The sequence below is a fragment of the Parambassis ranga genome, chromosome 22 (genome assembly GCF_900634625.1).
Source record: "Parambassis ranga chromosome 22, fParRan2.1, whole genome shotgun sequence".
Lineage (NCBI taxonomy): Eukaryota > Metazoa > Chordata > Actinopteri > Ambassidae > Parambassis > Parambassis ranga.
In genome coordinates, this window is record NC_041042.1 from 4431384 (window position 1) to 4503472 (window position 72089).

Consider the following 72089-nt stretch of genomic DNA (forward strand, 5'->3'; position numbering starts at 1 on the left):
TTTCAAAGGCAGAACAATGTCTGTTATAGCCCGTGTCTCCTCTGTGGTATTTGTCCCTGCAGGAATGTCCTCCACTTACCTGTAGGTGGACAGTTGTAAATAGCTATAGATGAATCTCCCAGCACTCCCTTTGTTGAGAACACTCAGTCAGGCAGTAGATAAGAATTCCTCACAGACGTGTTTTTTTGCATTTTTTGTATCTTTTTTTTCCCAAGCCTTTTGTTTACATTAGTTCAAAGACTGACATGTTCTGTGCACAGTCCCACACTGTGTGTACCTGGATTGTGTTCCTATTATGTCAGGAAGTACAGTGTGAAATTATGCTTGCCATTTGGAATTTGTTTAGTAGCCCTAAGTCGGTTTAAATTCTTTTTGCAAAAGCTCAAAAATAAAGTCAAATAAGTCATGCTGCCATATCAAAGCACTGTGTACAATTTGAAACAATACCAAAATCCATGTAAGTACATAGTGTCCCTCATGAATAAACAGTAACAGAAGTATTCAAAATAGGACGGTTTGTCCTTAAAGTAACATATTATGTAATGAAATGTCATATTCTTCATTATCCTGAAATAAACCTTCTTTTTTTGGAGCATATGCTAGCATTGCTAATATTAACAAGGACTCATATTCACAGTCCTAGCAGTGTGTCAACGTGAACAATACCCGATCCCTGAAATCATAGACGCTAAATCAGAATCAGAAATACTTTATTAATCCCAGGGGGACATTCAACTTTTTCTTTATTTAAACCATGCTGAGTGTTACCTTGATTAAAGTCCCATTTATTGATACAAATCTGCTTAAGTTCCCTGAATCAAGACACTGAAGAGATGATTTTCTTTAAAGGATATCCTATAATATCAAACTATGCTTTCTTTAACACCATCTATCCTTTTCACCAGCACACAATTGTTATTTTTTTCCCCATGTTAAATAAGCTTTGCAGAGTGCATGAGTAGCTGTGTGATTGTTGGTCTTTAAGGAAGCTTCCTAAGAATATTTGTTTGTACGCTTTAATCATGTGTACATTTGGTGTGGCGTGAAACCAACTAGAAGCTTGACAATGAGCATGAAGGTGTTGGCAATGATACAGAGAAGCACATCATCATCGCTCCAGTAATTTACATTTAACATGAACATCCTCCAGCTCTGTTGCAAACCGTAAGACAATTATTCACATGATGCACTTTGTTCTTTAATGTTCAAGCCAGCTAGATTTTAAAATTTAAAGGTCTGGGTGTCATGAACTGCTTCACCATCTCGTCTGTAACTTGTTTGCGTCTCTCTTGATGCTCGGCGATGATTGGCTGCAGAGTCTCAATCAAAATCTTCTTCAGTTCCCCTGTTAGGAGAGCTCCACTAGTGTAGTCCTGCGCAGAGAAGAGATTAAAGATTAGAAATTAAATGAGATATGGAAGGTGGGAGGGGTGTGCAGAACTTAAAAGAATGATACACACACAGCATGTACTGAGTGTAAGAAAAAGTATGAAAATTGATCTCCCTCACTTGTCTGATCTTTTCCAGCTGTTCATCATCCTCCAGGAAGAAGGTCAGGTACATGAAGGAGACGTCCACGTCCGGGTTACCACCGTACTTCCTGTGTTCCTCCACTGTGTCTTTTCCTCCAGAAAAAGCGTGTTTGTTGACCTGCATGAAGCGATTACAGGTCAGATACCAAAATAATATGTATTACATTTGAGCAGGCTTGTATTAAAATAGAACTAACCTTATTTTTGATCTGTTTTGGTGTATCGGTGAGGAAGATGGAGCTGTTCGGGTCACTTGCGCTCATCTTGGTCTGTGCCCCTTGCAGGGCGGGGAAGAAGGTGGAGTGCAGCAGAGCAGGTTTTGGGTAGCCAATCCTTGGAGCGACGTCACGGGTCATTCTGAAGTAAGGGTCCTGTGTGAGTAAGACAAGACAACATTGCATTTTACATACGGTATATGAAGACCAGTCTGCTGTAGTGTCACTTTGCTGTATTATTGTCCTAACCTGGTCTATGGCACAGGGGATGAGACACTGTATGTCTTTTCTGCCTCCAAAGATCTGTGGGAAAGAGTTACTGAAGGATGGGGCTGCCTGAATGGCTGGGAAGCTGATCTTTCCTGGATGGATAAATCACAATAAACACCATACAGAAAGACGTTATTCACACGACCAAAATCTAAACTGGGACATGTGCAGTAAATACAGGGGAAAAACGATAAGAATCCTAGTCGAATATGGAAAGAATGGTACTACAGTTCAATTGCCTTACCAATGCAGTCGCTGTCTGAAAAGCCAAAGATGCCTTTAACCTGGTTGAATGTCACATGTTTCTGGATCTTTACCACATTTCGGTAGAATTCAGGAGATGAACTGCCAGGAAATAAAAAAAAAAATTCACATTTTTTTTTAAAAAAAGGAAAATTTACTCTAGTTAAGGCTGTATAAACTTTAGTTAATAGAATGACAATTCTGCTGAAAGCTTACAAGACACATGCTGCTTAACCGTTTTTTAATTGGTCTGTCATTTGGACACAATAAAGATGCTTCTTATGCATCCTAAGAAGTCTCGGCAGTATGGTTTACTTAGTAAGAATATAACTTTTAACTAATTTTTTTATCATATTTTACCCCATGTAGTCAAGGTCAGAAAAGATAAAAGTCTTGTTGACGTCAAAGCCACAGGCGATGATGTCCCTGGCATTTTCCACAGCAAAGCGGTGGCATTCTTCTAGTGTTAGATCCTTCCATAGGTACTTCTCATCATCAGTCATCTGGATCACTAGAGGAATGTCAAACACATCCTGAAGCCATCTAGAACAACAACAAAAAACAATTCTCAGTTATACAAACGGTCAGAAAGTCAAAGTAATGTAAGCTGTACAAAAAGAGACTGGGATTATCAGCACACTCTAAACACTGCAAGACTTACTTAGACGAGAGAGAGAGCACTCACTTGGTAAAGATAAAAGGGATGAGGTGACCAACATGCATTGCCTCTGAGGAGGGACCTCTGCCGGTGTACAGGTAGAAAGACTTCTGCTTCTCGTATGCCTCCAGTACCTGATGCATATCTCTGTGATTGGAAGGAGGTTTTATTAATGGGTCATTCCTGTTTGAACTTTTCACCCTGCCACCATTATGTTTCACTTAACATAATATTCAGAGTGGGAGAAGAAGAAGAATTATGTGCTGCATTAGATGCCTTCAGTAGAAGTCTGTAAATAAGAAACAATATAAACCTGTGTGAGAAGAAGATTCCTCTTCGTAGAAAGCGATGAGGTTTCTGTCCCAACACTTTTTCTATTCTGTCCACCACTTCCTTGTCAATTTTACTGCTGCCAAACCTCACTGAGGGGAGACATCACAATGTTTATTTTACTTCCATTTTTACATTCAGTTTCCTCTCATCTTTATAATGAAGACAACATTTGAATCTCACCTATGAGTTTGTCGTAATCCACTCCTTTGGCGTTTGTGGTGGCAACGGTCCATGGGTCAACTGTGTCTTCTCCATCTTCTACTGGCCCGTTGTCTGGGACAACCACGTCTTCTGAGGGTGGACATCCAGCTTTATAATCCTGACCCGTCAACTCTTTGTAGTCCACTTTCAACTGTAGCAGCAGCTTGACAGCAGCATCGACTTCACCCTGGAGAACCAAATCACACTGTTAAAGGAAAACGTTGATAAACCCAAATACCTGACAGTAGACATATTAATTTAGTTTACTGAGTTTAAGAAATTTCAATTCATATCTCTTTACTGAAAATCTCAGCTCAGGCAGTGACATCACTTACTTTATCTGCTTTAGCCGTTTTCAGGGATCTGACTTTGTCTCCTTGTGCGTTCAGTTGCTCGTACAGGTCCATTGGACTCTTGGCTCCTTCCCCATCTCCTTGACAGTCTGTCATCTTTCTCACACTGGCTAAATAATAAAGAGTAACAATATTATTATTTAGTTTGATTTCTGCAGAGCAATCAAACTTTAGTTCTTCTACTTCTTTATTTTTTTTTTATTATATTTTCTTCCGTACACTTTTTGGCTCAGCGTATCTTGGACATACTTTGTGCTATTTAAACCGTTCAAATGTCAAAATGTTCAGCTTATTGAGGTCATGATGGGTCAACTTTTAGTTTTTTTTCAGCTATTTATAGTTTTTAAAATATTAAGCGTTTTATAAAATTAATTTACCATTAAAGTCTATGAGAGATTTTTCAACTTTTAAAAGGTTTCAGCGTTGGCATACTTTCAGCTACAGAAACCATTCAAAGATCAAATGTTCAGCTTTTTCAGGTCTTTTCAGCTATTACTTTTCAGAGTTCAGCTATTTATAGTTTTTAAAATATTAAGCGTTTTATAAAATTAATTTAACATTAAAGTCTATGAGAGAGTTCTTCAGTCTTCAACTTTTAAAAGTTTTCAGCGCCTGCATACTTTCAGCTACAGAAACCGTTTATATATCAAAATGTTCAGCTTCTTCTGCTCCTTTCAGCTATTACTTTTCAGAGTGTAATGTAAATGTAATGTAAAACCAAAAACAGAGAAGCAGAGCTGCCATATTTTCTAACTCGCCGCCATCTCCACATCTTTGACATCCCAGATATAAAAATTATACCAGTTGTAGATAGGGTTGGGCGATATTGGCAAAAAAATTAATCACGATTAATTGTGGCATTTAGCCGATAACGATTAATTGGACGATTAATTGATGACAATTGCACTTACATGTTTTTGACTCTAAATCACCAAATTGTTCTAAAATGATACTGACAAATCATCAGTCAAGTTAACTACTTCATTCTAACAGGTTAAGGACAATAAGGGACAATTCCACATTTAAATGTATGTGTGTGCAAATCAACCTGCTTTACGTTCTTCCAGTGCTTAGTTTGGTCGTAAGGAGCACAATGACTAAACGTATCGCCGGTTCTCAGCTGAGTGGAATTCTTTCCGATATCTGCTGGAGGAGACTTTGAGACTTTGATTCCTTTGATCCGAGCAAACATCCAGTTGCTATGGCAACAACCAACGCTCCACGCTTCACACCTAATGCATGTCGCGTATGCGTGCGCGGCACTATACACTACAGCTGTAGCCAGCGTTGTGGCCTCCTCGTGCTTTCTTCGGCTTTCTTCGTACTCCGGCTTATGGTGACAGACATTGAACCTATTGTTATTGTGTGCACTTGAGGGTGATGGTGACCATGATCTCACACAAAAATGCGTCATCATGACGACACGCGACTAATCGCCGTAATCGATAAGTGGCAAATATTAATCGGTGACAGTTTTTCTGTCGATTAATTGCACACGATACGATTTTGTCTGAAGGCTTCGGTTTGGACAAAAAGAGAAGTTGTTCGGATTACCAGGACAGTGATTCTTATAGACTATCCTATAAACGAGTCCGACAGGGATTTCAAGTTTTCAAGTGTCCACAGAACGCGTACTTGAAGCTCAGACCTCACACAGCAACAAGAAATTATATTTTTGATTGGCTGATAGGTCGCTAATTGCAGACAGCTGTATGAGCGCACAGTACCCTGTCTGACTCGTTTATAGGATGGTCTATAAGAGTTTTTGTGCGGTAAAGCTAATCATTTCTCCGCGTGAGAAATGCCATGTGTTGAACTTGTTGAAATGCGTGAGTCTCACTCTCAATGCGTGAGACTTGAGAGCCCTGCATATGTGACAGCTAACTTGGTAAAGCTAGCTAATCGTCTGATTATTCTACCTAGATTTCCCACACGCTGCCCTAATACATAAATGGTCCTATTAGTAAGATCATATTAGGTATTATAATAACTAACATAATTAGAGTAAATAAAGCCAGCATACCGTCCAAGCTTCTTCACAAATACCTGACAGCTCACTCATTCAACTTGCATCAGACTGCTGTGTGAACTAGTGTTTGGGTAAAAGTTTCCCCAGGAATACAGGTTCTACCCAAAGGTTCCGCGATGTATTAAACGACGAAAAATGTCTAGATTAGAGACTTGATTATATGAATGTAATATATAAGAAGTTTTATATATTTTTTTAGTATAGTGTAATGTAGACTACAGTAAATAAATGCAACAACTCAATGTAAATACATTCATGTGATTAAAATATCGAAAGTGAAGGACAGTTCTTTCCGTTCCTTCCTGCTCTTTTCAAAATAAAAGCTTTAACACATAAAGATATTTTGACGTGAGCGGGCAAGACGACACATGACTTTTATTCTGAAATGATGCATGTGCTCAAATGTTTTTGCGGGATGTTGGGGGTGATGCGTGGCTGCATTAACGCACAGAAGACCATTAAATGGACACGTTAACAAACTGCAGGTACAACCATTAACGACATATTAGCTGTGCAGCTTTTTTTTTCTGCGCACAGTCTGGACCAGGTTTAAATACAGAAAAGCAAACGGCCAGTCTTAGCTAACTGTGCTATATCAGTGAGCGTACGACTACCGTTGTACACGAGCCTTCAGATACTCCTTGTGACAGTAACAGGCTGTTAGCATTAAAACACCTAATGGCGTCCCTAATTACTGTAAAAGCACCTGGTACAGTGACTTGGTTCTGTCTGAAGTTGACTAAGCTAGCTGTTGCTAACTGTTTTCATGCAAGGACTGCACTACTCACCCACGTTAACTGAACTGTTAGCTTTAACACGGCTAACACTGAATACAGGAAAGTTCCTTCTTGTTCTTCCTCTTTGTGTTTTTTTACTTACACGATTTCTCCACACTTTTACCATTGTGCACTGTTAATATGGGGCGGTGGTTGTTACATATTTGCCACGAAATTCTAATAAAACACGATTATTTATATATTACACTGCCAGGTGGTAACTAATTTAGAGCAAAGTCTGCTAAAGCTGGAAACATCTCTACTGTAAGGATGTAAAAACCTGTGCTACGTTTAACTGTAGATATCAAAGTAGCCAGTAGATGTCACAGTCGGGCCTTTAATGAGATGTCATGTTTTTTTTTCTAGTGTCATGTGAAGATGTCTTCATTAGTGTCCTATGAGGATTCAGAGGAGTCAGAGGATGAATCACTGGACAAAAAAGATGATGGATCATCAACATCAGTCCAACCTGTGTCACAAGAACACAATAAAGAATTTGTGGTATGTAACGACTCCGAGGTAACACCAGGCCCCACAAGTTTTCCTGTGCAGCAATATCATGGAAGTATCCCAGAAAGCAGATCTTCATTACAACATCAACCTCAGCCACAGAGCAGCACTTACTGGGAGACACAACATTGCAGTGGAGGTAACTCAAGAGAGAAAGATTTTAGAGACAATGCAGCTGATTTACCTGTAACTCAGAAGAAAATCCCTCCCCTGCCGGCTCATTCTTGCCTGCTGCAAAGCTCTGGTCCAAACCCAGCAAAACGACAGCCAACTGTCTCTGGTGTCAGACCGTACATCCCTAAGAGACAGAGGCTTGCTACCTCGGTAGAGACAGTGGACCCAAAGTACCCTGAGGAGCGACTTGGGGAGAATCTGACCAGAGAATGCCAAATTCTCTCAGATGTGTCGGCAAGAGTAAAGCCATATCTTGCTCAAAAACCCAGTGCAGCAGGGATACCCAGGAGGCTTACACTGAGCCTGGGAGGCCACCAAGGTCCAGTCAACATGGTGCAGTGGTGTCCTTTGCCTCATCTGAGTCATCTGCTGCTGTCTGCCTCTATGGACAAGACTTTCAAGGTAATGACAGTGACAATATGTCAAAAAATACTTTTACTTTTATTTATTTATTATTATTATTATTATTATTATTATTATTATTATTATTATTATTATTATTATTATTTATTGTTATTTTATTTTATTATTAATTATTTTTTTTACTTTTTTATGCGCATTACAGATCATTTTGTTTAACTGGCTTATCCAACAAAATTATTATTATTCCACATAATTTTCCACAAGATACTCTCAGGATACCCAGCCATAGTTGACTGCCCCATATATTTTAAGGTCTTGAGGAGTATTTCATAAAGAAAAAACAAATCCATTTATCAGAGCATTTTCAGGCCTGTGCCAAGTGCATTGGAGGAGTCTAAATTGAAAATCACTTACCTGACACCCAGTGTAATTGGCACAGTGTTACAGGCAGAGATATAATATTTGCCCTGCTGCCTCAATTTATAAATGTAACCCAAACCACTTTCCTTAGAATCCTATCTGTCACTGTCAGTTGAATGTAAGTCAGGACCCGTGGGACTTTCTCTCTCTGTCTCTCCTTCATATGATCCCCGCTTCTTTTCTTTATTTCACACCTGGAAAACAATCGCTCATTTCTGTATTGTAAAGGTCAAGGAATGCAGCCCGCCACTGACTAAACATTTCTATCCCAGTATGAAATCACACAGTCCACCAATATCCTATGAGAATGCTGAATAATTAATGATTTAAATATGAATTAGATCATTTGCATAATCATACAAGTGCAGTGGTATGGTGGCCACCTCTTCTGGCACCTGGAAAAGGCAGATGGTGGAGGCTAGCAGGAGAGGGGAGGAGAAGACTTGGTTGTTTGTATGCATGAATTATCTCTTCCTCTCAGTAGCCAGGTGTTCTCTGTGAAACCAGTTCACAGATGGAATTCTCATAGTTTGTTGAGTCTGTCTATAATTTTGTTCTGAGATAGAAATTTCATATACATCCTCAGTGGTAGCTCCTATTTATTAGTTTAAGACATTTAGAGCTCAGTTATCATATTGTTTGCTGATTGTTTTTGAAGGAAAGGAAATCACATCCAATTTGGATAACAAGTTTGTATGTTTTAGAAATGTTAAAGACATTTGATTGAAAGAAATGACCCAAGATTTCATTAAAAATAGTATTAGTTATTCATTTATAGCTATGTATTGACATAGTGCCTTAAATGCTTTTACAACTTGGCTTGTAGGTTACAATTGTAACCATAGCAACATTAACTGTTTCAAGAAAACAATAGATTCATCCAGTTCAGCAGATTTTTTTTCATTATTGATTAATAACTATTTAGCAAAACGTCTGCTAATTCTAGCCATTTACTTTGTCAAGCACAATTCAAAATCTTTGCTGTTGAATAGTTGTACTAGTCCATTAACTTTTATAGACTTTAAAAGTTTAATGATAAATGGATCAATTAAGAAAATACTTATTATCTGTTATACACATATATAAATATTTTACTTGTTGACTAGTTGTTCAATCTACAAAAGCTTGCTGTGTAGAAGAAGTCCACGGTGACAAATGACATTGTGAATTTGATACTAAAATATGTTGCATTTTTAAAGTTCAACAGAAAACTTAACAGAGAAAGTGTAAGAAAACTGACCCTGGTAAATGGAGAAGTGTAAAACACTCCCTGTAGCATTCTGACATAGATGCCATTCTGCTTATTTGCGTTGCTCAATTTATTGACATGCATTACATCTATTGATTTTCTGCTCTTTGACACCAGCTATTGATTTCTGTTCTGCTGAGCAGAAGACAGAGATGGGACATAATCAATGGAGTCCTAACACTCTCCTCTTTGTGCTTGTGTTACTTCATCTACTTCATCTACTTTAGGGCTTCTGACTTCTCTTCCTCCATCCTGTCTGTCAGACTATTATTATTATTCCAGCCTGTTTGCAGCTGTCGTTGCCATGGCTACAGCAGGTGTAAAGCTGCAGTTTTAAGTTGATAACACAAATACCAATTTAGTTTTAATTACCAAGAGTCATTTAGGAAGCAGATTACTCCAATGAGTCATTTGCTCTGCATGTCTGTTAAGTGGCCGGTGAAATTAAAGGGGGGCTGCAAATAAACAAGCTCTTATTCTAAACTGAAGCAAAAGTGATGCTTTGCTTTGGATTAGCTCAACTCTGTGTGCAGCGAATGGGTTTGTTATTGGTGCATATCATTAAGATATGCACTCAAGCAATATGGCACTTTGTCAGACTTATTGTGTGGAAGCCTGTTTAGTCCTTTGCAGAAGGGGTTGGGCGATATTGGCAAAAAAATTAATCACGATTAATTGTGGCATTTAGCCGATAACGATTAATTGATGACAATTGCACTTACATGTTTTTTACTTTAAATCACGAAATTGATCTAAAATGATACTGACAAATCATCAGTCAAGTTAACTACTGCATTCTAACAGGTTAAGCTGGTAAGTAGTGATTAGGCACAAACCAGCCATGTTTGAAATATGTATTGATAACAGATGAACAAACTGTTTCAAAATAATAATGATGCAAACATTTAAAGTAACTTTGTCCTTCAAATGTTCTTATCTTAAGTCACAAAGCAGTGCATATCAACATTAAAATTAAACAGGACAAATAAGTTCAGAAAAGTCACATCAGTGATTATTAAAGTTAAAAAAAAAATCTCTCTGTGCAAATGAACCTGTGACTGGAATATGTCCCACACTAGTGCATGTTTTCACTCATACTGTAGAGCAGCAGCAGAAAAAACATTACAAACAAACCGGACAATTCCACATTTAAATGTATGTGTGTGCAAATCAACCTGCCTTACGTTCTTCCAGTGCTTAGTTTGGTCGTAAGGAGCACAATGACTAAACATATCGCGGATTCTCGGCTGAGTGGAATTCTTTCCGATATCTGCTGAAGGAGACTTCGCTGTTGTAATGATCCTATCTTGCTGTGGAGTCCTTAAATAAAGATCGGGAGGCAGTCGGAGTTCATTCCTTTGATCTGAGCAAACATCCAGTTGCTATGGCAACAACCAACGCTCCACGCTTCACACCTAATGCATGTTGCGTATGCATGCGCAGCAGTATACACTACAGCTGTAGCCGGCGTTGTGGCCTCGTCGCGCTTTCTTCGGCTTTCTTCGTACTCCGGCTTATGGTGACAGACATTGAACCTCTGTTAGGAACGTGCTGCTTCCGCCATTATTGTTATTGTGGGCTCACGTGTGCGCTTGAGGGTGATGGTGAGAGTACGTCTCACACAAAAATGCGTCATCATGACGACACGCGACTAATCGCCATAATCGATAAGTGGCAAATATTAATCGGTGACAGTTTTTCTGACAATTAATTGCACACGATACGATTTTGCACAAGCCTACTTTGCAGTGATAGATGCTGCTTTTTCACAGATGTTACCTTGAGATGGCACTGTTTCCCTGAGACAAACATTAAACGGAGAAGTGGCCTATCCTTTTGCACATTGCAAGAAATACTACTAAAATATGTGTCACTCCAATGTTTAGATGATTGCAATTAAAAGTGCTGCTTTTTCCTACCCTGGAGGCATCTCTGCCATTCTGTTTGTTAAACTACCGCCTGCAGTACTGACATGTCACTCTTCCCTGTCCATCTCTCCTGTGGCACACCACTTCTCAGTGAGTTCCGTATGCTGTGTAGAGGAGTCATATTTAATAATGAAACACAGAGAGAAAGAGCCAGAGAGAGATCTGCAGTGCCCCACAGATCTTCAAAGTTCCTATGCGGGCACGGCCGTGCTGGGGAAGCATAAAATGCTTCATTATCAGTGTAATACTGCACCTTTGTGGGCACCATACCAGGCCACTTACAGGATTTCAAGCTTGGCTTCAGGAGAAGCCTTTGTCTTCTCCTGCACGTCAGAAAATCTTTCGCTTATCAACAGGAAGTCTGAAAAACAAGCCGCTATACACACTATACACAATACTCATCTGCATGTTTGTCAAGTGACACTGTGACTGGAGACAAAAACAAAGATATTGCAGCTGATTAACACCTCCTTCATTCATCAATGTCTTTATTCAGGCGTCCTTTTGTACCAAGATATCATATTTCAGACCAGCAAGGTTGTGCAGTCATGGCTGTCATAACAAACAGACAGTGACTGGGTGCTTTTTTTTTCTCTGCTCTGTCTGCTATCACAGAAACCTCTAACAACACAGAACCATTAACGCCATTACACCCCACTGCGAATTGATTTCTAGGCACACTCAAAGGTAATTAGTTGGATTAATTAATTAGGAAGGTTGTTTTTGGCTTTGGCTTCTCTCAGCAGCACTTTGCATGAATAATTTGATCTTGTTTTATTGCAACAGAATTTAGGTGAGGGTATCTTTGAGAAGGTTTGAGAAGTTGGGAGGTATATCCATGTGGACACATTGCATCCAAGTATTTTACCTTTTTAAAATTCTTTTCAGTGGGGAGAGCAGGAAACTTCTTTAAGTATGCAGGTCCTTTCTTGTTGTTGGTGTGAAGCAGTGCACAGCAGGTCTGGGCCGTCTGATGTCTTTTCTGCTTCTAATTTTTTACCGGATGTTGTGGCATCAGGTCATGTAAAGGATATATGGGTCAGTGTCACCCAGAATGCCTACACCATTTTACTTTGTATGTCATTGAGTCAAAGCAAACGGAGCATACAGTTACTGATGTAATGAGCCACTTCAAGTTGTTCTGCTTTCACAAACTGTGTAATGGATTCAGCTATAAAAAGCCGTCTTGCCCTTAGTAAAATTGACTTTGTTGATGCAGCCTAGGTGTGTGTGTGACTTGTGGTTTGATGTGATGTGCCCATGTCTGGCAGGTGTGGGATGGTGCAGAGAGCGGGCGATGCCTCAGGGTTTACACCTGCCATTCGGGAGCCGTGCGAGATGCCTGCTGGACCCCCTGCGGGCGACGCCTTCTTACCGGATCCTTTGACAACACGGCTGTGATCACCGACGTGGAGACGGGTGAGTAGCAGCAATTCTCCCTGTAGCTCTGAAGGAGAACTGTCACAACAAACCACTGGGTTTTTGAAGTGTGCCCTTGTGAATATGCCCCCAACTGAACCCAACTTCAGTGTCCACAGCCTGCTTCCTCTCACCTGCTGTTAGGTACATTAAACCAGAATGCCTGTGTGTATATTGTTTTTTCATTAAACATCTTTTTTTTCTGCCAGTGAACATTTCCTGGCAATTTTAGTATTTCTCAAACTAAAATTTAAAGTCGGTGTGGTAATTTATGTGTGCAGTGAATTTAAATTGCTTTGGGCCTAAAACCTTGTTATAAACCCATTGTATGAATTGCAAAGCTGTTTCTCTTTCAGCCTCAGTCGGTAGTCATGACTTATTTCGGGGGCAGCCTTTGAAATCTGCAGTCCTGGAAGCAACTACATACGTAGTAACTGCCCATTTCAAAGAAGTGCAGACGATGAAGGACTCACAATCTTAATGAATCAATAGGTGGTATAGCAAAATTGGATTCAGATCTTAATCCACATATATTTTTTTTATTGCCTACTTTCCTGTGTGCTACAGAACCTAAAGAATCTGTTTTGGTACAGTAGTGAAGATGAGGATTGTCTCACTTCAGTGGTGACCATCCTAAAAATGGCACTCCTGTCTCTTGTATGTCACATATAGACTGATGTAAATAAAAAAAAAACAAAATCAGGCTCACAAAACAAACAATATGTGGTAAGCCTGAGCCAAAATTGCTGTCTCATTGTGCGATGATACAAAGCTTTTTTTTCAAGGTGACATTTACGAGAGATCAATGATTTGGTTTGCTGTGAAATGCATCGTGTTCTAGTAGAAAAGATGATAACGTATAGAGAACTTCTACAACTTCTTGTAACCAATTTATTAAATTCTACACAGTACAAGGAGTTGCCAGAAATCAAATTCCATTCTGTCAACATTTAATAGTGAGCGAGTGTTTATACTTGCAGGAACAGAGGAACTCAACAGAACGAACCAACATACAAGCCCCTGTGGTATCTATGTATATTTCTAGGGTCAACACATGGCTGTGATGACTTGCTGCCGTTTGCACTTCCCCTCTCAGCATGTCTGTCAATACTGCCAATAAAGCCTACGGATAATAGCTTGGCCAGCCCATTAAACACACCGGCAGCTCCAGGAAGGGGATCAATAATGGATACATCACCACAGGAGCACCACCATGACCTTATACTGGAACGTCACTATTCACAACCGTAAACAAACAAATGCTTATTTGCTCGTATAGTTTGGTAGCTGCCAGCGTAAAGTGGCTCAGACTAACAGCTTTGAACCCATGTCAGACATCCACAGGGCTCTCATGCGTGAATCCCTTTTTCTGAAGATTTTACTATTGCTATAACTCTTCCTGTTTTTATTATATATTTTCAGAATTGAATGGACCATGTGTGCAGGCAGGGGGGGGGGGGGGGGGGGGGGGGGGGCAATAAGAAAACATTCCTACAGCAGATGATTCAATTTACTAGCATATTAATACGGGAGTTGGGAGTCCAGCTGTCATGCAGCCACGGCTAAAGCACTGACACTTTAAAACCGATCACATTCAAGTAGTAAAAATAACACAGGGAATACCTTACATGCATAATTCCCCAATTATTTAAACAGAGCCTCAGCCCTCTCATCATTTAGGAAGGATTTAGTGAAAGATGATTTATGTTTCTGACACGTGATGCTTAAAACACGGTGATGCCAGGACGTCAGCATAGTTACGACATTGTTATATGGGAAAAAAAAATATATATTGTCGCTCCCTCCATGTGTAAACACTAGATTGTGTGATGGGATACTGAGTGTCTGGCATCTCAGACTGTAATCAGGATGAATGTCATCTTTATGCTCTTGACAGTAATGCAGGGCCTCTTAACTATAACAAGGGAGGCAGCTGGATGCTTTCTCTTCAACTGAGCTCTCTGTGTGTGGAGTCTTGTCCGACCCCTTATATGTCACCACAGCATATCTACCCCAATTCTGCTCTGTTATGTTTACAGAGAAATGGAATTATAAAGCAGCCTGAATGGTGTGCCAGCCCATCTTAGCAGTTGTTCCTGTGTCCAATTTAATTTGTAAAATCTTATATCCACTCCCAGTGGGCCACTGTGGGCAGGCTGTCACAGCTGAATAGCAATAGTGGAGAGAGAGAGAGAAGGATGTTGGGAAGTAGAGCAGGTTAAGAGGAACAGAGCAAAAGAGAAAAGCTGAGAGGAGAAGGAATGTTAGAGTAAGCAATAAAAAAGGCAGAGATGCCAGGGAGCGGAATAAAGTAATTTCATCTGAAAGATGGTTTGAAGCGGCAGCTGTTGTCCAGTGCTTTCATGGATGTCCTTGGAAAAGCTGATCGGTCTGGGAAAATATCAACATTCTGCCACAGGCTGCTGTGTTTGTTCACACATGCATTTGCAGAACTTCTGTCCGGAGGAGATAAAAAGGAAATTAAAATCAAATCAAATCATCATCCTTGCTGTCCCTAAAACCAATAATGAACAAGAGTACTGTCAACATTTAGGTGAACTTGTTTATTGCCTTGCCACCTCGTATTGGTTAAGACTGAATCTTTTCACGTTTCATGTATAGTATGTGCAAAGAGGTCTTTTTTCTAAATATAAATACATGTACAAATAATGAGTTGCATGGAATTTGAGCCTCAGCCTCAAAATGTTGGTTTTAAAAAGACAACTTTGACACTGCATTCCTCAGGCAACTATTCAGTTCATGTAACCCGGTCCATCAGAAGGAGCAGAGCTATTTTTTTCCACAACTATAAAAGCACATACTTTTGTAGGCAGTAGACATCCTGGCCCAAAATTTGAAAGTCTTTTGGCATTGGCAAAACTTTTTGCATATTTTCTGCCTGACCATTGACATGCTATTGTGCAAAGGCAAAGGCTACACTGCCTGGAAGTGCAAACATCCCTTTTTATTTATTGGTTACCATGGTGATGTATCAGCTGAATTTTTTTTTCTTGCAAAATGTTGGGTGTAATTGCTAACTGGGGTCATGAATTTATTAAATACTGTAGTATGTAGAGAAAATGATTTAATTATACATCTGTTAATAGGCTTCCAGTGAAGTTTCGTATTAGGTTTTTCATTTTTTTTTTCATTGTTTGTCTTTAACACACTGCACGATTGTGGAAGAGAAACTGCCTTACAATGTGGCTGCATAATCAAGAGTGCCTTAAGCATTCATTCCATGGTTGATGACAATGAAGGCAGCACACACAGGAGCATTCACTCCAAATGCCACTGGCAAGAATATCTGCATTTTGACCTACTTTGAAAGCTCATTTTACACTGGTAACCTGCAAGGTCGGCACAGGGTTTTTCCTTTTCTATGACAGGAAAATAAATCGGACCCTTGCTTGAGCACAAAAGAAATGAACAGCTTTACATTAATGCATGCGTGCTACCTGACAACAGCAGGAGTGTCTGTTCTTCACAAAGCATTTCACAATTTGACATGAAGGATTTTTTTTTTAGTTTTTAACGTCATGCCTCCCTCTGCTTTAATGCCCCAGTGAACATCTATAATATTTAATTCAGTTTGGAATATATGGATCAACAGCCTCATGTTGGTATGGTCTTGCAGTCAACGTAAGCATTCTTTCTTTTTGCCGCCGTCTTCCTCCTCAGTTGCTGTGGATTGTTATGTAGATGGTTTGTTTGCATTCGGCTTGTTTGTCTGCTTCCATCAGTCAGGGCTGCAGACGTTTGTGCACTTGCTCCTAAAAATGCATGATATTGGATTTTGCTGGTACGGGCCAACTCATTTTAGCCAATTAAAGATATATCCACACGGTGAAGGTCAAGCCTCTCAAACACATTTTAAAGGGTTATAAAATGTTTAGTGTTATTTAGCTCCTCTTTTCCATGGCCTTACCTATGCACTGATACCTCCACACTGCAGATATGCCTGTATGCCATATTAAAGCCATTTTTTGCTGATACCAATCATTGGCTTGCTTTTATTATCATACATTAGAATCATGATCGGGAATTTAATAATGTCACTGACTTGGTTGGTTTACTGTCCAGTGTTGAGGGAGGTACATAACAAAATAGCCACGTCTCACCTTCTCATTTGTATGACATGCTTTAGTTAAACTGTATTTTGAAAGACCAAATTATTGCTTATCAAGTTTATATTCCAAACATTATGTTGACATGGCTTGTCAAAGCTAAGTAATGCATTTCTAACTTTTGCTTATATATAGTGACGGCGCCCTGCTTTGGTGGATCCTGTAATGAGGCGGAATAGCCATTTCATCCCTGCTGCTCTCCGCTCCCCTGCTATCCATCCCTAATGTCCTACGCTGTGTAGTCATCCAGAGCGTGTCATCTCCACAGCATGATCACAGTTCTTTCAGGACTGCAGAGTAAACTATCATGAGGGGAGGAGCAGATCACTGCAGTCCTGCCTTATCTCCCCTCTCAAGCAGGCTAATTAATCTCTCTTAATTAAAAGATGACAAGGGCCTATTTATTATGAGGAGAATGTTGATTTCTCATTGTCTTGCCAAACATGAGTTTTCTGGGGTTTTCTACGGGGAAGATCTGGATGACAGATCTTCCCCGTATCGCTGCGGGTAAGCCAATTAAGAGAGAAGTGTGAGCCTGACGAAATTGCCTGTTAAAACTTTGGATCAAATCAATGCAGTCAAATCTGGGAGCGGGCTAGTCCCCCTTTAATTGAAAGAAGGTCCATTTTTGGTGCAGTTTAATAGCTGTGGCTCACTACCCTCTTCTAAAGAGACTTTAGAACAAGTGTGTAATGAAGTGCATTTTTTGTTGCGAGTTAACTGCCTAGTACTGTTTTGGATGGCGTCTTTGTTTGCTTGATAAATTAATGAGCAGCCATTGGACCCTGAGGCGTTCCACTTTGTGAGTTGCTGGCTTATAGTCTGCCTTCATAGTTTTCCCAGGAAACTAATTTTTGGTCGCACCCTGTCAGGCTTAATTATACTTGAACCCCTCAGTGTTTTTCTTTTATGTCTAAGTATGATATCTTTAAATGGGTTTAGATAAAGCAGCCTCTAGCCAAAACATTACTTTGTACTCTCTTTTCTCTTCACTACATCGCTATATCTTTGTCAGTTTTTGTCTTGAGTTGTGTATAAATCTGCAGTCTGGAAATGAAGAGAAACCAAAAAAGTTGTGTAGTCTTACAGACCTCAGGTCAGTGCCATCACCCACCATCGTTAGTTAGTCTGCTGGGGGGGCCTCAAAAGAAAAAAAAATGCAGCATGGTTTCCATCAAGTGAATTTTTATGGACAGAAAGATGTATTCAAAAATGAATGGAGACCGCTCGTATATCATTATTGCCGACATCTGACATGAAATAATCACAGTAACTGTTTCATCCTTTCACTTGAACATCTTTCATAAATTTGAGAAGGTGTGCAGAGTTGTGACTGGCAGCAATTCATCCCTAGATTTTTTTGTGAACTTCCCTTTGAGTCATGAACTTTACCTGAAAGAGTGACAGCACAGTTTAACTACACACAGTGTTCACTGCATTGAAATTGAAATGTATTTCATTAGTTAGTCAACTAAATGTTGCAGCAACAATGTACTTTATGATTCCAGGATATGTATTGTCTGCACAGTGACGGAGAGATGTCAAAGATGTGAGCACTTCCAGTTTCAAAGGATGTCTTGTTGTTTGCAGGGAAGCGGGCGGTGAAATTGGACAACCAGTTCAGGGTGATGTGTGTGGCCGTACATCCCAGCCACCCAGAGGTGTTCTTGTGCGGAGGTTACAGTTCAATGGTGAAAGCCTGGGACTCTCGCAGCTGCAAGGTCAAACTTATTAACCTCCTTACAGAACATCTATCATTTTTATTGACTCTGGTTCATTGACTGCAGTTTGGCCCTATAAATCTGGGGCAGGTAGGCTTTAAATGCTCGCTTCTTGCCCACGACTCCTACACACTCTTTAATCGCACACAAATACAAACACGGTAGTGTACATTTCTCCTTGCACAATGACCCATGCTATATTTCACCAGATAATGCTGCTGCACTGCAGGGTATACCTCTAATTGTTCAAAGCAAATTTTAATTTCATCCAAGCTGCTTAAGTTGTTCCTGTGAAGCTGCAACCTAATATTGCTATTAAGCTTAATGGACTGTTTTATATGATAATCCTGTTCGCTTCTTCAGAATCTGAATGCTCACATGTAATTTTTCTCCTCAGCGCACCAAATTGCTTCCCTGCAGGGTTTTTAGATTTAATACTGTGGAGATGTAGCTTCCTGTAGGTGTCAATGGGTGTTAATACAGTGTACCAGTTTCCTCAGAAAATAGGTTGTTAATACCACACCTGTCAGGGATGATATAACCCCAATTGATTAAAAGGACCAAGACCAGCTCAGTCAGCAAATTTTGAAAGTAAACACACGCCCCTTTCTCTCGGAGCTCACCCCGAAGCCACGCCTCCCAATCACATGGACGTGCATCACCTGAAGACGAGCTGCGGTCTGTGACTTTGGCCATCATGCATGTACCTCTCTGGTGCACGCAGAGCAGGAAAAAGTGACAACCAGCCAATACTCTGCGCAGGGTCGTCCTGGAGGATTGGCTGATTTTTTTTTTTATCATTTTAAAAGCTTCCACAGATGATTAATATTCTTTGTTTTAATGCCAAACTGCCGAACTAATCGGTTGCTATCAGATTGTAAAGAGAAGTTACACTAATTTAACACTCAGTTTAGACTGAACTGCTTTCCTGGATGTCTGAATCACTAGCTAACGAGTTATCAGATATGTTGTTTTACCTGAAATATGTCACAACGTGCTGACAGATTTTTCATCTTTTGTGTTTACATACTGACAAACGGCATATTATAATACATATAACATAACTTTTGTTAATGTTTTTTTTATTTATTTTATTTTTATTTTAGATACTTTAGTAATCCCAGAGGGAAATTGTTTAAGGACAACCCTGCTATCCCACTGAGCCACTGTTGCCCCAATGTGTAGCCTTTATGCTATAGGTTTAATCCCTCAAACTAGGTACACCAGTGATTTCGGTCATTATGTATAAAACATTCACAGTATGTCATGAAGATGAAAGATTGCAATTACAACTATATATTATTGTAAGGAGTTGAACACCATGTCTCCATGTGACAATAGGTCTATCAGCAAGGACACAGAGCAGTTGTCATTGTCAACCTACCTCCAGGTCCATATATTTCTGTCCTTGTTAATTCATCCTCAGTGTTTTATAAGCTTCATGGATGGCTGCAAAGTAAATTATACTTGCTATTACTATGTGAGTTTTTTTTTTACACAGTGACTCTGCATTATAATGTGTATCTGGAGGACTTATTCTTGTTGTTTACTGGGTATTTTTAAGGCTTAATGCTAATTTGTGCCTGTATGTTTGTGTGTGTTTGGCTCCAGGTGGTAAAAGAGTACAAAGCGGGCATCCAGCAGACCTTGGACATCCTGTTTCTGAAAGGTGGTGTGGACTTCATAACCAGCTCTGACTGTGTGAGCCGAGACTCTGCCGACCGCACCCTTATCGCCTGGGACTACCAGACCACGGCCAAGGTCTCCAACCAGATCTACCATGTAAGAAGTCATTGTGTGACCCCTAGATACATGTAGTTGAAGCGATGTTTAACCCATCAGCTAAATGGCTTAAAATACTTTCTGACACAGAACAAATCACACATTCAAGGTACATTTCTGTGAAAGTGTGAACCTCGCAATGTGGTAATGAGGCATGTGAAACTGGCACATTTTGACAGTTACATAGTGCTTGAGGAAGCCTGTGCTCTACTGGGTGCCAACTATTTTAAAAAATGTGTTTTTAATAACCTTTGTGCTTTTTTTGGATTGAATAAATTCTCGTTTCTGGACAGTGTTTGAGCAGCTGAAATATGAGTCCTGCACTGAAGAGAGTGGACAAAATAGTAGACACATTACCACATGATACACACAGTGGATAGACTGCATTTCTGTTACTTTGTCCACCTCATAAACATACCAGATGAATTAACATGCAGCTAACTTCATTGCCACTAACGGCAAGAAAGGTCAGATATTGAATTAATTTCCCCTCCACCAGGAGCGTTACACGTGTCCGAGCCTCGCTCTCCATCCACTGGAGGAGTCATTTGTTGCCCAGACCAATGGGGACTACATGGCCGTGTTCTCCTCCCAGCAGCCTTATAGAATGAACAAGAGGCGCCGATTCGAAGGACACAAGGTCAGTAACGACTGTCGCCTCAGGGGTTGGCGGTGTGTGTGTGGAAGGGGGGCTTACTCAGGCCTGATCAATACACAAAAACGCTGTAGTTGGATTTACACACACAAACTTCAGCAATAAAACTGTGCAAAGTATAATAAACCTACATATGCAGATTTACCATAACCTGCATGTTAAACAGTTCATGTATAGACATAGCATAATACAGTAACTTCAGTAAAGGGGCAACCAGAGCAGTGTGTGGCAACAGATGACACAATAGATACCACTCAATACCAACTGTATATCTAACAATCCAAGCCAAGACATTTTATTTTGTGTCGTCTTTAATACACTGACATTTCAAACACTGAATAACTAACTTATCACACAATTGCAATTATTAACACAGCTACTCTTTAATCCCAACTAACCATTAATACCCATATGTAATATTGTGAAGAACAGGCTCATTTTTCAATTTCATTTTTTAACTGTCTCTTAAAAAGCTCTTAAATGCACTGTTTAAAGCCAAACTTAAGACCCACCTGTTCAGAACGGCTTTTGATACATCACTGTGACACTTTTATTTTTTATCTTTTTATCTTTTTGTTTTATTATTTTGTTATTATTGTTTTAAATTCTGCACTTTGCTTCTAATTTTATTTTAGAGTTAGGGTTATGCAAAGCGCTTTGGGCAATCGCCGGTTGTAGTAAGGCGCTTTATGAATATAGGTTGATTGATTGATTGAAATGCATAAGAAGCTTTAACCCTCAGAACAAGTTCATGCTTTTACTCTCTTCATCTTAACTTTAACAAATCTAATTTTAAATTTGTGATATTTATTCACCGCCAGTTGAGTCTACATGTCTAAAAATGAACCGCTTGCTCTAACAAAATTCAGTGGAAAAAAAAACAACAGTGAATGCAAATAGTAGTGTCATGTTTCCATTTTTTTTAAACACATGCAGGAAGTAATTTTTAAGTCCATATTTCCAAACGGATTTGTTGATGGTTAACCCTAAAACAACCATTATATTTCTATTTGAGGTCGAGGGATACGCAATACAATGTGACTTTTCTCTGGATGGAAGTATCCTGGCCTCGGGGAGCTCCACCGGCTCTGCTCACTTCTACGACTACCACAATGGTCGCATGCTGCACACCCTTCAGGCACACAGCCAGCCGTGCCTGTGCGTGGCTCAGCATCCCGTCCTACCTGCGACTGTAGCCACCTGTGACTGGGCTGGTGAAATCAAGGTCTGGCACTGACAGTAAAATACAGACTGTATTGGTAGCCCAGAGAAGAGATGGAATACTAAATGGAAAAGCCATGCATGAATTCATCCCTAAGACTTTATCTCATCTAATCTCTTGGCATAAGATGATAGGAGTAAGCAAACGTACTGATTCCTTTGAAAACGGTCAATAACTCTGTGTATTTTGCAAAAGCCTTTAAAATATATTAAAAGCACACCCACGTCTTCAGCCACCATTGTGCTTAGCTTGCTATTCAGCTTTGATTCTGTTATTTTGTCAAGCAGAATAAAGTCAGATGAAGTTACACAACACAGTGCCATCAGTGGCAGTTTCTTTACAGTTCAAAGAGTCAGCTCTTGTTCTGAGTTTTATCGAAAGTGGTAGGCAGTGGGAAAGCGGCCTAGCTTCCTTCATCATTCTATTTCAATAACAGTGAGGGACCTTGTCATCATCGCATTCTTCAAGTGTTTGCCAAAACAGAAAGAAAAAAAATCCTCTCTGACTCTCTGTGCATTTTCTAATAAAAAGTGTTTTTCACTCATTGCACACACATCACTTTTCTATCTGCTTTTTCTGTTTTCCCTGCTTCTGATATGACATTTCCATTCACACTGACAGCTTAAAGCATCACAGAGAAACAATGAAAGAACCAAAAAAAAAAAACAACAAAACATGCCATCATCTGTCATGGCATCACCAGATTCTGCCAGTTAACAACAGGGCCCTGAAGTACAGATGCTTGTGATCTATTCAGTATTCAAGATATGTCTTTAAAATAAACTTTGTTGTTTGGCATTGAGGTCAAGTCTTACACCATTATGAATAATTCTACTTTTTTTGCAGCCCCTCGGTGGGTGTACATCATTTATTGTTGTGGAAGTGTCTTTAAACTCTAATGATTTGCATATATACGAATTAGACAGTAAAAAAAACATCATCCTTAAAGGTAGGGTAGGAGATTTTGAAAACTCAGTGAGAGTCAGCCAGATTTTGAAAGTAAACACACGCCCCTTTCTCTCGGAGCTCACCCCGAAGCCACGCCTCCCAACCAGTCTGTGACTTCGGCCATCATGCACGTACCTCTCTGGTGCACGCAGAGCAGGAAGATAGCAGCCAACCAGCCAATACTCTGCGCAGGGGCACCTCGTAGGATTGGCTGATGTTTTTAGCATTTCATAGCTTCCACAGATGATTAATATTCTTCGTTTTAAAGCGAAACTGCCGAACTAATCGGTTGCTATCGGATTGTAAAGAGAAGTTACACTAATTTAACAAAAAGTGCATCAGAATGAAACCTCCTACCCTACCATTAACTTTTTCCCCGCAGGCATAAGTTACTAACAGAGGCATGTCTACCTGGGTGATATTTATGCCGGTAAGAGATGGAACACATGTATTCAGTGTCATTTGTTAAAAAAAAAAAATACTGATTGTACCACTTAGAAGAGGAGAGGTGGTTTCCATCACTATAGTTAAAGATGCTTTTGAAATCAGTACAAATCGACAGTAACTTGCCCTAAAAGGCAAAAGTGACAGGACAGCACAACAGCCCCGAGAAATGAATGGTGAGATAAATTAGGCAAAGGATCATCAATTACCACAATGCTTTTCTTAGTGTATAAAGTAAAATAATATATGATGTCAAATAATTATGCGGAAGACAACAATATATTTCACCATCTTTATTAAGTAAATAAACATACAGCAAAAAATATAGAACCATGCATCAGACAGACATTCGTGTTGACACAGAGACAGCTGGCCTGTAGTTCCTGGAACAGAGCTGGAGGTAGGACAGGGCAGAACCGCTTCCTCATTCAGGGTCAAAATATTTCAATAAATAGTATAACATCAACTCAAACTAGATTAAAAATAGGCATATTGTAATAACAGTAGTGTATGCAGGATTTCTTTTTTATATACATTATGTCCACAACTGAATACCGATATAACCTCTTTCAGGCAGAGTCACTCTCAGTGTTTAAAACTTTATAAACCTCTCTCTCACCCTGTCATTACCTGTATATCACACCAATCATTGGAGACTTTGTGTTGCTTTGTGTGGCCAGTGTGGTGAAGCTTCACCTTTCTACGAGTGTTAAAACATTTTCAAATCATACATTGAAAGGCTTTCCAAAATAAAAGTCTAACCATGATGATTATTTACCTTCACACTCATGCCCCTCAGATCTATAGAACTACACAGGCAGGCGGATAGATACAGAGGGTAGGGTAGGACAGCATCTCTGCAACTCTCCATTTAGCATAAGATAAGGTCTAACCAGCATGTCTTTGCCACTTTCTTTTTATGTATAAATATATATATACACCTTTTTTTGTGTCACAGTGTTTTTAACATAGCTTAATTGAGCATGCTGGTTTAAAACAACACACTGTACATTTGTGTCTTCCATTAGTCACATCGGCCCACCTTTCCCATCCACCCTTTTTGTGCATACACTGCCAGCTTGCCTGCAAAATTTTTCAATTAATCTAAGCTAATGAAGCCAGCATCGGCAATAGTGTAAAAAAACAAAGTTTGCATCAAGGTAGAAATATGTCCATAATGTATCAAATTACCAAAAACTATTGTCGTTTTTAACTAAAAAAAAAATGGAGACCTAATCCTTCTCCAAGAAACTGGCCTCGTCTGTGTGTGTGCTGACAGCAGTGTTGGGAAGGATAGTTTTAAAAAGTACAGAATGCAGATTACATGTCCTAAAATGTAATTTGTAATGTATTACATAATACTTGAATAACTTGATTTGCATTTTAAGTGATTGAATGCAGGAATCATCCTCTGCTCACTACAAAGGACGGTATAAAACATTCAATAAAAAAATGTCAAGATTGTTACAGCTGACTGCATTCACATCAATGTTCTATTTAGAGAAACAGAAACAGAATGTAATGATGTCAAAATAATATATAATTTTACACACACCAAACAACGTGTGAATATGAACATAAAACAGAGGTTCTTCATTTTATCATTTTTTTTTTAAAACCACCTGACTGCAAGCCCCAGCCCCAGTTAGCTAGCAGCTAATAGCTAACTAGTTGATTCATTCAAGTGGCTCTAACTGTGTACCGGGATCATGATTGAGGAGCATTATGAGCATGTAACGCAACACCTTAACTCTTCATCCTCATTCTCAGAACCCCATCAGTCCGGCTGCACTCCTCCTGCAGTCCTCTCTGTCACCCGCAGCATGCAGTTTTCTGTCCAGTTTGCTCACAGAACCTTTGCTTTGATCAAAGATTTTGTATTGACGGTAAGAGCTCTCACTCCAATGACTATTCATGGACATCCATATATGTACATGACCACACAGTGAGACAAGCGATCAGGAGAAAGTCAGACCTCTGCTGTAAACAAGATCTTTGTTCCAATGAAGACAATGATTTTTATGTGACTTGTTTTATCCAGCAGCATGTAATACAGTTACTCATATTTTGTGTATTTATGTAATGTCGGAACACGTAATCCATTACTCCCCAACACTGGCTGACAGGAAGAACATAATGTTGTAACAGGTTATACATACAGCAACAACACAGCAGATATACAGTATGTACACAGATGCTGTAAAGGAGGAACTTTCTGTTCAATGAACAGAGTTAAGGCAATTGCACAAGTGTCCTGGTTTAACGGCTACTCTGATTTCCTCATCTTATTTTGATACAAAAATATGCTCCAGCTAAATGAAAATTAAACATCTTAAGAGCTTATAGTTACTCTTCTGTATAGTGTATCTATTCTGTTAATCAGATTCAGGAATTTTAGTTCTAGCTTGCTTTCAAATATATATTTTTATTATCTACAGTTGAGCCAGTTTAAGGTGCTCATCAATGAGGAACTGGAAGTGTGTTATCCAATCTATTTCCTATTTATCTGTTATACAACGTGCATTTTTTTCTTTAAGAGAAAAGAGAATAGACAAATCTTTTTAACATCTTATATATAAGGGATAGCCTCTCCCAGACGTCACCACACCTCAGTCCATTATCAATACTATAGTGTATATTGAAGCAGAAATAAATGGCCGTTTGCTAGTTTTACTAACTGTACTTAACATCACAAAAAGACCACGGTATCTCTATGTAGCCGGCTCCGTGTTGTAGATGGAATGTAGTTAATTGTCATTAACAAAAAACTAGCTGGTCTCGGGTAGCTGCACACTTGATGGCATACAATAGGAAAAAAAACTGCGGACTGCATGAAACGTGCCTTGGCTAGGATACATGAAACATCATTAACACCCCATCACACCAAGTATGCTGCAGGGAGACATACAATACAGTACAGTAAGTTAGGATCATCATCATCATGCATAAAGTGAAATTCTCTTTCTCTATGCTCAATTCAGCAGTGTGCCATATAGCTGTGCCTTGGTCAGACTGTCCTTCCTCGTCAGTCCCGTGCTGCCAAATTTTTGGTATCTCGGAGAGGTCTTCTTTGGAAGTGTGGGGCCGACACTGAGAGCAGAGCTGGAGCTTGGGCGAGGCCGGACACTCGGTCTTGGGGTGGGATAGTGTTGAAGACTTGAGGCTTCGAGCGAGCTTTGGTGTAAGGACTCAGCCGAGCTGTCTGCGCTCAGGTTTACATAGTCCTTCTTGGCGCTGCTTGCTGCAGTTGCTCCCCCGCTGCTCTCCTTGTCTTTAGAGCTCCCTGAGAGGAACAGACTGCAGTCCGAGTCCTGACTGTCCTCCTTGGTCCTATACAGGACTGAGGTTTTCTCCTGCTTACGGTGTTCCAGAGGTTTGGGGCTGCGGCTAGGCGAGGAGGAAACTACAGCAAAACACTGGTCAAGCACACGGCTGTGGAAGACGTCATCTCCTTCCTGGAAGCTGCTGTAAAGAGACCCCTTCACCTTGCTGGAGGGGCCCATGGCAAAGTGGCGTTCAGAGAAACTGTACGGAGAGACCCGCCCTGTGATGTCACGATAAGAAGATGAGAAGGTGTTGATGTCTTCCACGCTAAGCTGTCTCCAGCGGCTGCTCAGGTCATCCTCAGGGATGTGGACGTCACCTCGGCTATCTATAGGTCTTCCACGAGCCTGGCCCAGTCCTGTTGTAGACCCCATGCTGTGAGAGGAGGCCAAGCGTGGGGTGCTGGAATGGTACGGTTCACTGAAGCATGAAGCTGTCCTTGTGTACGCGGGTGAGGTGCCCTTCTGCGGGCTCCTGGGAATCACCATGTGTTGGATGCTATGAGACTTGGGGAAACTTGGGCTGTCTTTATCATAAGAGGACATGCTTTTCCGCTCATAGTCCCCACTGCCACTGTCTCGCCAGTCCATGTAAAGACCCTGGTGGGATGAGGACAAGGTGCTGCTGGCTGTGCGCCCACACCCACCACTTACTCCTCCCTTATCATCCGACGCAAGGCTGAAGCTGGAGTAGGAACTGGAAGCCGGTAGGCTACCAGTGCCGAACTCATCATGATGGTGGAAGGACGACGGGGGCTCGTGGTGGGAGAAACTTCCAGAGTGGAAAGCCTCTTCATCCGGGTTACTGTCAGTGGAGTTTTGGGCGTGGAGCTGCAGCAGGCCTGTGCCATGCAGGTCGACACTCTGCCTGCGCTCTGTGACTTGCCATCGTTCAGGGCAGTAGAGGGCCGTGTCGCTGCAGTACAGGTCGGACGTCTTATAAGAAACGCGGCGGTTCAGGTGATCAGTGCTTCCTGTTCCTGTTAGAAACTCCCCATCCTGTGGCTGTGGGCTTGGTGAGCGGGTAACAGGGCAGCTGCTTCCCGGTTCTGGTTTTTCCAGGACTTTGGCAATTATGGAGGTGGGCACAGCATCGGGGTAATTGGAGTGACACATCGCCACGGTGGCTCTGCTCCCTCGATTGTGTTTCTCCATGTGGGAGCTGACGCGCTCCTGGAATTCCAGTGGCAGCTGAGACAAGGAAGAAAGTGAATAAAATTAAAAGCAAAAATTGGAACACTTCAGAATTAGCAAGCAAATTCAATGAAAACTTACAATTGAATATCTTTTTCTGTGTGTTTTAAGATTATTTTAATGCTGCTCTATAGTAATTAATTCTCAACTCTAGATTAGTTCATAAATCTTTTAGGAATTATAGCGCCCATAGTTAAAATGTTGTGTGTTCAAATATTGCTTATGTGCTGTACACCAAAAAAATCAGATTTTTTTTCTTGCCCTCTCTTTGTTTGCTTCTTTTTTTTTTTGGACAGACAGACACATAATCTCTTGGATCGGCTCATGTTTGAGAAAACTGTTCCTGTCAATTACAGACCAGTTCTTTGTGCCTATTAAAGCCGGTCAGGGTCAGTAGGCACTGTTCCTGCCACACTGAGCTCCCTTTCTTCTCTTCCTCTTCTTTATCCTTTCATCTTTCTCCTCTCACACCACCGCCTCCTCAACCAAAACCTTTCATTCTCTCTCTCTCTCTCTTCCTGTCTTTTTCTCAGTCTGCTTTCTTCTGTCTACCATCAAACACATATCAGTTCCACGGGGAACGGCTTAGATTCAAATTAAACCAGTGCTCCGAGTGTCAAGCTGGGTATAGTGTAAAAAAAAAAAAGAAGCAAAAAATACTGACTTGGCTTTGTTAAGAAATAGAAGCTCGTCTTGGCATAAAATAACCTGCATCTTTCAAGCATGGGCTATTTTTAGCAGCTGTTGCCTCTCCTTGAGGGAATAGAGATGGAAAGTAGGTGAGGCTGTGGGGGGGGTGTGAACAAGATAATATACAGTATGTGCTCTCAGTAAGCTAGCTCAGCATTAGCTGTATCTGAGGCAAATCTTAATTAACAGTCACATAGTTCTGCAGTGTTAATCAACGTGATGGCACACACATCCACAGGTCTTGTTTTAGATATTAAAATAAAGGTTTTAATAGTGTATGATGGAACCAATTCAGTCCCTCACTGTGAAATGTATTTATTTATTTACATTTGAAAGACAGCACAATATGCAACACCTAACAATGCTTTAATTGTAATTTAAATGTACTTTAAACTTCGCTTTTCTTTCTTACACTACTGTGTGGTGGCTTAGAGAGTTCAAAATACATCATCTTGCATACTGCAACATATATATTTGTGTTTATATATGTAGGCAAAACACAAATTATTAGCAAATTATTATTATTAACAGGAGAAGAGCAGCAGCCCTGATTAATTTCTCTAATGAATATTTCATTATTGAAGTAGTCATATGTATCTGTATCAGCCCTGCAGTAGAGTAAAGTGTTCTTTTTTTGTGTGTGTGTGCATCAGGTGTCGTCTCAAGCCAACCTCCATTCATTCATTATGCACAGGCGCGATGCAGACAGATGGCACTTCAGACAGCAGACCTTCCTCAGTCTGACTGGAGAGGCAATGAGCAACAGGCCTGTCTCTTATTGTGAAAACCATTCACCAAGGTTTGTGATCACAAAGAACGCAATAGGGGAAGCTGTCTATATTATAAAATCAATGCATAATAAATGTCTAAAATTAATTAGTAAAGTAATTACAGGGCATACACTACAAGATGTAACTTTAGTCACCGGAGCAGGATTTCAGTGACACTGAGGTGATGCACCCTAAATGTAGTATTTCTATGAAATGTTTTAAGTAATCCTTTATCAGACACTCTTGTGGTGAAGTGCTGCTCCGTCATGGTATCAAACTGATGTAGCTGTAGCTGCAGTGTTGGAAAGCTCACCTCAGACAGTTTGTGTGCTCTGTAGTGAGACTTGGAGCACTGCAGCAGCTGGGCTGCCAGGTTGCAGTCTTTCCTGTACAGGTCCTGGAAGAGGCAGAAAGATTATCCTCATTCACCAAACTTTAAAACTTTTCTTGGAAGCCTGATGGTCCATGTGAGCTTCTGAGTGAGGGCTGTTTAAATGAGTCTAGTGGGAATAGAGTGTGTGAGTTGCACCTACAACATTAATACGTCATTTGGCTTAACAATTTATGTAGGAAATCGGTAGATTATGTTCTGCATTGCTTCTACAATTAATACACAGTATATATTCACCCGAAATCCTGAGCTACTGCACGGGGAAGTCATGATTTATAGTCTGATATATAACCCATTAAATTAAAGGAATAAATTCATATATCAAAACTGAGAGACTAGACTTAGATAAAACACATTTAACCTTGGCTCCATTATTCCACATGGTTGGCATCAGGGATTTGCAGGATCTTAATATTACCTTCTAACTTTTTCTTTTCATTTGTAATATCTTCTATCTCCTCAGTGCAGACTGTGCTAATTTTATTAGTGCTGCCTGTACCAGCGCTTTCACTTATCTGCACCTTCCAGCCTGGAAGAAAGTGCAGCATTATTTATCTCCTCCCTTGTGCTTTCTCCCTTAGAATGGATGGTTTTTAGATTTTTACAGCAGAGTGACGGTGGTCCACTGCAGATGCCCACTTTAGTTTGTTTTCAAAGTCTGGGTGCATGTGTGGGTGGTTCACTGGTTTAGACAACTTCCTCTTCCTCCTCTGTCGGATCCATCCACTTATAAAGGTCAGTTCTTTCTGCAGTGTAGCCTCCCCGTGACTCTGTAACACCACACACTTCCTGTAATATCAAAGCCTCCGCTCTGACATGCAGCAGCAGCTAACTGTGACTGCTTTTTGAATCACTTCATTTCTTTTCATTTATTTGAAAGGGGACCTTTGGACTCTAAGTAGTTTTGGGGAATTGTTGAAATAGGCCTCTGAGATCTTGGCGATGTATTAGTTAATGTGAGCTGCATGGTTTGTGTTCCTCATGGGGATGTCACTGTGGCTTTGTTGTTCCAGATGGTGGTCAGCCAGTTATTGTGAGGGCTTAACTTTCTGCAACTTACTGTGTGTATATTTCAAATGAAGGAAATGTCCAAGGGAATTCTGCTTCTCTTCTTGTTCTCTGTTAGTTTCACCTTTGAATGTGTGAACCAAGAAATAGCTACTGGCTACAATATGCCCTTTTCTTCCCTTTGCAGATTTTTGTGTGTTTGTAATTTGCTTCTATATACAGCTATCCGGCATCTCTTTGTAGTTTAATTGTTTATTATTTTAATCTGACTTTAATTCAGTCCTAGTGTGTACTTGTTTTGCATCTCTTTGTAGTTTTTATATCGACTTTATGACAAACAAATGTTAGCATTCATTTCAAACACAAGCACATGGGAATCTATGACCTTTGAGCCTTCTGGGTCTGTTCCTGTTTTGCCCGTTCAGTAATCCAACCATGTAATAGGGTTCTGCAGATAAAGTCACTTTATAGTAATATAAATTATATTCACTATCATGAATATTTATTTTCCCATGAGGTTTCAGGCGTGACATTTTTTAAAAGGTTACTTTGCTTTGTCTAAATTCAAACTTGGTTCTAAAGGGACAAATTCTGCTCCCACTCACACTGAACTTTAACTCCAATCAGCCCAGCCTGGATCTGGGAGGATTGTCAAAATGCTCTATAGCTCAAAGGTGCCATAGAGCAAACGGAGAGAACTTGAGGGCCCCTATCAGGAAAATCACTTCAAAGAAAGTGAGGCACCAGACTGCCACATGCCCTTGAGCTCAAGTCATCGTCAGCTCTGCTCCATCTTCTGGCAGCCCTGAGGATGCCCATTGATTTCGGTATAATCACTATAAAACACCCAGTGGATTAGAGCTAATTCCTCTATCTGCTGTTGCACCTTGACACATTGAGGATGTTGTAAAAATTCAGCAGATTTGACTTGTAGTAGCTGAAAATGTTTACAAAAAAAACCCCCCAACTATTTAAAGAATTGTCATTTCAGCATCTGAAACCAACTTTCATTTCTGTGCTAATAAGGCTGGATTACTGACCAAGCATGGATGGCAACAGCCGCAGGGCCCCTAATCTTTGTGCTCTAGGCCTAATTTGTCAGCCAGGAGGCAAACAAAAAATATTTTAAGAGCATCCTCTGCAAAAATAAAGAAAGTTTCAACACGCACACATCAACAATATCTGAGACGGTGCTTGATGCAGCCATGAGTACTCACATTGTCCTCTCTGAGTTTATTAATGGTCATTTTGGCTTCCATGAGGTGGTTGTTGAGAACAATGATTTCCCGGCTGAGTGCTCTCTTCTCGTCTTCGTGTTGCTGAGACTGCAGTGTGAGAAAAAGACAGTGGATGACAGAGGAGATGAAAAGATGAGGGGCAGGATGTAAAGGGTTAGAGGAAGGAGTTGAGATAACAAGAACGATGAGAGAGCCAAAGTTGGAGGAGCAACAGAGGAAAATCAAGATGATAGAGAAGGGTAAGAAAAATGAGAGGAAGAGAATCATAAGTCACTATCAGTCTAAGAGCTGGTGCCAGCAGCAGGTCTTAATTAAAAGAAGATTACACTTGCCAGAGCTCATATCATATCAATTACTCTGGGAGTAAGAGAAAGATACATAGAGGGGAGGAAGAGGAGGAAAAAGAAGGGAAGACAAATAGAACACTCTTTCCATTTTTAGTGATTGTCTGTCAAAGAAAATGTAAAATGACCCTGCTGGAGTCACATTTTGAGCCCCGCTAACAGTGGAGTTAAATGATGCTGCTGGTCACTACCCTGCAGTTTGCCACAGAGATTCATACATAATTCACAAAGGCTTAACAGCGCTGCACATTCACACTCCTCAGAGGACGTTACTCCAACATGGGAACAGTTGACTGTAAATAAAAAATGGACAAAGCGATATGATGTCACCCAGAAGTGGTTTTGAAGCTCGGTGGCTTCAGATGTTTCTGTTTTAGCAATGATTGACCTCTCACTGCTGGTTAATATCATTACCTATTGTAAGGTGTATTGGTATCTCAAGAATACATCTTCTTTTTAGGAAGCAACAATGGATGTGGAAAGTACACATTTGAATGATTTATTAGCCATAATATCCTCCTTTTTATTCCTTTACCTTCTGTACCTTTTATAAGCATCGAAATCCAGTTATGACATGTCATAAACAGTTCAGACTTTAGGGGCCAGTAGAGGGTTCTGCTGTCAAAGAAATTGTGGTTTCTTCTTATTGTTACACACACACACACACACACACACACACACTGTTTTAATTGTGAAACCTACCACACAGCACCGGCTGACAAACGACACACTCACTTGGCCTCCAACCCTTCTCTCTTCTAATCTCTCAGTGGCTGTGATTGTTTTGAAATACAGAGGTACAGAGCCAATCTAATAGGTGGCAATTAATGTCAGTTTAAGCAATAGAGCAGCATTGATATTCAAATCCAATTCTGTTACGGTCTCATTAATCAGCTGTCGAGACGTGCAGCTCCCTGCTGCTCTTTCTCCAGCTCATTACTCTCTGGGTTTCTGTTCATATTTTTGCGATGCAGATGACCACTTTAGGGCATTTTATAGCTTATATGTATATTCTGCAACTGTTTCTTTTGTTAACTTGATGTTTTTTGAGGGATCAAATGTTGGATTGCTTACTCTGTATACTGAAGAAAACTATTCCTTCCTACATCAGCTGTTCTTGGTGCTACCATCACAGTCCTACGCTCAGGTATAATTCAGATTAAAATGACTTTCATGTGATTTTTTTTTGCACTTTTGGGCTACAAAACAATCTGTAAAAACTTGTTAGCATACAGTGATTTATTTACATATTCAGAACACAGAGGGCAGCATTAGTATTCACCAAGAGAAACTTCAATATTCACTCTCCTTTTAGTTTGGTTTTGTCTACACCAGCTCCTGTGGGAAATATCTGTTTAGCTGCTAAACGTACCACTGTGTTCACCAGCTTGCTGCAAACTGTACACTGTGTACCTATGGGTGTTGGGCGGGTAGTGTGTAATATATTTAGTAGAGAGCATTTTCAGTGAAAACAGCTGCCTCCTGCATCTGGAAATGATGATGATTAGAGTGATGAAAGTGAAGCAAATGAATCAAAACAGTGATGTTGGAGGCAGTAAAGCAAAACATGAAGCCACAGGGCTGTATAATCAGGCAATCCTGTGTTCACAGCAAACATAACCATTTTGTGTTAATTTAGAACATTGATAAGTGTACCTTTACACATGTTTCTGTGGGAGCAATTAAACACCTGCATTTTTTTTTCCAATTTAAAATAACTCAGAGAGAAACTAAGAGTAATGTTTGTTTTTGTTTTTACAAAAATTCAAGTTAAACAATAAATAAAATACAATTTAAGACCATGGTGCTTAACTTAAAATTATAATATTAAAAATGTTATTTTAAACTAAGTTTAAATTAAATCTGTTGCAACTGTTGTTTCTGTCTAGATCCTAGTGCTTTATTAAGCTACGCAATCACCGCTTGCTGTTGATGCTAGGCCTGCAGCCCCTGATCCTGCTGTGTGCTTACCAACAGTATAGTATGAGCCATCACTAGCTTTATGCTCCATTCATTCACCAACTTCCTGCCAATCAACATGATTGACGAGACTTTTGTATAGCAGGATATCACAGGATACATCTTTTTACTTTTACGTTGTATTGAGGCAAAACTAGATCTGACTCACTATTGTGTCTTGTGGTACAAAGTTTATTATGACATTTTCTAAGACCAAAATAATCACGTTCCTTTTTTTATTAAGACACAGGTTAACTTACAGTTACTACAGCTGCTCACTTTAATAACTTTGATTTATTAAGTAATCTACTGGCTCTTTAAACATACAGAGGATTAGATGGTGACTTAGTACAACTTTTATCTAAAGAAAATAAGGAAGGGTAATCTCAATGGGCTTAATATGACGAACATGTGGTTTTGGAGGGGTGCGTGTGTGTGTAACTTTGATGAAACGCTATGGCCAGCGGTGGAATCACAGCTGTGCACTCTGATTGGTGCTATCTCTGCCAGTCACACTGTATTGGATGCTGTCACCAAGATGTTCTTATCAGTTGGTGCCACACATGTAAAGGATCAGTATGAAGGAAGATTAATACGCACATTTCATATCTTGAGGGATTGACTCAGTGGAAGAACAGGGCTATTGTTTCTCACCACAGGCCAGTTCAGACAACAAAGGCTTTTTATCTTTCCACTATAAATGAATGCAAGTTTATTGTAATTACTCTAGTTGACACATGAACACCCTTATCCAGACCAGAATGCAGATATTTAAAGAAACAAAACAACAACAAAAAAACAGGCTTGTTTCAATTATTGATCAAGAGGGTTTGTTGAATTGAGTGCACAGTATGCAAAATAGATAAAACTATGTTTTTTCTAAGAAACACCCCAGTTTGTTTTACTTATTCTGCTGGAGATTCTGTCTTTTCACTGGGCAACAAATGAAGCCTAACTCCCATGAGATGCAATTACTGAAGCTTGCAGTTCACAAAGGAGAGAAAGAAATTCAACTTCAGTTTACAGTCTCATTTTAGAGGAAAAAGGAAACAAAGTAGATTTCTAACCTCATTAAAAAGGGTTTCAAATCAGACTCCGAAGATAACCAGCAGCCTCTGAAAGCAGATTGATTCTTGCTCTTGTGAATAGCAGTTTTTTTTTTTCAGAAAGAAGCCTGTCAGTTGTCACAATTGAGGTTGAAGACATAAAGATATTAATGTCCACTTTATTGTTTAAAATTGTTTGTTATTGTGTTTTATCTTTTAGGTAGACAGCTCCAGAACATAAACCTAAAATATAGTATGATCTACCACACTTTGCTGGTGAAAAAGCTATGTTGTAGTTGTATTAAATGTTGTTGTAAATGTAAATGTTGTAATAAATGTTAAAACATACATGTTGCTTTTTGATGTGCGTTAATCGTTAGAACAACAACAACAAAAAGTATGGAAGATTTGTCTGGTTTCACAGCTATGGTGGTCTGATATTTGCACTTTCTGTTGAGAAATTATGATTAATGATGTTGGTGTTAATGGACTAATGCACTAATTAGTGGACTAATTAGTGCTCTGCATACAGGCCTTGGTGAGGAGAGAGATGAGATGCATACAGAGTAATAGAAACATAAGAAGCTTCCTTGTGTCTCAGAAACAGAACAGCCCATTATTTTTGATTGATTTGGCCATTGTTTATTTTGACCACTATAGGCAATCCTTATATTCAGTTTCAGTCACAATGATAAAGATAAGAATAATCAGAATTACTCTTTTTTAACCTGCCATGTTGTCCACATTTTGCATTTAGCTGGCTTAACAATTACTGGTCTAATATTGCCATGCATTATATATGGTGTATCGATCACAAATCAAATATTATTGATGGTGATAGTTTGCATATAGTGTTGACTAAGAAAAATACAATCAGAGGCCCTTTGTTTCTTCTTAGCCCATGTGCTTCCTACAGAAGCCCACAGAATACTCAGAATGGTTACGACAGGTGATGGATTAATATAACTAGATATGGACATACTGGAATTCCTGAACAAAGCTGTCTGGTCACTTAGGGGTGGTTAATGATTGCATGATTTGATCAATTCATTTATTGTTTATTGCTTATATTCACACAGGTTAGTGGGTGCAGTGAAATCTATCAGTCTTCTAATAGTGACCAGTAGTCATGTCTCTTTGCTGTGTGTGTGTGTGTGTGTGTGTGTATGAGTGTTTCTCAGATTGTGGCAGGCAGATATAAAGTGTGCTGCTAAAATACAGCTATCCTTCATTCCTCTTGTCAGTTTTTGTCTGAAGGGAGAAGTATGGACAGAATATCTTTTTCTGAAATATATTTCATCCAGGTGATTTGTTGGCTACTCTGTGTTAGCTCTGCTTCCACTGTGTTGATGGTGCATTGTGTGTGTGTGTGTGAGTGATCCCTGTTGCAGAAAATAATTACTCTCTGAATCTACAAGGACTTAATCTAAAATAATTTAAAAATAATACACATCCACACAGACACTGTATTCAAATACTGCCGCATCATTGTGTGTATTAAATTATACATAAAGACAAATAAAACTGGAGTGATGAACGTTAAACAGCCAAACCTGAGCAAACAAAACTATAATTTATCTATAATCTATATTTAGTACCAAACTAAAAGCACTAAAAAACATTCAACAACAGTAACATTAACAATAATCATAGTGTTACTGTAGAAACAGCGTTGCAGAGGCACAGTCTGTTATTTGTCTTTCACTGCTGAAGATTTAATGCTCTGATTTAAAGGTAATGGTGAGTGGACATGATAAGGTTTGGATGTTTTTTAAGCGGTTCACAATAGGGCTGCGGTTAGTGGTGACACTTCCTGATGAAGTGGACATTATCCGTATTAGGAGGGCAGTTATTGAGTAAGGCCTTGATTTCCTGCCAGTTCGGCTGTTAGTTAGCTGAGCCTGCCAAATACTTTCAGCACCACGGACAGCTCCCGGGCATTTTCAAGACAGGATCTTCCAACAACAACTGTCTGCTGTTTATTAAACTAAGATGACACACTAAACATGAATTGATAATATAATCCAAAATAGCACGTTATACATTTACAAATATTACAATAACTAATTCTTGTTTATACAGTCTGTGTTTAGTCTGAGTCTTTGAAGTTCCATCTGTTCTGCAGCACTGTTTGAGATATATTTAGAAGACTCAGACAAAAAAAAGCTTATGTCTAACAGATGTATGCAAATATGTATTTTCTGCTTGTTCAGCAAAGTCTCAGAAGAGGCCCAGAGATTAATCTGCACTTACTAAACAGTTTCACAGGCACCAAGCTATAACTAGCCTAGCTATAACTAACTTTTTTTTTTTTTTAAAGCTACGACAGAGATTGTCCACACAGAATGCTTCTAAAAGTCAGTCAAAACACCGACATCATCACAACGTACATGCTGTCAGTTCTTTTGAGTGTTATTGTCTTGCCTTGCCGGTAATGTACTGGTTTTGTTCTGCGCTGCTTTTCAGTTGACCTTGCCAGTTCAGGCCTCTCAGAACTTTTAATTACGTGTCTGTTTTGATTGGAGCTGCCTTTGTCACCGCCTGCCTTTCTGGGCTGTCTTCTACAAAGGAACATATTCCCCCCCCTTGAAATGTCATTGCATGACATGACATCAAAAGAAATGGCAATCCCAATGAGACCTGCCTCTTAAAACAAAATCCCATACTGTCTCCTGCCATGAAAGCTGATTTGCAACACCAAGGCTCTCAGCTGCGGAGACGAGTCCTTTGAAAAGCACATGACATGTGTGTGTTCTGTATGTGATGGGAGACACTGTAGTCTTCCACACTATTCGTTGTATGACAAAGCAGTAAGTATTACAATAGAACATCGCAAATAACAGGCTACAAATTCTGCTAGACAGACTCTGTTGTAAATGGCTGTCTTCTAAACATCAGTACTGTATTTCATGTCCACAACGATTTATTACAATTTTCACATCTCACCGGTCCTCTACCATGCGTGAGTTCACAGAAAATCCATCTAGAAAATCTGCTGCCATAAAATAAAATATAAATGTGATGTATGAGGAGGAGCAGCGTTGGTGAGTAACATGTGTAAGACAGTGAATAGTTGCTGGTTACTGGTCAGATGGCTAGCTGTGTGTGCTACCTGCTTTGCTGATTTGCCAGCTGCTTGTTAGCCTTGCTAACACACTAACGAAAGAAAAGTTTTGATGCCTTTATTATCTATCCTACAATCATGTATAAGTTGCCATAAGGGTCCATCCTTGGTCTATTGCTATTTAGAGTTACATTACATTTAGACAACATCCGGGTTACAATAGATTAGCTGTTAAATTTGAATCTTTAGCTCACCGTGGCTCAGTTTTGTTTTTGTCAACCGTCTTATTCCATCAGTTTCTTTCAAACTTATGATGAGATTACGATCCAGGTTAATCAAGATACTGTTCATAGGAACAGGCCTGGCTGTAGAGCCGGCTCATCTTCTGCACTAATTTAGCCCGACAAGTCCTGAAGCTGAGGCAGTGAGGGGGTAAAACGCTGGGGAAACCTTTCAGCCTGATCTGATTGGACAGCTGCTGCTGAGGTGACCAGAACAGCAGTTAGCTATAATAGTTTTCTAACAGGGGTTGCATGGCAGCTAAGACCAATTACTTTGGACATTGATTGTGCTCCCTGTCTTTGATCATGTAATTGCTTTGAGAGAGATGAGAGTGGTTCTGTTGCCGAACAGGTGTGTTAAAATTGATTATGTTTGGTTTTTCATTTCTTAGACAGGAGAGAGAAAGAGAGAGATAGAACAGTGTAAATGTCATCGTAATTCATAAATCATCTGCTTGTATTAGAACATATAGATTATCGTTAAGTCATTTATTTTGATCTATGTATTTGAGGATGGGAAGCACACGTATTTTTCACTTTTTACTCTGCCTCTCATGGTTAAACTCCAACCTTCCCTTTTAACTAAGGTCAAGCAATCTCAGCATGGCTTCAAACACTTCATTGATTTATGTTGAGCACATGGGTGCATATTACATTTCACTACACATGTTTTCTGTTTTTGTATCTGCACAATATATCTACACTGCCAACAGCACCAATACAGGAAATGCATTTTTTTTTTGGTGAAGCAGCTTTTAAATATTTAATGTTAGGCTTGTGGCGGATGGAACATTTCTCTTGTACTCTTGGCTGAATGACAGAATGAACAAAATGTTTTTTCTATGAATTACAACCCGGAATCTGACACCATATATGAGAATGTGTGTGCAGTTGAAATACACAGCTCAAAGAACTAAAAAGCCTGCTTAATGTTGAGAATAAACCAAAGAATTAAAATAAGGACAGCATGCTTAAAATACTTAAGCAAATACTTAAAATTCTTAAATAGTTCTGAAATTCATTCATCGTAGGATGACATCAGTGTTCAGCATATTACAAACTGACTGTTAAAAATTAATTTTAACAATATTTTTTATGTATCATCAGTGTTTTATCTGCTGAAAAAAATCACTTGTAGCAAATTTAAATGATGTTAGAGAAAGATCTGTTTATTTATTTAAATCATATCTGTACTGCAGTATTTGTGTTGAATAATATTGATAGTCAAACTGCTGAAATATATATTACGATATTGAAGAAAGTTAAAAAAAAAACACAGTAATGTTATATTAACCGAAGCCAGCAGCTTAAACTCCAGTTCAACTCCAGTCTGTGAGGGAAAGGTGGACTTTTATTCAGCAGCAATCTGTAGGAAATGGTTTCCTAGTAACTACAGCAGTCCATGTTCTTGAATATGTCCAGGTCAAGCTTTGGGGTCAAAAGCAGTTTAGTTCTGCAGTATGTGAGTGTGTGTGTGTGTGTGTGTGTACAAGTATGTAGTTCACAAATCTCCATCACATTCATACATCTTTTATGAGAGTCTTAGTGGGAAGTCTGTGGCACCTACAGACACCATTAGGCATCTGTGCTTAATATCAATACAAACAGGCACTGCAGTTAAGAAGGGAGGGAGAGCTCCCAGCTCTCAGTTCAGACATAGAAGAAATATGAAGTTACAGTGTATGTATATACTATATATGACACACAAACAGTTGTTTACTGACCAGACCATTGACCAGCAGCGGCTGAATAGCTGATGTATTTTGCAGTAGCTAATGATTATAGACTGCTGTTAGGATGCACTAAACTAAATATTTCTTTGCACAATATCCAGGTGTTTGACTTACAGGCTAACATTTTGTTTTGAAACAGAGGTAATAAATTCACTAATGTGAAGTTAACATTCTTACCGTCCTGTGCATCTTATCTTCCAAATCCTGGTTGATCCTCTGGAGAGCTGCATAGCTACTTTGGATCCTAGAAAGACCAGAAGAAAAACATATCATTGACAATCATTGAATGTACCTATCTCTACCGATAAATCTAGACAAAGATATATGGCATTGACAAGATTTCAGAGGATATATGCTCAGAAGATGCTATGAGATCAAATTTAAATTTCATTTTTGCTTCTTGGTAGACTACCAGTGTGTGAGTAAGCTTGATGTAATAGGAGTTGGGAGGAGTTTTTCTACCTCTCGGCTCAGTATCACATTTTCACATTAGCTCTCAAGCCAAAGAGTGTGTTTATGGCTCCCATAACCAGACAGATGTGGGCAGTGGAGACCATAAGCAAAGACCCATCACAAAAAAGAAAGAGATCTGAGAAGCCAAGAAAGGGGCATAAATGAAAACAAATGACTGCAGTGCTGTTGTCTTTTTAGAGAAACATGGAAAATTTAGGCTCAAGCCAATTACAAGAACGATTGGGTTAATTCAAGATATTCTGCCTGAAAATATCAGACTCAGGGCGACCGAGTCCCAAGGGACCCTGTCACAGGCAGCAACACTGCCTTCCCTTCAGGATTCCACAGACAAGGAAATGTTTTTCTAAACTGCATATTCATCATGCGTATTTGTAGACATGGAGAACATTCGGTCAAAATTCAGAGCTTGATGGTCAATAATCTTTGCTTGGTCAAAAATTTGCTTCTTGCATGCATTAGTTGTTAAAGATAATGCCAAAACAATCTTTATATTTCATTTCACATATTGCTTTGTATGTGTATCGTGTGTAAGGGTACGACAGGGAACAGACAGCAGAAATTACTAATTTGTTATTTCTTAATTCATCAAATTCAAAGAGCACTCAGATGCTAATGAGATTACTCAATCAGGTGATGGCAGGAATTGGTTGATTGGTGCTTCAGGTCATTTAAACATCCAGTCAGACAATTAAATCCAAAAAGCTGTCAATAGTGGACTACAGAATAACTCTTGGTAAGTTCTAAATTAGTGCCCAATAAAGTATTTGATTACATTATGGTTGCTCTGTCACACTTTTCTTTGTTGGTGTGACCCATATGAAACACTTTCATGGACACTAGTAGTCCTTTCCTTTCTGCCAGAAAACCTGGGTTCATCTCTTACTGTTTTAAATTACTTTTAATTTGCATTTTGGCTATGCATAAAACAACACTTATTTAGGTTTAGAGATAAAATTAACTTGGTTAGGTTCGAACACATCGTCACCCTTTAGGTCTAACAATTCATGGCCCCTCTACAATATGCTCTGCTGCCTGGAAATAAACCAATGTCACGGTGTCAGGCTGTATTTTCCAGCTGCCAAAGCACTTCCACTGAAGTGCATCTGGCCTCCTTTCATATTGAAATCTGAAAACAAAGTGTTAGCTTTTGCTTCGTATGTGATGTGGTGAGATAGCCCTATGCTAAAATATGATTTAAACTGCTGTTGACCCTTTATTTTGTTGCAAAAAATAGGACTGTATCATCATGACTTTTGAAACTGATGATTCAATAGTCATGCTTACTCCTGGCAGAGATTGGCCAGATGTGTTGAAGTAGGACCATAGTGGCTTTCTTCCTACTCAGAGAATCCATTGATAGTGACATTGCATGCATACATAAAAAGCCAATCAGTCCATCAAGTCATGCACATGGGTGCACACACACACCTGCGTAGCTTCTCTGTAAATTTCTCCAGTTCCTCCTGGGCCCGACGCAGCTCCGTCTCGAGGTACTGCCGGGTGGATTCGAACTCCGTTTCCACCATCTCTAATTTGTGGGTGGTGTACGACAGGCGCTTACGGAGGTCATCCTTGTGGTCGTGGAATGAGCTGAACAGATGGCAGGGAGAGTTTAGAGAAGGGGATTGAAGGCGACACAGTCACAACAGTGGTGTGTTTTTATTGCTGTCAGAGTTTGTCAGATTGAGGCAAGCCGAGAGAAAGAAGGAAGAAAAGTGAGACAAGGCACTGGAGTAAAAAGTAAAGTGTCAATGTGTTTGTGTGAGAAGGAGAGGAAGGGATGAAGTGTGGCTGCAGTGTAATGCAGTTTGGAGTGAGAGAGGTCCCAGGCAGGGAGGCCAATGGGGAGGAGGAGATGGATGGAGGAGGAATACTAATCATTTCCCATTCACAGGGTGGGATAAGAGCTGGGAGAGGAGCTCCCATCGGTGTAATGGTGAATTTCATTACACTGCCCCCCACCCCCTTCTCTATTGAATGAGAGAAAGAATAGGAAAGGACTTTTGCCCCCAGACATAACCACAGGTGATTCATAAGAAAAGCAAAAAATATAGAATGCAGCACAGCTTTAAAAGATGGAGAAAAAGACACAAAGAGCATGAGAGCTTTCCAACACCACCACGGTCAATAACATCAACAGTGTGTGTTGTCACACGTTTGATGCAGGTTTAGGCATCAGGGATGAAAACACCCTGACAGGGCAGACTGAGGGGATGGATGCTGTAATGAAAGGAGTGGGGGGGGCAGTGTGCGCCCTGAGGGGATTTAGCATTTTGCCAGACTGATGGATATTTGGCTCACGGAGAGGTTTGATGGCTCAGCGCAGCTAACCAGCAGGCACAGTGACTACACCTTCCAAGTTCACCTCGGCCCGGAGCCTCAATTACTAAACTGGCACTAAAGAAGGAGAAAGTGGTGTCCACAGAAAGACGTATAGGCAGGGGCAGTGGGCTTTAGTGTTATTCCATTTGGTATATGATGTGCACTAATTAAGCCTTCATCAAGCAGTAGGAGGAAGCCAATAAATGTGTTTCCTAACACTGCAGAAGTAAATCAGGCTGAGTTAAAAAATCTCGTCTTCAATACGTTTTCTTCTACCAAATAGCTGATAAAGGGTGCAGCAGCTAGATGTACACATCTTACAAAACATGAAACTTAAAAAGCAACTGGATCCACTAAACTGACCTTTTTCGCTTGGCAACAAAAAGAAGGAGCATAGCAAGGGATACATGGTTGTGAAGAGAGATACAGTGACTTCCACAATTAGCTTTTACATCGGGACCTGCATGCAAATGAAACTAACCAGATCGAAAGTGTCAAATCCACAAAAAATTGCCAGTGCCTATGTTAAGGTGGGAACCTTTGTTACATTTTTGCTTCACTCAAATTACATAGCAAGTAGAACCATTGTAAGTACGTGTGAAAATTGTTCTGCGTTCTTATCACTGTAATGGCAGGTTAATTAAGTCTGAGCACACAGCCATTGTTGTTAAAAGGTATCACATCTACATGCATGTGACAGCCGTCAAACGCAGAGCAGCTCACACACTGTGACGTGAAGATAAATGATGGGAATGAATAGATGCAACATTATGCTTTTTTTTTTTTAAATGGTCATGACCTCCCAATGAGAATCCATTTCCATTAGTTAAAATGGATGAAATGGATTCAGCAATAATGAGGCTGATGTTAGGAGTTCAAAACACTCCCCAGAGTGACTCATCTTACCTTCTTTTCTGATGTTTGCAACCATTTCTCTGGGTTTTGAGGGCTGTTTTGCCAATATATATCTTTTTCATATTTTTCTCTGTGCCTCAGCTCTCATGTGTGTGTGTAGTTGTTGCTTCCTGTTGCTGTTGCTGATGCTGGTCTGCTGAATGTTGAAGCCAAGTTTGAACTCTAACCACAAACCAATAGTCAAAGCTTTAAGTCTTGCCTGGGGAGGCAGATAGGAGTTGGCTATCTGTGATGACCCTGGCAAGAGAGCAGAGAAAAAAACAGCTTTGAAGTTCCACAGATTTAGCAGCACATTTAGTTATGTTGACTCCAGAGAAAAACAGAGATTTTGTGCGCATTTAGAAAATGAGCCTGTTCAATGTGAGGGGACTAAGGAGGGGATCAATTTGAATGCAGTAAATTATGCTAAACTATCCAATCCTATTGAGGATTCTTTCATATACAGTATTTGTCCACAAAACACCACCTCTAAAATACAAAATACTATGAATTTTCTCTCCACCATCTTTCTTATTCCTTGTTTACTTCTTTTTCTTGTTAAACAATTAATCGCAGCCACTAGCAGGACCCTGTGGAACAGTGAGTTATTGACCAGCTGACCACAGAGGCTGTTCCTCAGTAAATCAAAAATATGATGAATGCGTGTGTGCTACTGTTTTGCTGTGGGGGGGCTTGAACTCTGGTCTCCTGCACTGTAAGAACTTAATAATCTGCCATGGGCAAGCATGAAACACCAAAATAAGCCTTTCCAGGTGTAGGCGTCCCTCTATGTGCAGCAACAGCACATTTGTGGGCAGCATGGTGCTCCGAGTCATAATAAAAATCTAGTGGGAGATTTAATAAAGGGATAACAAGGCACCATTTGCTAAAACACTCACTTTTAATTTAGCGCATTAACAGCAACTGCAGACAAACTGGCTATGCAAGACAGAAACACATCATTTAGTCCCCTTTGTAATCTGTGTACCCATCGGCAATCATCTGATGACTTAGCTCGGGGCAGCGGCCAACATTTTGATGCTGTGTAGCCAGCAATATTCACATAACAGATAATGGAGAACCAAGGCTAATCAACCCAGAAACTTGAGAAATTGATTGAGTTAAAGTTTTTGGATCCCGGGTTATGTTAGCTAGCTAAAACCAACAGAATCAAGTATAACTGCTGGTGTGAAACAAGAAATGCCACTTTTTGCTACAATGTAAATCTGTCACTATCTGCATGCTATGCAAGAATTTAAAATTTGACAGGCAGCCAGGTAAGGGTTAGATGTCACTAAATATCACTGGCCCTCATATTATTAAAACATTATATGCTGTCCTTGAGAGATACATCAGCATAAATTTAAAAATAGACGGGTTGCCAGCAGCATGAGTTTTATCAGTACCCACAAAGTAGTAGTTCACCAGCAAACCAGGATGAATGTTTTCTTCGCCTGTCACCATTTCTAATAGCACCGCTAAGTTATTATATTTAATCTCCTCTCAAGATTGGCTCAGGAAACAATGGCAGAGTCTAGAAACACTGTTAATACGGTTGCTATGGCTGTTTTCTTATCTGCAAGTCACAGAGGGAAAGAGCCAGGAGAAGACAGAAATACATGTCGAATTTTTAAGGCAGTGTGGCTTTATAGAATCTGTCCTCACATGCACACTACTTCCTGCAGCGTGTTTGAAATATTGTACCCCTACTGTATCACCTCCCCCCCGGGGGTAGAAACAGCAACATTTTGGTGCCTCAGGTGTGGTTTGGCAAGGTAAACAGTATCCACATGAAGGGATGTAAATCCTCAGAGGACCTCTTGATAGCCTCACTGCTGCTTCTGCAGTGCAAGAGGACCTCAAAGGATATGTAAATGAAGCACACTCTCTTCTCCTCAGCATCCACTCATAAGTATTAGAGACACCCTTTTTTACCTGAAATACTTTTCCTTTGTGTTGCAACTAGTCACATTCTGCACACACAATGCAGTGTACAGGGAGTACAGCAAAAGGATGTTGTAATGCTGCAGACCTACTTCAGGCAGACACTTCCCACCTCCCGCTGCATCTCTACGCTTCTTCTTTTTCACTAGAATGGCTCCAAGAGTAGCTTAATTCAGAAAAAAAAAATCCCTTAATGCAAAACCAGCTAAAGGTCACTAGCAGCCAGCATCCGTCTTGGATTTACAACAGGGAGCCCTGATGGAATTAGCAGGTTGATTTACAATTAATGAGCCACATGATGTGAATGAGGTAGAGCTACTATTCGCAGTGACCAAATAAGGGTATTAAACTTTAATGGTCTTAGAGCCACCTCTCCTCAATTCTGCTATTTAAGTAAGCAGCACAGAGACTCCAGAATCTGTGCTGAAAATTTCAATTTCTCCTGATCCGTGTTTGTAGATGCCAGACTGGAAGATTTGTAGCTCGTGACAAATGGGTGAAACATTTACTTTGGTGTTTACGGGGTGACAGAATCTGATATCACGTTCACTTCTTCCAATCAATTGACTCAGGACTCAACACCAGTCCTTATTACTCCTTAAAGGGGCGGGGCAGATAAAAAGTAGCATGTGACACAGATACAGAAAATGACTGCTTAGTGGATCGTCTTTGTTGTGATGGTTGCACCAAGTCTTGTTCAGTTAAAGATTTTTTTTCACTGTTGCCTAGCAGCCTGGACAGCTGCAGCATTTAAAAGTGGACCAACCATTTTCCTACAGGATCAACCTGTAGGAAAATGTTGTTTTTTTTTGCATTGATTTAAGGGAAAGTGTTGTTGCACAGCTCTGAAGGTCTCCAAACGCAGCCTCTGAATTGACACAGCTTTTGTGGCAGAAAAGAAAAATTGTAATAAACCATAATCACCATCATCTTTCCTCTCAACTTCTCCCAACACAGAAGAGCCTTTAAAACACAAAGTGACCAAACACGAGCCGACGTGTTGATAATTAGAGACATTTGTTCCACGGTGGTTGAGGCTGAACTTAACAGTTGTGTATTTCCTCTGATGTAAGACTCCAGAAATACAACAGTCTCTTGTGCATGCTGCACTACCAGCGGCCAGAAAAACATCTCCTCTCTGCATTAATCCACCAGTGCAATGATGATAGGCTTCATAATTTCCCTGCCTGAAGACAAGAATTGCATTTTAGAAGTGATCCCCACAGTGTTTAGCTGTAATTTCTATCTACATATCAAACACCGTAAGTGTATCAGGAAGAACTTATGGGCCTTGAAATAGGCACTCCCAGCTTCTTACATGCTTCAAGTCTGACTTTTATCTGAGCCACTACAATCTAAGAGGTTGATCTAAAAATGCCACTGATAATATTTTTGATTAATTATAGTTGTAATTGGAGCTGACCATGCAGTTGCAGGTGGTGTCAAATGAAGTTCAGGGCTATAGCGTTAATCTATTTAAAATCAGTGACAGGCTTTGTAACCGTAATGCTATTTTTCCAACACAAAAAGCTCCCGGGGATAAATTAACTGATAATGAATGGCTGCCCCTGCTGTGTTATGACTCATCAAACTACCTTCATCTCCTTTATGTATCCTTTAAACAGTATGTCAGTCATAGCATTAAAGTTTTATTTGTGTGTGTGTGTGTGTATGTGTGTGTAACAAGAGGAAGCAGCCAAGCATTCGATCAATTTTGACAATTTGTAGGCAGATTTCACACTATTCTTGATCAGATCAGGTCACAGCAGGGGGACACAGCAGGGGCCACCACAGGGAGTCATCCCCACACGGCACTGTGGAATTTGTACGTGTGTGTTGTGCAGCCCAGAGCTAGTGTTTTGTGGTCTCTTGTGTGCTTCTTGGAGCTTGTATACCACAAGAAAAAAATCTCCCTAATTAGCATGTCAATTTCTTTACTTGATTTTAGTTTAGCGAGCCAGTGCCATCGCAGTGATGTATAAACACTGTTTTTGCCTTGATGGAGGATGTTAAAGGTAGGGTAGGAGATTTCATTCTGATGCACTTTTTGTTAAATTAGTGTAACTTCCCTTTACAATCGATAGCAACCAATTAGTTCGGCAGTTTTGCTTTAAAACAAAGAATATTAATCATCTGTGGAAGATATGAAACGCTAAAAACATCAGCCAATCCTATGAGGCGCACCTGTGCGTAGCATTGGCTGGTTGTCACTCTCTTCCTGCTCTGCGCGCACCAGAGAGGTATGACATCCGAAGTCACAGACTGGTTGGGAGGCGTGGCTTCGGGGTGAACTCCGAGAGAAAGGGGCGTGTGTTTACTTTCAAAATCTGGCTGACTCTCACTGAGTTTTCAAAATCTCCTACCCTACCTTTAATGCTGCACAGAGATTTTTAAGTGATGCACTGTACCTTTAAATGGGAAGTAAACTGCAGCCCAGTCTGTAACTTGCTCCTGCCAAACCACACTCACTACAATGTGATCCTGGCAGCTCAGAGCTCCTTACAGGCCAATCTAAGCCCGCTTTGTTTTGCTGCACGGTACAGTATAGCTTTGCATTGGCTTCATCGCCATCTGTCCTGCAGCACACTTGATCTGACTGGTCTCTTGAAACTTTAAACAGCAGATTTTAAGGAATTAATTACAAAAACAGATTTTACTTACTTTTAGTCCATGTGTGTGGATATACACTGGTTATTTAGTGAGACCCTGCTGTTGCTTTTTGGATGGTGTTATAACAAGTGATAAGTTATAAGGTTTGAGGCCTAAATACTGCCAAAAGAAGGAAGCTAAGGAGCTACGACTGTAGTCCACACCCTTAAACATAGCGCTATAAAGTGTCATGTTGTTGACAAACCCTGGTAGTCTTTTGCCACTTGTTGCAATTTCAGGCAATTAAACCAAAACATTCAAAAATTGATCGTATTAAGGAATCGGGAAGGTAGCCGATCATACTTCAGGTCAGCTGCATTCATGCATGGGTGAATAAAATTTTGATCTTGTGTTTCGTTTTGGTATTTTAAAAACTTCCTTGCATCTCTGAAAAACATGTTCTGCGTCCAATGTGTGGCTTGAACATTCGGCGGTAGGAAGAAAGGTTCACAGGTCAAGTTATGTTTCCAGATCAGTAAGTCTTGGTAAGGTCAAGGTCTCGTCCGTATATAGCTGTAGTCACTGTGCACACTGTATCAATATATCAGTGTCCCCCAGCCTAAACGAGCCTTATTTAAATTCTGCTCTGCCTAATAGTTCCATCAAAGCTGAATAAAAAGAATAAACGTTAAAATACAAAATAGAATCAATCAGAAAAGTCCTCTGGAAAGCCTGCATGCCCCAGAGAGAGGAGCTTTAATTCACAAATTCCACTTCTATTCAACAACCTTTAGGAGTTTCTCAGAGCTTTACTTTTTTCATTTATTCTAAAGTAGGCTGAAAATGAGCTGAGATTTGCATACATAGATTTGAAGCCTGGGCAGTGGGTAGGTAGAGCTAAATCACTTGGTTGGCCTAAGTTTCACTGTATCTTTAATGACATAGAGGTTGTGGTTTGCTAAACAGCAAACTGGTGACCAAGAAAGTGTGTTAAAAAAGCCTCTGGTCAGTAACCTGTAATAGAATCCAGATCCATCAGGTCAAGTAATGTTCAAGTCACCGATAATTCTGGTTCATTTACTCTGAAACTTAATTTCTTTTCTAGCCAACGGCAACATTGTGAGATTGTTTTAAAAAAATGTACTCTTATTTTTGCCGTTAAAAACAGTGCCGCCCAATGAAAGCAGGCAAAATTAATAAAGATTTAATCTTTCTTATGTCTGTGCTTGTTTGTATCGACGATATGTCTTCTCTTTCTCTTTTTCCGTCTCTGTTGCCTGCGATAAATAAACAATATTACGGCTGTAGAGCTACACGGCGCTGCAGGCCAGCAGCTCATTGTGCTCTTCACCTCTTCATAACCCTTCAAACAAGCAACAATAATCAGACAGCGAAAAGAAAAAAATAGAGGAAGCGAACTGAAGGAAAAATTTATGCAATTTATATAGTATGTCTGTGTGTTATGGCTGCAGCCTCAGTTAAAACGTGTCCATTGTTAAAATTCTGTGAAAGAGAAGGTGTTCAGTCCTCTGTGAGGTTGCCACGACAACGCAGTCGTGACATACCTGGGCTTGAAGAGGACACGAAGTAGACGACTCACAGATGTTAATGTTTGATTCCATATGGTAAAACCTTATCGTTTTCTAGGTTTTCTACCAGTGCAACACAAGACTGAAAAGAGGAGATAAATTAATACATCAACTGTACCACTACAGCGAACCATTATAAATATAATATAATGTCTTATCTTAGGCCACTATCAGGTCAAAATATAAACATATTGTATTTTTATCTTTCATCCATCCCTCACTGTTTGCATAGCTTTGGACATAAAACTACCTGATTATGTTTAGAAAATTATAGTTTGGGTTTGGTTACTATGGTAACATCATCATTTCCTCTTCTGTAATGTCATTCACTGCCTGAAAAGGAGCGGCTGCCACTGTTCAAAACATGTGTATTATCAGGTGTGTTGTTTCAGACTCCATACTTGATGCAAGACTGTCTAGACTGAACTGATAAGCATCTATGCATGTGTTAACATAAACAGGGCTGATCACGTATAAAGTTGATGTGTTAGAGATCAGTTGCACTTTTACTCATCCTGCAGACATGCCGCAACATAAGCAACACAGCAATTTGGCTGTGATGTTTTTGGTAATTTAGGTCTAATATCTTGCCTCTGCCTATGTTTGCCAGTTAGTTGCTGTTTTTGGGAGCCTGATTTCTGGTTGTTTTTTTGCACTACGTCCCTGCCTGCTGTGAAAAATACAAAGTTTGAAAGGAAAGTAGCTGCAGAAGCTCCATTTGATCCATTGTTAATACAACTTCAACTAAAAATAGCCACTTTAAGGAGATGCAGACCTACATGTTAAATCAAATAATAAGGGAAAAAAAAAACACTAACTATATGCATCGAGAAACTCTCAGGACATCAAATTCAGCCAACTTCCTTATTAATAATTTACTACTGTAATATAAAGTAAGTCTTTACGGTGGAGTACAGCAGCACTGCAGATCACAAAGAACCTATGAATCCTGTGCTTTTCACCTTCAAGCCTTTTCCTTTTATCATCACAGCCCAGCTAGGACATCTGGAAATCCACCATGCATTACAGTGCAGGAGGGCAGTAAGGGTCTGGCGTGATTGTGGGCTGAACGTACAGCAGTGTGCACGGCCCTCCGGGGTGCATTCAAGTGTTTATTGAGGTGTAATGGGTGCAATAGGTGCTCAGTTTGTTCAACATGTCGCTAGTAAAAGGGTCGTGTGTTTGACGAAAAAGCCTCTTGTCTGGTGGAAAGTGGTTGTGTGTTAGCAGCCGAGCACAGCACAGGCTGTATCAACAAATTATTGTTGATATAATAGGAGTCGTCTGTGAACCATGACACTGGACAAGAGAGATCAGGAAGCTAATGCATTAATGAGAGCAACAGAAAAAAATTCACTAGAGCTAAAGTGAGTGGACACGGTGGGCTGGAGTTAAAAGCTCTGAGCTCTATCTTCTGTATTTTTTTTTTGTGTTGCATTAAAATTCCACACATTGTAGTCTTCTGACATACAATACAAGGACTTTGCTCTTATAGGAGACTGGAGGTCTACTGTATGTGAGCTCCAGGGGCTTATGCTGCTCAGCTGACCCTGCCCTGCTGGCTTTGACAGAGGCGTATAAATGTTTGGCGGCAGACAGGCGTATCTCCAATAGTCCAGGGAGCGATGAGGGTGGTGATGTGGGAAGTCAAAGACAGAAAGAGTCTTATAGACTTAGACATGTGATTCATGGGGGGGGCTCTAAATCAGAGAACATACATGTGCACGCTCAAAGACAACTCCTTGAGTATGCTCCGAGGCAGATCGTTAATCAGCCGCTTTCAGATGCTGTAGTATAGTTCACCCTCACAAATGGCTTCTGCATAAATCCCTGTCTTGGAAATAATTAGACAGAAGAATGAGAGAGCGGGGAGGTGGTACATCGCTTCAGGCGAAACCTGAAGGGAGACTTGGTCTAGCATCTGCTTTTGCAGGCTACGTGCCTAGCTTAGGTAAAGACGAGGGATGAACAAACAAAGCCTCTTTAGGCATATTCCTCAAAGTATGTGTGCGAGTGTGTGAAGCAGAGCAGGTTGGTGATGTCTCCCAGGGGCTGGTGCTGGTGGCAAAGTGGATCATCAATAGATACAGATGATGAAGGTAAGATGAAACATGTGTAGAGACCTAATTAAAATCAAATCAACAAATCCTATGAAGTCAAGGTAACTTTTTTCTATAATCACATCCCTGTCCTTCTAAAAAAAACTAACCTCACCAGCATTTACAGTAGTTTTTTGTTTCTTCTTCTACAGTTAGACCTGTGAAAACTCTTTCTCAGAGAAATTCAGTTGGGACATCAAGAACTTTACAGAAGACGTAAGAAAGATCTGTCAGAAAGCACTTTTTCTGTCTTAAGGGACACAGTGTCGCTTTTTAAGTACATAATACTCTCCTTTGAGCATTTCAGCTTTCAATTTCACTTTGACATTGAGGTGTATTATAGTCTTTGGAAAGTTCAGCATTTTCTCATTCAGAGTGGCACCTCATGAAGACTATATTAAAAAACCAAAAAATAAAAAAAAGGAAGCACAGCAGTTGCTGCAATCCACCATGCACAGGACCTTGGAGCGGAAAATTAGTACAAGGTGGAAAATATGAGACTTAACAGAAGGTTTCAATTATCTACCTCTATCAAAAAGTTCCAAATCTCATAAAATAACGTACTTTTATATCGGTAATAGTGTTTTAATATCCTCGTTCCCTCGCAGAACTCGATGATCTCAGTTTCACCAGCATCGATTTCACTCAGCCTACAATTAAAGAACAAAACAGCAAAACCTTTGGTGATAAGCTTTGGCTTATTATCCGTGACAAGAATTGTCTGAGAAAACTGAGGAGGAGCAGAGCATTGTGTGCTGCAGGGGAGGTGGAGCTGACGGTTTGCTTGGACAGCCTTCATCACATATTAATCCTCATCTCTGGACTCGTTTAAGTAGATCTGGTTTTAATGTTAAGCATTAAAATAACCATGATTTTTGATTGTATCCTTGCAAAAAAAAGCTTCTTTCTGACATATTAGCAATTGAAAAAGGTGCAGTCCAAGAATTGTTGTTGGAGTCGCTTAGTCTTGCGTGGCAGATGGATTCTCACAAGATTCCTCAGATCACAAACTCACACAAATCTGTCTCGTCAGCTTTCAAATTACAGTATGCACTTGCAGCTGAAGATATGGCAGGCTGTTATGGGCGTGATGACAGCGTGTGGGGACGGCCGAGAGAAATTACTATTTTACATGCACATTTTTGCACATTTTCCTTATCATCTACTGACATGCTAACTGCTGTTTGGTCACCTTTGAAGATCCTCAGTTCGTATTTTTTTTTAAAGCGATACGATTGGTTGAAGTTACCATGTGATAGACAATGACTGACAGATGATTCATCTAGTCAGCACTTCTTTTTCAACTACTTTCTTAGCTGCACCCTTTAAGGGGCCACACTTGTAGACCAAATGGGTCACAACAACATGACAAGACTGTCAAAACCTTCAAAAAATGTATTTTTCCTGCTGATGCAACAGGCAGATTCTCCGTGGCCCTACATATTCCACAATTCTTTGTGTTAGTGACAGTTTGATATTGTGATCCTGTGGTTAACAGGAAGTCATGGTCTACAAAATCCACACCTCCTGAACACAGTATACTGCACCATTCAACACCAAGAACTTCAAGATTCAAATGGTTAAAATTTGACTTTAGTAAATTCAAAAGTGTAATTCAGAAAATGATTAGATATTGATGTCCATATATGTTTCCAAACGATAGCCCTCTGTGTAATGAGCTTGACTTCACCTCTGTATACTCCAGGTAGCGTTTTAGTGCCGTCTAATGATACATTAATTACGAGCTAATTCGCGACACAAAGAGCCAGAAGGGGTTAGCACACATTGTTCACTTCCCCTTTTGTTTTTTTTTTCTTGTTTTTTTTTTTTTTTTAGGGGATTAATTAAAGCTCTTTCCACTGTTCCAGGAAGTTTGAAACTCACATCAAAGAGCCAAAGTTTCCCCTGTGGACAGCACCTTATCCGAGGTGCTGTTTGCTTTAATTATGTAACAGGAAGCTAGGATCATCACCAAAATCAATGTTTCCTCATGAGCTTGAGGTTACCACTGGAGGTAAAAGCAATTAACTTCTAGATATTGTGAACACGTTATGCTGACATGCCGATTATAGAGCCACCTTAAGGCAACACATTAAGAAAGGCTCACCCCCCCAAAAAAACAAGGTAATAGCTTCTATTCTCAACTCATCCAAGTAAAAATACGTAATTAAGGATTCCTCCTTGGTTGCTCTGTCTCTCTTTCCCTTAATCCATACAAGGTGAGGAGTTTGGTTTAATGAGAACAACTTTCTTTCTCATGATGTGCGTGTTCAGCCATAATTGCCTCTCTGTGGTATCATCCTGCCCGGTGAATGAATATGAGAGTTAATTGAGGGCTGTGAAAACATTTGGCGCCTCATTATTCTCACACCAGTAAAATCCCAATGACAGCTCATTCTGGGGTAAAATAAATAAAAAAATACAAAATTTACCTGCACTACAGATAGTCAGGAGCTACCACCTCACTTCAGCTGCTGCAGTGAGTTACACTCACAAAAGCCTCAGTTTACTCCAACATGCTGCACAACATGTACTCCTATTCTCCAAACATACTGCACTGATGAATGCCCAGCGGTCTGCACAAGGCTTTTTTTTTTCTTTCTTTCACCAAAGACTATGCAACACATGGATACAATGACACAACAAGAGTACTCACAACAATCACCAAATCCACTGGTGTGGCAAAGCAACACTTATCCCTGAGCAGCTAATGAAACATGCATGCACTTCTCCGCTCTCTTACCGTTTATATGCTTTTCGCCTCATTTTCAGAAGATAAGATCACTACATTCATGTGCCTGTGCATCCCCTCAGAGCAGCATGCATTTAGAAAAAGACTCTTCTAATTCTGACTGGAGACAGGCTGGTAGGCAGAGAGAGAGAGAGAGAACATGAGAGAGGGAGCTGAGGATTGAATGGAGCAGCAGGAGGAGGTGTAAGGGAAGAGGAGGGGTTATGAGTGTGATGGAGAAGAGAGAGAGAGAGAGAGAGAGAGAGACGTGGTGGAGGTGTCACTGCCGGGAGGAGAGGAGGCAAAAGTAAAAGTGGCTAACCTCCTGTCATGCTGCATTTCTCCATCAGATTCCTGGTAGGAAGAGGAAAAAAAAAGAAGGTGAAATGATTAGATATATTTATCAAGCAGATTTATCTGGCGCCGCTGCTGCCACTGCACGCCGTGGAGTACCTCTTATCTTATGTTTAACGAGCTCTCAGAGTGGCAGAGTCTCAGCAAACAAATATATCCATTATTTCTCACTCTCTGCACTATATCAGTTGTGAGAGCATTAAGTGAAAGAGGGAGGGGGCCCGAGCAAGAAATGACAGATTAACAGTGCAACAGAAAAAAAAAAAAAAAAAAAAAAAAAAAATGCTGTGTGCTGCAGAAATAGAGAGAAAGTGCCCAAGGGTGAGAGGCAGACTTACACAGTGTAGTTAAAGAGAAACAGAGAAGATGGATGATGGGAAGTGGAAGGAAGGAAGGTAAACAGACTAATAAAGTACATTTAAAAGCATAGTTTGACAGTTTGGGAAATACTCTTCTTGGCTTTCTTGCAGTGTGTCTGTAAGGTCAATATGATGCTATAGCTGGTTAGCTTAGCATAGCCGAAAAGCCAATAATCTATGCCAACTCTGTGTGTGGTAACGTGGCAAAAGTTTACAGTGGTTTCCTTGTAATAACTAGTTGTCACAGTTGTCTATGCTAAGCTAAGTGGCTAATATTCTGATATGGGAGGGGTTACAGTCTTTTCTTCTAACCTAGCTCCACTCAGTGCACCTGTGTCATGTCTTCATACTTGTAAACATGCAAAATACAGGAGATGAATGAGAGAACAGGTCTTTGTTTGCACACATTTGTTTGTTACACATGCATTATGCATGGACAGGTTTTTACAAAAGACATTTTCACTTAGGCTTAATTTTTTGGAGTGAAACCAATTACCCAATGCAACTCCCTGACCAGTCAAAGCAGCACAGCATATATGTGTAGCCATCCTCCTGAATGTCTGTTCATGGCCATGGACTTCATAGATGCTAGCGGGAGGTCACATTCTGTGTGTGTCTACTGCTCTCATGTGTTTGTGTGCTTGCATGTTGTATGTCTGCCTCAGGTTGTATTGTAAGTATAATGAAAGTCACAGCTCCAACATATTGGTTTAAAGAAGTGCAGAGTGTGTATGTGTGTGTGTGTTTGTGTGTACGCTGTTCTTTCACAGTGTTGTGTGGGTGTTACAAACAGTGCGAATGATACAGCAGCAGGATGACTCATACAGCTACTGAATGAGACAACGCTCAGTAATCCCCTCTGTCCATCCCTCCAAACCAGCAGCATCCCTCTGTGCAGAGGGGGCAGGCCTAGAGAGAGGGAGAGGGGAGGGGGAAGGAGGAGGAGGAGGAGGGGGTCGGCATTCCTGGAAGGCATCACTGAATGATAATCGGCTTCTGTAGATGCCATTCAGTGAAAATTGTCAGACAAAAGGGTAGACCTTACCAGCAGGCTGGATGCTGCTTACAGTAAATTTACGACAGGTAAACACAGTCATAGGTTGAACACTTCAACATATCCAGCCGTACAAAGCTGGGGGCTGCAAATTCTGGAGGGTTTTTCCCATCTTGATACATATAGAGCTATTTATATACTTCACAATAGTATGATTAATGGATGAAGACCCTCATGTATTTGTATGTATGTTTGGCAGTCTGTAGGAGAAAGTTTGACCCCATGACACTAAAAAAGACAACACAATGAAAATAAATAAGGTTGTGTAATTGGTAAGAACTAATGCCGAAAATACATTAAAAATACAGAAGTATGTGTGATGTATTATTCCAACTATATTTAATATAACTCATTGAAACTTAACCCTATACCTACATACCAACTAAATACACCGCATGCTGTACATATTTATTATTTACACGAGCTTCACACAAGCCATTCACAACAAGATGACATTTATATCATGCAGTCTATATTTGGTTTATAATTTATAGTGTTTGTATTTATATTGAACAGTACCTCTTGTTTGATGGCTGTTGTTTTTACTGTTATGATGTGCTCCTAGTTAAATCTGACTTTATTTATTAATCAACATTAATCTCATATACTTTAAAAAATATAATCGAATCAAAATAAATGTTTAGGTTATTACACTCAACAAAAATATAAACGCAACACTTTTGTTTTTGCTCCCATGTTTCATGAGATGGACTTGAAGATCTACACTTCATTCCAGATACACAATATTACCATTCCTCTCAAACATTGTTCACAAATCTGTCTAAATGTGTGATAGTGAGCACTTCTGCTTTGCTGAGATAATCCATCCCACCTCACAGGTGTGCCACATCAAGATGCTGATCTGACATCATGATTAGTGCACAGGTGTACCTCAAACTGCCCACAATAAAAGGCCACCCTGAAATGTGCATTTTGTTTCTGCTTTATTGGCGGTCTGGGGACTCAGAACCAGTCAGTATCTGGTGTGACCACCATTTGCCTCATGCAGTGCAACACATCTTCTTCGCATAGAGTTTATCAGATTGTCTATTGTGGCCTGTGGAATGTTGGTCCACTCCTCTTCAATGGCTGTGCGAAGTTGCTGGATATTAGTGGGAACTGGTGCACGCTGTCGTATACGCCGGTCAAGCACATCCCAAACATGTTCAATGGGTGACATGTCCGGTGAGTATGCTGGCCATGCAAGAACTGGGACATTTTCAGCTTCCAAGAATTGTGTACAGATCCTTGCAACATGGGGCCGTGCATTATCTTGCTGAAACATGAGGTGATGTTCATGGATGTATGGCACAACAATAGGCCTCAGGATCTCATCACGGTATCTCTGTGCATTCAAAATGCCATCAATAAAATGCACCTGTGTTCTTCGTCCATAACAGATGCCTGCGCATACCATGACCCCCCCACCACCATGGGCCACTCGATCCACAACATTGACATCAGCAAAGCGCTCACCCACACGACGCCACACACGCTGTCTGCCATCTGCCCTGAACAATGTAAACCGAGATTCATCCATGAAGAGAACACCTCTCCAACGTGCTAGACGCCATCGAATGTGAGCATTTGCCCACTCAAGTCTGTTACGGCGACGATCTGGAGTCAGGTTAAGACCCCGATGGGGACGACGAGCATGCAGTTGAGCTTCCCTGAGACGGTTTCTGACAGTTTGTGCAGAAATTGTTTGGTTATGCAAACCAATTGTTTCAGCAGCTGTCTGAGTGGCTGGTCTCAGACGATCTCGGAGGTGAACCTGCTGGATGTGGAGGTCCTGGGCTGGTGTGGTGACTCGTGGTCTGCGGTTGTGAGGCCGGTTGGATGTACTGCCATATTCTCTGAAACGCCTTTGGAGACGGCTTATGGTGGAGAAATGAACATTCAATGCACGAGCAACAGATCTGGTTGACATTCCTGCTGTCAGCATGCCAATTGCACGCTCCCTCAATGCTTGTGGCATCTGTGGCATTTTGCTGTGAGACAAAACTGCACATTTCAGGGTGGCCTTTTATTGTGGGCAGTTTGAGGTACACCTGTGCACTAATCATGATGTCAGATCAGCATCTTGATGTGGCACACCTGTGAGGTGGGATGGATTATCTCAGCAAAGCAGAAGTGCTCACTATCACACATTTAGACAGATTTGTGAACAATGTTTGAGAGGAATGGTAATATTGTGTATCTGGAATGAAGTTTAGATCTTCAAGTCCATCTCATGAAACATGGGAGCAAAAACAAAAGTGTTGCGTTTATATTTTTGTTGAGTGTATGTGTTGTTTTAGTGCTTAGCACCTTGTGTGAAAAGCTGCCATGCAGCAGTTTTCTTGGTGCCACGTGTATCCCTGAACTGTTGCTAGGAAGCTGACATCCATTGAATTCATTCTAGTCAGGAAGCTACACCCCAAACGCTGCTGCTTCCTCACCACTGGATGCTGGTCAAAGTCCACCCATTTAACAGCGGAGTATTAGCACCACAGGTTGTGAGGGGCCATACCAATGAGTGGCATTTCTATGCCTGAGGCTCAAAAGCACAAAAAAAAAGATGGAGGAAAGTGTTTAAATAATTTATGTAGCAGGCAGCCCAGCATGATAGTGGAAATTTGTTTGAGATCCAAGCCATCATTCTCTCTTTCATTCTGAGTACGTAAGTAGAAAATAAGTTGGATGTATTTTTACTAATGCATGCCAAAAGGGCCGATACTTTCCCTGTGCTATCTCTGTTGAATGTTTAGAAGGCAGGAAGATGCTAATGCACTCAGATAAGAAGTAATATAGACCTTAACTGTAGCGCTCTTGAGAATATCCTGAAATGAAAAACGCGCATCTACATTCATTCAAACTGTGAGTCCATGTTTGAAAGCAGGGCCATGTTCTGCACATGCACTGCAGAATAATTCAGATTTCCCATTCACATCTCGTTAATGAATAATCATGTTTGCAGATTTTGTTTTGTATGGCAAGTGGGTGATGTGTCATATGCAATTAAGCAAAACACCAAACATAAATGATTCACATCTAATAAGTCTGAGAAGAGTAATATCCGGCTAACAAAGCGGAATGTGATGCAATATGATACAGTATATCCAAGCCCCTGAATAAAGGCCGAGCGAACTCATCGGAGGCTTGTGTAATCTTATTCATTCAGCTCCTCATTTCCAGCAATCTACATCTATTCTTACTGCTTGATGTGGCTACAGAGAGAGTGTGTGTTCCTCTCTTGTACAATTTCTCAGAATGATTACAGAAATTATCATAATAAAGTAACTCTGTGTGATATAATAACTGCCTATAATTTAATAAAATCCAAGCAGCACATGGTGCAGTCCCCATTTTGTTCTGGAGCTGTTTAAAGGCCCTGCAGGGGCTAATTTTGATTTTCACAATAAAAGCTTTTCTGCATAAATAAATCAAAATTCCATTATGTGCATTACCTCCTACTAGACTATACCTGAAGTAAATATAAAAAATAAATGACAAAATGCAACTTTTCAACTTTATATTCAAACAAATCTTTCATATTTTGTTGAAAATAGTAGACAAAGTTATAATGGCTAACAGAGGCATTTAATAGATAGAAATCAAATATGATAAAATCAGGAAATAAGATTAGGTAAAACAGTTATAGCAGTAGTACACTGGCACCATTTTCCAACAAACTAAAGCTGCCAAAATAGAGTGCCAATACAGAGAATAATAGTGAGGCCAGTATGTGGTCATGCAGGATGGTGGATGCTGTAAAGGAAATTTTAATCTTCCAAAACCAGGAAATTGTAGACAACATAATATATAAAAAGTCTTATTCAAACATTACAACTAACTTGGCTGTTGTGCTCTTGCTACGAGTTTCAATACATAAATTCTGGGCAGCAGGAGATCTCTGTTGCATGTCTTTCCCCAATCTTTTGCAATACAGACATGCAGAATTGTCCAATGTCAGCATTCAGCACTTTCTGTGCACTATGCAGTGGGAATGAAAGACTGTTTCTAGAAATAGATGTTATTGTCAAACTTTTATGCACTTAAATGTGTTTTGTATTGTGAATGGAAGTCTATTGTCCTCTATTGTATTGGTACAAAGGCAATAATTGCAGAGACACACATCTCAATACATGGTTACCATACAGAATTGTACTCACAGTGGTATTAATGGGTCTGGGCAATGAGGTAGACCTATAGGATGTTCTGGGAAATCCTTCTGTCCAGTTGAAGACAGGACAGGGGTTAGCCTGTCCACTTGCAGCCAGCTGAGTAGGAAGGAAGTCATAACTGGAGACTTTTTTCTCTTTTGTCCTCCCTCTTTCTATTTGTCCATCTTTTTCCCAGCCGGGCCTTTCTCTCCCTTTGTCCTTCTCCGTCCCTTTCTCACCCCCTCTTTCTCTCTCCCAGGGGCTGTCCTTTCTCTTCTCACTCTCCTTCCCTTTCTCCTTCCCCAGGTTTCCATCTCTCTCCCTGGAAATCCTGTTTTTCCCCTCTTTCCCTCTCTCCACTCCTTTCTCTGTTACTTTCTCGTTCCTCTCTTTCCCGAGGGTGCCATTAGCCACCAGTTCATCAAGTCGCCTCACTCTGTCAATGTCCGTCTCCAGATAAAGTCTCCCAGTGGAGGGCTGGGCCTGGATTTTTGTACAAAGCTCCAGGTCGTGCTCTGGGTGTGAGTAACTTTCCCCTTTAACTTTCCTCAACATATCCTCTGGCTCTAAGATCTTACAGCTGGGTAATGTTTTGCTCCACTGGTGAATGGAGCTTGTGATGTCCTTGCAGTCATACTCCTTGATGGTCTGAAGGTTTGAGCTGGTTGGGCTATACCACAAGTTTGTAGCTGATGGTGGAGGTGGATTTGTTGGCGCAGCATGGAGTGCTGGGTGAGATGGGGTGGAGGGTGGCGGTGGTGGAGGAGATGGGTAGCGATGTCGGAGGGTGGACTGTGGCTTAGGAGGGCCGCCGTTAGTTTTGATCACCCTGCCAGTAATTTCATTCAGAAACTGTGAGAACTTACGCCTGTCCTCGGTCTTCTCGTCTCGCTGAATGGATGAGCCTGAAGAAACTTTCTTGCTCAGGCATGATGAGGACTCACTTTGGGTACCACTGTCTTTCCTTGGTGCAATGCAAGGCTTCTCAGGAGCACAGTCCTTTTTCCTTTCAACTTCAAGTGCAGGGCGTGAGAAGATAAGGTTCTGGTAAATGATTTCGTCTTCAGCCCTGCTGCTAGAGGATGCCTGGTTGACTGTGCAGGTTTTTCCACCTGGCTCCTCTGTGGCCTCATTGCTATCTTGCTTAACAGGAGTGCGTAGCAGACAGGTTGCCCCTGAGCTCCAGCTATTTGTGTCCCAGCTGCCGTCATCATCACTGGAGCTGCCATTGCCACTCTGCGGGCTGGGGCTGGTACTTCGTTCACTAGGGCTGGGGCTGGGGCTGGAGTTGTCCAGACTGCCCAGCGACCGCCTCTTGAACCGTGAGATTGCCCCCCTAATGTTGGGTAAAGACCTCTGGAAGTTGGACAGGGATCCTTGGAGACTTGACAAAGATCCTTGGAGGCAGGGGACAGACTCCTGAAGGCTGGACTGGGAACCTTTTGGGCTTACACCATTAGAGCTATGAAGACTGGAAAGAGAGCTTTTAAGTAACGGAGATGATTGGCGGCGCTGTGGTGGGTCTTCCTCATGGTCACTGTAAGGTCCAGAGAAGACAGGGCAGGATGCGGTAGAAGAGCAGGAGCCACGGTCCTGCCGAGTCGAGGCCGTTCTTGATCTTGGTTGTCGTCGTAAAGTAGCCATATTAATCGCTGTATTTCCTTTGCTTCGCGCTGATCCTTTCTGTACAGACTCAAGCCTGAGACCATCGTGTGAAATGGTCACACACAAATTAACCATGTCAGGCTAAGTCCAATGGTTTCCTGTCCTCTGGCTTTGCCCAATTTCAATTGTCTGCCCTAGTTGTCCTGGCCTCCAACAGTTGTTCCCAAGCTGTTGCAGTATGACACACTTTCACTGCTCCAGCTCAGTACACAATGAGTTTCAAAGAGGTTAGTGTCTGATAGTCATTTGGATGTTGACCAAATCATTACCATTCATACATTGACTGTCAATTCTATTTTTTCGTTTTTAAAATAGCATTATAGATCAACAGCAGCATCACTAGTGGATTGTCTGTGGGCACCATCTGTAATGAATTTGTGTATTGACATGGATAGTGTTGGAAATCAGCAAGATATCCAGGTCAGAGATATTGACCGCTGCTACCACGTGAAATCTGCTTTGTGGGTAGCAGGCAAGCAAAGTGTCCAAAGATCAATTGGTCACACATAGCATTTCCTGTGTTTTATTGTCTTGTTTATTACACTGTGGCACAGAGATGAAAATAGAAGTAATGATTTAATTAACTTTTATCACTCTTACTTGATCAAATTAATTTGTCACCGCTACAATCTGTTGCATCTCAAGACAGAACATCTCTGAGGGAATAGTGCGGTGCAGAGACGGCATCTGTTGCCTCTTGGTCAGATGAAAAGGAGACTCCCCAGCAGATGTTACCGTATCCAGACACAAAACCTTTTAAAAGTGTGAACAGTGGTGTCAGCACTGCAGCTGAAAGGATCATACTAATTGGTGATTTCTGTGGACACATTTAGGACTAAAGGAAAAAAAGACAAAACATTTAGATAAAAATAGACAACAGAAGAGACAGAACCTTTCCATCAGTGGCCCCTGTGGCTCTGATGTATGTGAGCACATGTAGGCTTAAGCATCGATAACATTCTAAGCACTGCTTCAGTCTTACATAACCACATGAAAACTAATTGCAGGGTGGGTGCCAAGGTGAGAGGTGGACAGTGCCTCTCCTAAACAGACTCCTAATGGAAAAATCAAATGGAAATATCGGCAATAAAATCTTAATCCAAGGTGAAGTTTAAATCAAGTATATCCTTTTATCTGGCAGAATAATTAAAACTGGAACCTGCTCAAAAGCAGTATAAACTAGAGTACACTATATATCAGCATAATGGTGCATCGGAGCAAAAGTTCATATAAATTGAACCCGATATATTTCTTTCTAAGATTATTTTTCCCAGTAGTAAAATCAGTAAAAACACTCTTTGTCCTGCTTCCCGTTTCTTTGCTCTAAATGTCCCTCAAACTGTGCAAGACTGATTACAGCACAAAGGATGATACTTAACCAAGCAGGAAGAGCGCTGCCTCACTGTGAATGAACAGTGTGAAGCTACTCTAAAGAGGCAGATGGTGGAGCCACTGAAAAAACCACCACTCCCAACAGCTGTACCCTCTTTAATAAAGTGTAAAAATGAGTATTTGATGGAGAAGGCATACAGAGTGACGATGAAGCAAACAGCTCAGTGAAGGCCCCAGGAAAGGAAATCCTTACAGGGTGTTAACTTCAATAAAGTGCTTTGCCATTGGACAAGGCCTAGCTCTACTTACTTTAATGTAATCCAGTTTGGTAGTGGCTTTAATTACAATTTGCTTATCAGCCAAGGGGTGGTAATTTATCACCAGCAGCTCCTTGGTGATACATCTTGTCTCTACAAATCACACTGTAAAGAATGCAGCAGGTTTGCTGAGGCAGTGTAACTTCCCCTCACATTAAGAAGTATGTTTCTTACACAGTTTTTAGTGCCTGGTTATTTATCGTTTTGTAAAATCTGATTATTTATTGTTTGTAGTTTGTCTGTCCTTGCCAGATGTTTTAATTTGAATTGATTTTTGTGAACCTTTGACTTCTCCTCCTGTGCCAAAATGAGTACAAAAATGTACTTAGCCCTCTGCAGGCCCTTTTGTCCTAAACCAATTACATCCTCATCTGAGGTGTTTGTCATCACTAATGAATCATGCTAGCTCAGCTATAGAAACAGATTAGTGTCAGAATAATTAGAGGGGGAAAAAGCACCTGACTGGAAACATTAACATGATACCACAAGTTGGAGCAACCAGTTGCAAAAGCAACAACTCTCGGGACATCACGTACTGTAGGACTCTTTGTAAGAATATGTAAAACATTAACAACCCTAACACAATCTGTACTCTATGTTTTTATGGGGGCAGGGACTTGTCACGATCATAGCTAAAAATGGCGACCATACAACTGGAATGATTTTCCTTGTAAAATATGTTTGATGTCATTAATTTGTGTGGTACAGGATGATTTCCCTCTTTCTCTGTTTTTAGTGCCTTAACCAGTAGTTTTTATGCCAAAATGAAAAAAACCTTACACCTATTGAATAGAATACAATAGAATAGAATAAAAAATACTTTATTTATCCCAAGCTGGGAAGTTTTGCTTTCTTTTTGAAAACAAAACAGCTCATAGTGTCAAGGGTATGTGAACCTCAGACTTCTGAGTGAAGGTTTGCCAAGTTGCACGTACACCCACCATCCCCAATGTAGCTGTTTTGTGTGTTTGTATCACTCCCATCAGATCAGATGACAGGCAATACAGCTATATGTTTCTTTAGCATATTAACATGTGTTGTGTGTGGATGTATTATGGACCAACTGTAGCGTTGTTTTGTGAGAACGTGTTGAATTTGACACTGAGAATCAGCACAGTGCAGCTTTGCATTGCTGAAAATCATTGTTTGACTTTTGTGCTTCCCACATTCAAATGTACCTGCAGAAAATGACTTGCTAACTGTTTTCGTCTTTATAGTGAAACTTTTGAGGAACCAAAACTGTTTAGCATTTAATTTCCTCCATTGTGCTCATGTTTTTGTAGAGAAGCCCCGGTTGTGAAAACTCAAATCGAATTCATCGGGATAATAATAATTTTATCAGATGCAGAAACACAAGCATTCCCCAGCTCTTTGAATAATACACACTGACTCTGCTAATAAGATCTCTGCCGACTCATCATATCCACAGAGAACATCCTGATTCCCCAAAGCCTTCATAACTGAAACAAAAAGATCAGATGCCTCATTTAATCCCTTCAAGCATCTGCCTGATGAACTCTTCAGAGATGTGCTCTGATGTCTCGCAGAGCAATTTGGAAAGGGTTGCTTAGTATCTGCCCTGTATTTTGTTGATTACAGTACCATAACTGTATTGGGTTTTAGTGAAGATGCAAGGTTTTCCAGGAGGAAGTGTCTGTTCTCTATTTAGACAAGCAAGTTTATTTTCCAGCTAAAACCAAGTGCTGAAGATTTACCTTGGTTTTAATGAGCCCACTGCATTAGGACCCACTGTGAGCATTCCCCCAGCAAACATAGCTCAGCGTGAGAAAATCAAGTAACACTCACTCATTTGGCTGTAATATAATTTTAACCAATTCCATCCAGGACCCACATAAATGTTTTCTTTTTATTAATGAGAACTCAGACAATTGACAGACTCCCATTACCCCCCCTTTGTCAACATTGGTGTTGTCATGGAAACAGTGTTTTGTGATAGGGATCTGTCTTTTTCCTGTCCAGCTCTGCCAGAGCGATCTGTATAGCTTTCCCCTCTAAATGCCAAGGCAATAAAACAGACACCTATAGGAAATGTCAGCAGCGCTGTCGCACTGAGGATATGAAGTCTGACAGCCGAGACAAGAAATAGTCTTTAATTCCACATCTATGGGAGTGCATCTCATGACGGTGCATCCTTTTCATTTACGGGGAGGAAAAGACAGTAAGGAGCAGCAAATTGAAATAAATGACGCTGCTGTACATAAAAGCTTTTGAACGGATCAGATTAGCATAATTGAAACATTCGTATATGCACATGTTCAGACCTATGCACGTGCACATGCAGACCGAGACGTTCCTGTATTTGTCCCACTGTTAATGTATGCAACAGTGCCCTCCAGTGGTTACACACAGTCAGAGTAATATGTTATTTCTCTTTTTTTCCTCATAGTGGAGTGTGACTGCTCATTCACCCATGCTCCAGCGCTTGTTGACACAGACCCAGTCAAACTATTGTTTGATGACATACTCATGCCTGAGCTCAGCAGGCTTACAGAATGTATCTGGCTGTTCATATTGATGTGAAATTGAACTGGCTGGGAAGTCTTACTATTTTTTCTGTAAAGAAAGGTTACATTTTCTCTCCTACATCTGATGTATTTTTTGGTAGTTAATAGCTATGGTACATGATTTTCTTCTCATTAATAATATATCTTGTAAAAGGACAAGAAAATATGCTTGTGCATCACTATCTTTCTGTCTGATGTGAGTGACTAAGAATATGCTGCAGCTGTGCTGAGATGATTCAAAATAAAACACATATACAGGTGTAATTATATGCAGTGTGCCGGCAGGTGTGTGACGTATTGAAAGAAAGCTTCAATTTATTCTTCAGTTAGGAAGGCGTATGTGTGGAGTAAATGTGTAAAACAACACAGCATGGCGAGCAGCTTCTCTCATTGCTTATTCACTGCAATAGTAATTAGTGCTTAGACAAGTTAGGAAGATTTATGGTAATTTTGATGCCATTATCTGTCAGAGATGCAACCTGGATGGTGGAGACGTGAGAAAACAGAGCTGCCATTAGTGCTCAGTGCTGTCCGGTGCGGCTGGTAATGGTCAATTTATATGCCTGAATACAATTCAAAAATCAGAAAGGAAATCACACGCAGCATACTTACAGAGGAAAAATGAGACAGGCAGAGATGGAAATGAAAACTCTGTGATGAGAATCTAAAGGAGACAGATTGTTTCTTTTTGCACGGCAGCAGTGTTCAGCATTAATGCAGAATGGACTCTTGAAGATGTTTTTATTAGTCTTCACTGAAGCCTTGTTTATAAAAATGTGCATATACTGTACATACAGAAGTAGTGTAGTATGAATATTCTGATAATTTAAAGAGAGAGAGAGAGAGAGAGTCTTGTGAGTGCAAACACAAATAAAATCATTAAAATTCAAAACATGCATCCAAAGCTCAGAGGTCTGAGGATCACATTATAAAAACCCCAAGAATAGATTAGACATTTCATCTTTTAATCTCACAGTTTGAAATGGTAGATTCAAACATGATGCCAAAATCCATTTTATGAAAGAGGCCTGAGGGTGACTGGTTTCATCTGGCATGGCTTCAAACAGTGAAATACAAACAGAGCAAAGTTAACCAGGACGTTTTTTTTTTTTCATTGAATAGAATAAATGTATGAAAATAAAGCTGCTGCAGGTACACTAATGATTTATAAGGTGGAATTATTAATGGCTCCAGTATGCTATTGTAGTGCTGTCATGGATAACTGGGACACCTAATGGAGCTGAGCCTTCATTATTATACCTGTGTAACAAGTCAAAGTGTCTGCTGTGTTACAATTTGATACAGAGTCACATGCCTTCCACTGACAGACCACAGGACAGCTGTACAGGAAAATATGTTTAGTGGTCAATGGCAAGAGATAAATAACTTTCTGATTTTTTTGTCATGAATTTTGTGTCAATGGAGTGCATCTTTTTAAAGGATCCCCATTAGCTGATGATAACATTCTTACACATATTTGAACAAGACATCAATAAAAATCCTTCAATTGATTTGTTTAACCCAACATTGTACAGGCTAGACCAAGTGGCTGCTAAACTGGACTAAAGTACTTTTGTATTTTAACACAGGTATAAACAATAAACAGGGAAAAAGCGGAACATTTGGTTTATGTATCAATAATGCTTCAGTGAGACTGACATCTAAACAGGCATATCAGTCTGAGCCAAAGTGTTATGTGTGATTATGTGGGATTTTCCATTATGAAGTTGTGCTCTGTCAGGGTTTAATGATGATGAATTCAGAAGCATGTAAAAGCATAGGGGCAATATAACTGAGAATAAATGTGGAGTAAGAAAATGTGGGGCAATGGTCCACTGCAGACATTGAGGCCCTTCAGGACAAAGTAAAGAACCCATGCACTCAGCAGTTTTTTTTTTTTTAAGATATTTTAAATGCAATGGCGGAGTGGGGTTTTAAACAGTCAGTGCAATGTGTGCAATTACATTTGGTAGGCAAGTGTGAACATGCGTATCAGATGCAGGGTCGCTTTTAATAGTGGATGTAAATATATGGTAACAAAAAGAACTGATCACATAATATATAGGTGAGGAAAGAATTGGGCACTAAGACCTGTAGTGTAAAGTCAGATAAAGACACACATACACAAACAAGGAACCAGAGAGGTACCAGAGAAACCTGGCATCCACACCAATGTACATTATTAGATCTAATTCTGAACATGCACACAAGTATTTACAAATGATAATGATGTTTAAATGAGCTACTGAAACCTACTCTATTATGTAAACAAGTAAATATTACCTTATAACAGCCTTCATCAGGAGATATCATGTGTAGAGCCTTCCTGTGCTTCTATGAATACACAGTGTGTTGTTTGTGAAAATGGCAGAGAAGCTTGTTGAAGGTGGAAGCAGTTCGGCTTGTTAGGTGTTACACACCGTAGTTACAATAGAGAACCATGAATAAAAATGAGTATGAAGAGATGTTCTGAGATTGGTCATGAAGCGCACTCTTTGGTACATATGAATTATGTGGTCATGCATGAGGAAGTCCTTGGTGATCACAATCAGATCAAACAACATCACATTTTGAGGAGTAACTATCTCAAATGTGCATTAGGGCTGTTGAGATGGAGAGTATTAGGAGGAGGACATAGACATAGTTGGTGGTGTTTGTTCTTCTTCATCTGAGGTGTCTCTGTCTCTTTTGCCAGGATTCCACTGTGCTGATTATAAACTGTAGTCCTTTCTCAACATGGCCATGGATCAGTGTGTAGCTTATTTCTCCAGAGGGCCCTCAAATTAATAAAACACCTGACAGTGCTGTGTTGTGCTCTGTGGTTATAAATAAATGCAGGTTTTAAATGCATGCACACACATGCATGTCTGGAAAGAAGAGGTTTATTACAAAATTCAAACCCTGTACTCATTGCTTGATTCTAATATTTATAAGCTGTCGCATAATCCTGGCCTTGATTATATTTGTGCTGCAGCCGGTCGTATATCCTTTCAATTGTAAGGGCAATCATTTGCATATTCTTATTATCACATTGGTAGTCTGGCTCCAGATTGTCCTTGGAAAACATAAATAAAATCATGAGTAACTTCAATCACCTCGATGCAGTGCAGTGACCCAGACTGTAAGTAAACACCGCCTCCTCTGCTCATCTTGCTTTGACCTTCAGCGCCCACATTTCATTAAGGTCCAGAGTTAGTCTCAAAGGTGCGAATCCCACTTTTTAACCAGAAGATATCTTTACTCATTAGTGAACATGTTATTATAAGAGCTTTATTAGAAAAAAAAGAAGAAGAAGAAGAAGAAGAAAGCAGATGGTCACGACGGGTAGGCGAGCTATAAAAGAGCTGCTGAGGGTGGGGTTGTGCTCCGAAACAGAGAGAGAGAGAGGGAGGGGGAGGCAGACAGAAGGATATAGCAGCTTTATGGTCTCACTGATGTATGTTTGCTCAAATAGAATTGGGGTATCAATGCAACTCCCAGTTACCATGGCTACAGCCGAGGCACTCGCATATATAGTATGACGACTGTTGTTTGCGGCCACAGAGGGACCAATTATCTGGTTCCGAATAAGTGAACAGTGTATTCTCTTCTTCTGCATACAGGGGACCGTTTAAAGTGATGTTCATAAGTTGTAACTGTGCAGATCAGGAGGACATTTATGGAATGATAATGCTGAGACGAATGCATGGACCATAATAATTAGAAGCTTTCCATCATTACAGCTTGAATGATGTGTGCTAATTGTCTTGTATTGTCTTACATTTTGTCTAATGAGGTTTAATATGTGGGGAAGTTGTTAGTTGCATAACATATTTAATATCAATCTTACAATCATGTACAGTCAAATTACCATTGCATATCTCTTATGGTAAACAGTGGGTTAACATATTTAAATACATTTCTTATTCATACTAGATGCCTTATGCATCACATATTTTAACTTTTGTTTCAATGTAGTTTCCCTTTGCAATATACTCCTTAAAATGTGCATATGAATATGGAAGCTTCGATAATTAGTAGGATTAAATCATTAAAAGTAAAGAAAAGAACAATACAGCAGTTTGGAGTAACAATACATCCATTACACACATACAAATATAAAAACATAATAGCATATTAATACGCTTTAGACACTGTGTCTACTTTTTACCTTAAAAGTAAGTAAAGCTGTCATATAAACACAGTGGAGCAGAAAGTAAACAGTAATTTAGTCTACCACTAAAATGTGGTAGACTGGATGTGGAAGGAGAACAAAATGTTAATACAAGTACATTAATAATATTATGTTATCTACTCTCATCACTGCCCTCCGGCACACAGAACATTGTACCTATTAAATAGACTCTCATCAGAGCTCATTTACACCGAATGGTCACAACATGATACAGAGCAAATGGAGTCATTGCGATGCCTGTATAATTACCTCAATGGGCATTTTATGGAAATTACATGTCATATTGTGACATCTGCATATAAAAAAAACAGCTGGAACCATGAAGCTAATTTAGGAGAGCAGCATCAGTTTTTTTACTGGCAGGCATTTGTCCATAAATTATGAGTTTGTACGTCTTAAAGCTCAAATGCAGAGCTGATGGTATGTTTATTCCATCGTTATATACTCGGGCTTAGAGCAGACATTCCAAAACTTGTTCCCCTTTGGTATAGGAGGTTGTGATGCTGTTGCTTCGATGTGTTTTTGTAATTATAATAATTTGTTACACTGAATTAATCAGCTGGTTATTTTACTATCCGTCAACCAACCAACCACAGCTGGTTTGTTTTTAGCTGTCGAAGCTAGAATATACCCAATTGACAGAATGTCAACATAGCATGTATGTCCTCTGCTCATGCTAATAAATTAGCATGCAGCACTGAGTCTGATGTTATTAGTTTTGCATGTCATTAGACATAACTGCATAATAAATGATAGATGTGACCAGGGATCATCTGTTGGTATTCACACACTGATAACTGCACCTCCTGCTCTTGAACTGTCAGCATAGGTTTAGGGTGTGTAACAGGTCAACTTCAGAGGATTAAAAGGTGGGGCATACTCTGTATGAGCCCATCAGACTGTGGCTCC

The 72089-nt window shown here is 40.2% G+C and overlaps 3 protein-coding genes across 4 annotated transcripts; 1 reads left to right on the forward strand and 2 right to left on the reverse strand.

The window, feature by feature from the left end:
- Positions 1–1002: 1002 nt before the first annotated feature.
- wars1 (tryptophanyl-tRNA synthetase 1) lies at positions 1003–5978 on the reverse strand. Of its 2 annotated transcripts, none has more exons than XM_028396216.1 (11): positions 5829–5978; positions 3788–3915; positions 3432–3639; positions 3232–3340; positions 2946–3065; positions 2621–2803; positions 2262–2362; positions 1997–2109; positions 1730–1903; positions 1510–1650; positions 1003–1373 (listed from the first exon to the last, which is right to left on the reverse strand). In XM_028396216.1, the coding sequence occupies exons 2-11, from the start codon at positions 3899–3901 to the stop codon at positions 1215–1217; spliced, it is 1422 nt and encodes a 473-aa protein (XP_028252017.1). In that variant the 5' UTR covers positions 3902–3915; positions 5829–5978; the 3' UTR covers positions 1003–1214. The 2 variants fall into 2 exon arrangements, with proteins under 2 accessions (XP_028252017.1, XP_028252018.1); XM_028396217.1 differs by having other exon boundaries at positions 3788–3911; positions 5829–5900.
- A 237-nt stretch (positions 5979–6215) lies between these two features.
- On the forward strand, positions 6216–22931 carry wdr25 (WD repeat domain 25). Its single transcript, XM_028395659.1, has 7 exons — positions 6216–6319; positions 6977–7696; positions 12526–12673; positions 18391–18521; positions 20133–20303; positions 20803–20943; positions 21974–22931. The coding sequence occupies exons 2-7, from the start codon at positions 6989–6991 to the stop codon at positions 22193–22195; spliced, it is 1521 nt and encodes a 506-aa protein (XP_028251460.1). The 5' UTR covers positions 6216–6319; positions 6977–6988; the 3' UTR covers positions 22196–22931.
- Positions 22932–26544: 3613 nt separating this feature from the next.
- Positions 26545–44386, reverse strand: begain (brain-enriched guanylate kinase-associated). The gene is made up of 6 exons (XM_028395887.1): positions 44316–44386; positions 42516–42677; positions 40791–40857; positions 32166–32273; positions 29863–29946; positions 26545–28086 (listed from the first exon to the last, which is right to left on the reverse strand). Exons 1-6 carry the CDS (start codon positions 44384–44386, stop codon positions 26545–26547), a joined length of 2034 nt encoding a protein of 677 aa, XP_028251688.1.
- Between the last annotated feature and the right edge of the window lie 27703 nt (positions 44387–72089).

Bases quoted from the DNA above. Each gene is read 5' to 3' on its own strand.
- wdr25 (XM_028395659.1), top strand. From the start codon at position 6,989: ATGTCTTCATTAGTGTCCTATGAGGATTCAGAGGAGTCAGAGGATGAA. The intron at 20,304-20,802 runs GTAAGAAGTCAT...CCCCTCCACCAG, and splicing joins TCTCCAACCAGATCTACCAT to GAGCGTTACACGTGTCCGAG. The intron at 20,944-21,973 runs GTCAGTAACGAC...TTTCTATTTGAG, and splicing joins GCCGATTCGAAGGACACAAG to GTCGAGGGATACGCAATACA.
- begain (XM_028395887.1), bottom strand. From the start codon at position 44,386: ATGAAAAAGATATATATTGGCAAAACAGCCCTCAAAACCCAGAGAAAT. The intron at 40,858-42,515 runs GTGTGTGTGTGC...TGGTCTTTCTAG, and splicing joins TTTACAGAGAAGCTACGCAG to GATCCAAAGTAGCTATGCAG. The intron at 29,947-32,165 runs GTGAGTACTCAT...TGCCTCTTCCAG, and splicing joins ATAAACTCAGAGAGGACAAT to GACCTGTACAGGAAAGACTG.
- wars1 (XM_028396216.1), bottom strand. From the start codon at position 3,901: ATGACAGACTGTCAAGGAGATGGGGAAGGAGCCAAGAGTCCAATGGAC. The intron at 1,904-1,996 runs GTTAGGACAATA...TTACTCACACAG, and splicing joins TCCCCTGTGCCATAGACCAG to GACCCTTACTTCAGAATGAC. The intron at 1,651-1,729 runs GTTAGTTCTATT...CGCTTCATGCAG, and splicing joins CAAAACAGATCAAAAATAAG to GTCAACAAACACGCTTTTTC.